General features: G+C 44.3%; 1 protein-coding gene across 1 annotated transcript; it reads left to right on the forward strand.

Moving 5' to 3' along the window:
* Nucleotides 1–35,953: 35,953 nt before the first annotated feature.
* cdh10a (cadherin 10, type 2a (T2-cadherin)) lies at nucleotides 35,954–53,883 on the forward strand. Its single transcript, XM_076981909.1, has 12 exons — nucleotides 35,954–36,125; nucleotides 40,400–40,759; nucleotides 43,958–44,252; nucleotides 47,779–47,898; nucleotides 48,222–48,389; nucleotides 48,611–48,795; nucleotides 49,314–49,567; nucleotides 49,760–49,896; nucleotides 50,015–50,136; nucleotides 51,182–51,290; nucleotides 51,970–52,221; nucleotides 52,976–53,883. The coding sequence occupies exons 2-12, from the start codon at nucleotides 40,541–40,543 to the stop codon at nucleotides 53,464–53,466; spliced, it is 2,352 nt and encodes a 783-aa protein (XP_076838024.1). The 5' UTR covers nucleotides 35,954–36,125; nucleotides 40,400–40,540; the 3' UTR covers nucleotides 53,467–53,883.
* The last annotated feature ends 5,197 nt before the right edge of the window (nucleotides 53,884–59,080 follow it).

Here is a 59,080-nt window from a genome sequence, read left to right on the forward strand (position 1 = left end):
CACCTCTCCCTCACAACCGTTCACCTCTCCCTCACAACCGTTCATCCTCACAACCGTTCATCCTCACAACCGTTCCTGTTCTTGACTCACAGTTCATGACTGACTCTCCACACAGCCTCCTTGTACACTGCACTTATAAAAAAAAATATGTGTAGAAAAACAACGACAATAATAATTCAACCAAAAAAATACTACTGCAAATAAAAATGGATGCACTTTTTATCCTAACACACACACAAACACACACACACACACACACACACACACACACCCACACACAGGCGTGCACACACACATCATCAAACATTCACACATTTTAGTAAAATTTGGTTAAAATGTAGTAAGTCAACAGCACTCTGTGCCTTATATAACTGTACACAGTGTTTGCTTGCTAGTAAAACGGTTTTCAAACATACCGGGTCTTTACTGGAGAATATGATGTGTAAGACCCATCGGGGGGCTGCAGGCTCCACCGCTAAACAATGCCACATGGTAAAAAGATCTGAGGGTCTGATATCAAAGCCCTGCCTGACTACGCCATATTCTTCCATGGGATGCTTCCATAATGGTGTGCAGTGCTTACTGTGGGGAAATGAGAGAGATTCATTACACTGGTGTGGAGGAAAACGTGCCTTTTGCTGCTGCGTCTCTATTCACAGTGGGTGGAAGTGTTTGCTGTGATGATCACAAAGCCGCACTTATTTACCACAGAAAGCACACAGACCGTCCCACAGCACACGTCTGCCCATCTGTCTGGCCGTTTTCACATGCTAATTTACATTTCATTTTCATGGGCTTTCATAACAGAACAGTTAGCCCAAAGGTAATCATTTTTAAGGATGTGCTTTAATAATGGATTCCCTATTGGCAATCAGTAACATAATTTTATCTTTTGGTTTAAAGGCATCTACCAGTTCCCATAATCTCTTATGTACAGATTTTTTCTCCCATATGTATTCATAAGCCAAACAGTTGATTTTAATTTCAGCGGCACTCACTGTCTCTCCATCACGCTCGGTGAGCGATAATTGTATGACAGAGCATGAAATGGCGGCGTGGGCTACAACAGATGCTGAAAACAAACGTAGCGGCTGTTCACCACCAAACGTTTGCGATGAAGTTGTGAAGGATTATTGGCGGACGCCATACGCCGTTACCAGGACACCGTCATCCAGCGAACCCGCACTCGTTTCGACCCCTAGACACGGCCGGAGGTGCTGTGAGGAACCTGAATGAGACTCCGAGATCGAAGGAACGATGCGTCCGCAGTGCTTGTTAGATAAGCTGCTCTACTTTAAAAAGGGGAGGACTTTTAAAAGACTTTTATGTTTAAAATCACAGGCAATGCAGATTTACGGGGCATCTGCAGTCAGACAGTTTTAATATGGGTTCATGGTTAAAAGTTCTGGAGGATCCCAGACAGCCAGGCAGTCCTTGTCTTCTTGTCCTTGGTGGTAGGGGGTTCAGGGGTGTTGGCAGCTTTTGACAGCGCATAAGCACATACCACAGAGTATAAGCACAGAGCCGTGAATTCTCACAGATTGCCTTGCTCACCCGCATTGGTCATACATACACATGATTCCAGCTACCGCTGTCTTCAAGGACAATCTGGATATTACATATTGAAAACGACGGCCCGGCGCTCTTGTGTTCCACAACACAAATGCCTAAACGCTGGCTCGATGATGTGTTTGTGGGGATTTGAGTTACACCAAGCCTTCTGCAGAAAACATGCTACACTTTTCACTTCCTGGTGAGAGGTAACTGTAGCCCCCTTCTCCCCCCAAAAATCTGGGTCGTGCGGTAAGGTAGCCGCACGCGTATCTCGCTGCGAGCTCCTCTTATGCACCAGCGAAGGTACCGGATTCCCTCTTTCAGTTAGGCAAATGAAAGAGGCAATTTCATCCTCATATATATTGCATGGCAGTGTGGCAGAACGATGCTGTGGCCCTGGGTGTTCGTTTGAACTTTGAGATCTAGATTCCGTCCTTCATGTGTAACGCTACCAAAGAAACAGGAGATTTAATGCATTTAAATAGGCAATTAACTTTGTGTATTTTTATAATCATTGATTGATTGGCTGATCGACCGATTCATTGAACAACCCACCACCTGGAACCGGTAATTAAGTGCAGTTACTCAGACTGTTGGATTTATGTGTAAGTAAGTAGCATTGTTCGCTCATTAACACGAGCATGGGCATTAGCGCAAAAATAATGTGGCAAAAGATGACCTCTGTTTACATCAGCTCAAAGACCATAAATCAGAAGGCGAACGTCCGTGCAACTGCACTGTAATGGAGTTAACAGGAGTATTAGCATTAGAAGAGGTTGTAAAGGATTATTGAAAGGGAAGACGTGTTGGGGGAATGTGGCATGCCTTTAGCAACACGGTTTAGGGCTGTGGCTCTTACAGTACACCGCTTGGATGTAAAAGTGTTATAGAATTTCCTGGTGAGAACACAATGCTTTGGATTCTGTTCAGCAGTGAAGGCGTAAACATCACGGTCACGCATACCTGTTACAGCGCTAAGTCTCTTAAAGCAGAAATTGTGTTTTGCCCGCGCTCTGATGGCTTTCTGCTCGCGCCTAATCCAGCGTGTGAGCATGTGCGCGCGCGCATTTTCATAAGCTTTCGCGCGCATCGACAAGTGACGTGACATGCTCGAGAGAGAATGTTCCAGCCAGTCTGATTCAGGGCTCGCGGTGTATCCTGAAACGCTGCCAGGCAAATGTGCCTCTCCTATGACAGTTAAATTCACAGGTAGGAGAGGCTAGCGCACGCGCCACGCGGTGAACACGCGCGCGGTGTCACATAACGGCCTGTTGCCACGGCGAGCCGGAGGCCGCGAGCAAACTGTCAGGAGAAACTGAGAAAAAAAACCCGCGGTGACAAATTCCACAAACACCTACAGAGATGATGTGAAACACTGAAATGTAGAGCAAATTCTTGCGATTATTAAAGAGAAACCGGTTAAGTCTTGAGCTTATGTGGCTCGTTTGATCACGTAAGGCCCCAAATGGTACCCAGTCTAAAGTGCTGGATGTATTTGGTGGCCACTAAATACACTTACACACCATAACCTACAATGTGCCATCATTATACATTATACTGTATAGTGAGCCTTTGTTCAGTAAGAGCATAAACCTATTCACACCCAACATAAACAAACAAACAATGATACAAAGACGAAAGATTTATTTTCCACTTAGTACACTTTAAATACTAGAAAATGCTGGACAAATAGTTAAACGAACAAATAAGCAAGCCATAAATGTATTCGTGAGTGTTCTCACGCGGGACTTGTGGAAGTCATTTCAGTGTATTGTGTGGATTCAAAGAGAAACAAATATGTCTGCTAATAATTTACATATCACAATTAAGGAAATTATGCTGCTGTTTGGCTGTGCCCTCTATTCTCTCTAAGTGCTATTTTTCTCTTCACATTTTTTTTCTTGATTTTGGCCAAACAGTTAACATTAATCATATTAAATTCGAGCATTAGACCTACTGACACTGTGAGGCGTATGTGCCAACACTGCCCAGTTAATCCTCGTGTATCATTTTATTGAACAAGCTTTGTTTAATTTGAATACACCAGTAAAAAAAATTAATGTATAATATACGAACTTTGACACCGTCATCCAAAATACACTCACCTCCCACCTTATTAGAAGAATATCGTGCTTTTAATTTGTAATTAACACAGATAAGCATATGCTACATTTTATGTTTCAGCCACCCTCCACCTGCTCATCTCCACCCCTCCACCCCTCCCCCCCTCCACCCAAGACCGCTGCTCGGTGAACTTTATTTGGATGGTGAACGTCTTCCAACACAACACGGCGGTGTCATGGTAGTGGCTGTTTCGCTGGTATGAGTATAGCAGTGTTGTCAAGGCTTTTATAATGTCCGTGTCAATGCCGAGCTGAGAGGTGCCATAAATATGTAGCCACCCACAGACAGAGGGACAGAAACTGACCATTGATAAGATGGAACAGATGGTGTATAGCCTATAACTCTACACGGTGTGTCTAATTAATAAATGCTGATAGTAAAATAAGTGATGAGTGTATAAAAGTGTTTTATGTTAAAACAGTAATAGGTAATAACATTATAAAAAGGCATAAAGGAAAAACAATGAAGACATGTTATAATATTGCACCGAAGACATTTGATCACAAAGTTTAAATCTACTATTTTGATACATGTGTTTTTTTCCCTGTCTGCTCTCCCCACATAAGTTCATAGAAGGAGTTCTGAAGCTTCATTAAAAGTTTTCCAAAGCAAATGAAAAACTCTAACCCCCCCCTCCAGGGACCCAGTGAGCCCCAGCTCTCGGAGACTGTGCACCTCATTAGAAGCTGTGACATCCCAGCACGTTTTAAACTTGCTCATTCCATGACATCACCAATGAAAAAAGGTCATCAGACAGAATCATGACTTATTTAATTTCATGTTTAAGTGATTTTCCATGTTTTGTTGACTTTTTATCTTCGTATTTCATATTGATTATAATATGAATATATAGTATTTATAGGATTATATTCTGGCTTCTTTGGGTAAATGTACCTGTAGGATTATAGTTCAGCATATTAATGGGGTTAATGTGACTGTTGTATTATTGTCCAGAATATTGGGGTTAATGTGTCTGTTGGATTATAGTTCAGCATTTTATGGTAAATGTACCTATAGGATTATAGTCCAGTATCTTGGGGTAAATGTACCTGTAGGATTATAGTCCAACATCTTGGGGTTAATGTGTCTGTTGGATTATAGTTCAACATCTTGGGGTTAATATACCTGTTGGAACTTAGAATTACAATTTTCTAAATGTCAGCATGGTAATGAACCTCATTGTCTGAACTGGGAACAGTTCGATTCAGTTGTCTCTTTCCAACCCTGCTCGACTGAGATGACACGTCTTAACCGAATCCATAAGCAGGATTTCCTCTGTTGACGGTGGACAGAAGGCTTGTTTCCCTCCGCTCGATATATGACGCCACCGTCTCGTACGGTTGGTTCTCCGCTCCACGTTCCGCTCACACAACACTGTTTACATGCAGCTTGAACAGCGTGGAGCGTCACAGGTTGGAGAGAGGTGGTGGCTTCATTTTATGCCGGTTGAGCCAATTAGCTGCAGAACCTGTTAACTGCAGAATTGGTGCTTTGTTGGGAGATGTAGTAACACTGGCTGAAACTGTTAGATATGCCCGTGTAAGCTAGTGGCATCTTGGGTGGGCGGAAACTGCTGGGTGAAAAAATACCTGTGTGGCCATGTGATACTGTAGAGTATCTTGCTATGTTTTAGAAAGGCCAACTGTACACAGCAGAACTATGTTTCTCCGCAAAAGCTGACTTTCAAATGACTTTTAAATGACTTTCAAATGACTTTCAAAAGCAGTGTTTCAAGTGTCTTTGGTGACAGCTGGTTCATCATTCACTACATCATCTCAAAACTGGATCATTTTTCATACCAGTTATTTAAAAAAAAAATTTCTGGGGGACATTAGGGTTTTGTTTGTGAGTGTGATTGAAATGCAGTTTGACGTGGGGACTGCAAACACAGAGGCAGGACGCACGTGTTTTCATGACGTTCTTAGTGAAAGTGAAAACCGGGAACACAAGAAACAAGAAACATCAAGAAATTAGTTAATAATTAGACTAATGAGACAACATAAGGAGGGGAACCCTGAACCCAGAAAGCCATGTGAGTAGGACAAACACTTGGATAGGTCAACGCAACCAAACACTTGCCCAACTGATGTTCACAGCAGTGGAGTCAGGCATGTGAAGACTGAGTACTGGGACCTGCAATAAGGTGTCATTATTTCCACACCTGCTGTTTATTCTCACAGCAATCGTAGAATCTCAATGTCTATTATAAAATAGTCAGAAAAGGCTGACTATCCCTGTTCATGGAGGATGCTGCTGAGAACTTGGAGATTTTTTTGGGGGGATGTTATTTTATTTATTTATTTATTTATTTATTTATTTATTTATCCATCACAGCATGATATTAATAAAATATTTTTTCTTAAATCACTTCTTGATTTATTATGGCATTTATAAAATCCTTTGCGCGTCCATTAGCAAATTTACCAGATCGCTGGGTTTTGTGTTGTTTTTAGTTTCACTGTTTAATTTTTACTTCTGAGTCTTACAGAGTACCACTGGCATACAGCAGCTCTCCGTCGAAATCGCAGAACTATTTCCGTAGTCAAAGTGCTTTTTCATCTTTTATGAAGTGTGTCTATCCATAGACTGTGGTTCTTGGTGCAGCAGAGGGCTTGACACAAATCTAGTCTTCATACCTTCTCCTCCCACTTGCAAATCCCAGCCACCGCAGGATAAATTGATATGGAGGACAGGCTTGCAGACAAGACGGAGAGAAGAAAGAGAGACACGGAGAAAGACACAGACGGAGAGAGAGAGAGAGAGAGAGATGAACAGGGAGAGAGACGGAGAAAGAGCGTGTGACATGCAGAGAGAGTGAGACAGATAGAGAGGAGAGAGAGAAAGAGAGAGAGACAGAGAGAGAGAGGAGAGAGAGAGACTGAGATTGTGAAGGCCTGGAGGTTCTTAGTTGAGCGAGGACGACAGCTCGTTAGGCTCCATCCTCCTTTAGCTTCTCCTTACGAGTGGAGCGCCTGACCCGGCAACTGTCCAGTACTGCTGCCAGCCGAGAGCAGAGATCCCACTCTGATGTCCGTACACAGCGGTGGGAGGCGGATAATGAATGCGGCTTTAGCGTCCACCGCTGCACTGCCGCAGCTCGGCCCGGCCCGGTCCGGCAGCGCGTAATTGCTAGGAAGAGACAGCTGAGAGTCTCCTCCTCCTCCATTGCTTTTTCTCTCGCTGATTTACTGACATAATGCCTTTGAGTAGTACCCGTTCATCCCTACAAATACCAATGCACACAAATAATTTGAATATAGATCCAATATATATACAATATATACAATATGGTTTCTGGAAACTGCACCGCCCTATAAGTATAGATGTATATGTTTATGTATATATACACTATATTGCCAAATGTATTCGCTCACCCATCCAAATGATCGGAATCAGGTGTTCTGATCACTTACATGACCACAGGTGTATAAAATTGAGCACCTAGGCATGCAGACAAACATTTGTGAAAGGATGGGTCGCTCTCAGGAGCTCAGTGAATTCCAGAGTGGAACTGTGATAGGATGCCACCTGTGCAACAAATCTAGTCGTGAAATATTCCACAGTTAACTATCAGCTGTATTATAAGAAAATGGAAGTGTTTGGGAATGACAGCAACTCAGTAGACCACGTAAACTGATGGAGCGGGTCAGCAGATGCAGAAGCACATAGTGTGAAGAGGTCGCCAACTTTCTAGAGTCGATCATTACAGACATCCAAACTCCATGTTGCCTTCAGATTAGCTCAAGAACAGTGCGCAGAGAACTTCATGGAATGGGTTTCCATGGTCGAGCAGCTGCATCCAAGCCATACATCACCAAGTGCAATGTTTCTCCATCTGGCAATCTGATGGACAAGTCTGGGTTTGGTGGTTGCCAGGAGAATGGTACTTGTCTGACTGCATTGAGCCAACTGTAAAGTTTGGTGGAGGGGGATTATGGTGTGGGGTTGTTTTTCAGAAGCTGGTCTTTGCCCCTCAGTTCCAGCGAAAGGAACGCTGAATGCTTCAGCATACCAAGATATTTTGGACAATTCCATGTTCCCAACTTTGTGGGAACAGTTTAGAGCTGACCCCTTCCTCTTCCAACATGACTGTGCACCAGTACACAAAGCAAGGTCCATAAAGACATGGATGGCAGAGTCTGGTGTGGATGAACTTGACTGGCCTGCACAGAGTCCTGACCTCAACCCGATAGAACACCTTTGAGATGAATTAGAGCGGAGACTGAGAGCCAGGCCTTCTCATCCATCCAACATCAGTATGTGATCTCACAAATGCACTTCTGGAAGAATGGTCAAAAATCCCCATAAACACACTCCTAAACCTTGTGCTCAGCCTTCCCAGAAGGGTTGAATCTGTTCTAGCTGCAAAGGGTGGGCCAATGTCATGTGAGCGAATACTTTTGGCGATATAGTGTATATATATATATATATATATATATATATATTTTTTTTTTTTCCAGGGACTCTATTGATGCTCCTGCAACAGAATGCAGAGAGTGCCGGCAGCCAACATCGTGCCAGCCCAAATAAGTGTCAGTCAGCGAGGAGTTCCTCGTGTCGCAGGGCTGCTCAGCGCTCGCTCGCCGCCGTGGAGCCTTCGTCTCCCTCCCGATGTGAGCTTACATGCGTGCTCAAATCGCTGTCCTTCGAAGAGCTGCAGGAATCGCGACGTATCTGGTGCGCCATCCGCTAGGCAGGACCCGCCGCGCCGCTATCGGTGGGAAACCTCGCCGACAGAACGCCCTTCGGTGGAACGCAGCACGCGCTCGGCCGTTATCCGCCGATCCTCGAAGCGGTCTTCTCATTTCTCTCCACTGAGTAAAAATGACTTAATTATGTCACCAAGAAACTGACATCTTGCATTGTGTATAATGTGTTTATTTCTCGTATTAAACAGGTTATGATATGTATTTGTCAGGCCCACTATTAACATTTCAGTAATTAAACATTTCAGTATGTTGCACTAAACACTTTTAAGGTGAACCGGTTTGGCTCTACCCCTCGGTTTTGAATATCTCTCACTTCCTCCTTATTGTGACTGTAATCTGTGGTAAGAGGTTAATATATGTAAATGAAAGCATGTTGCTTGGGGGAGCCGGCTAGCTCCAGTTTGGTGTTGCTTGCTGGAATATATGAAACAGAGAATCTTGGGATTCTCATATCTCTATTCTGCCAGAACATTTCTGCAGAATTCTGGCTCGTTTCCTACATGATACGAATACGCAAAATGAATCAGAATTTGTCCCTAAGATCGTGAACAGACTGGGATGTAATTCATCCACACTCCAAAGGTGCCTCATTTGGAAGACAGGCTGCCATGGGTTTGTCTCTTGCCCTGCCTGTGGGTTCTTAGGGCCCTGGGCCCCCCGGGGTCCTCAGCTGACGTGTTGGGCTACAGGAGGCCAGAATGAGGCTTGAACTCTGCGTTGGTGTGACTGTGTTAAATGGGTGTGAGCTAGAACGTCTGTTCTGTGGAGCTAGTGGGGATGTTAGCACGCTAGCCAGCATGTAGCCCAGTAGGCATGTAGAGTTGGAGTTTAGACTGTGCCACTCACACACACTTGCACGCACACACATACACACATGTCCGTGTGCGCACACACACACACACACACACACACACACACACACACACACACACACACACACACACACACACACACACACTCAATTCCAAATACTCCAAACACTCTATTATCTGCTGAGCTCTGCTGGTATTCAAGGTTAAAGCCAGGGTAGCACTCCTATCATAAATACTACAGCAGGACTACAGAATGCAGCTACATCACTGCTGTATTAACGTCTCCGGTACGTCAGATGCCTTTCGAGTTTTAAATATTTGGGTGAATAGATAAATTACATTCTGTACCTGTGTGCTGTACACAGCCTGATCCTAACATAGTTCTAAAAAAACTTATTTCAGCTCTTGATTTTTTTCTCACATAAAGTAAAAAAAAAAAAAAAAAAACAATCTAAGATCCGCCCACTTCGCCTCAGCCTAAAATATTTATATTGGAAATGTTTGAAATATTTACGTGGGCTACAAAATGAACACATTCTGTTTCATAAAATATGCAAAGAGCTACAGCAGTCCCTATGATACGCGCTTGAAGCTGATGATTAAATGATATGAAGCAAAACCGAATGCTTGACTTTTTTGCTCTGACCTTGATCCTCAGGAAGTGTCCTTCACGGACGCTCGTTCAGACTGGGGGGCTTGTTAGTACGCATTAATTAAGAGCGCGGAGCTCCATGACAGGTTTCAGTGGGGGGGGGGGGGGGGGATATAGTGGATGGATGCGAGATGAGATTTACAAAAAATATATTAAAATAAATCCCCAGTGGACACCAGACATCCAGACATAACCTTAGACAGAGCAGCTGTAAGTGCAGACCCAAATGATTTGATAGGACTGACTCAAGAGCAGACAGATAAATACTCGTTAAACACTTAAATGCGCAGCATTTTTGGGTTGTCACATGTTCTACCTTTTGAGATTTGAGCTTTTGAGTTGTTAAGTGCTCTGCCTTTTGAGGTTCGACACAGTTTTTGAGTTGTTCCATGTTCTGCCTTTCAAGGTTTGAAACAGCTTTTGAGTTGTTCCATTTTCTGCCTTTCAAGGTTTGCTTCCCCTTCAGACCTGATTAGAAATTTCAAGTAAATAGATCAATTTTTCCCGATAACGAATAATGGAGTGTTTGATAAACTTATGCAACACGTCGCTTTCAAATTCCCTTTCTTATTTTCTGATAACCTTTAATATTCTATTTTTAGTAACTTTCAGGAAAAATAATGAAGTCTACATGGCAGCTTGCTGAGAGCAGTGTAGCACGAAGACATCAACAACATTAATAATACTCTCAGGAAAATGAACCTTCCATTTGAGAACTACCACCTCACATTTCTCCTTGCCATGATCAAAGAGCAAAGATATAAAATGGCCACCAATTTGATTTCCTAGACTTTTAACTATACTTCCAGCTTCAGTATTATTACTGACTATTATAGGTAGAATTAGTTTTACGCGTATTCCTGATTTAGGGATTGACAAAACAATGTCACTGCTGACCCAAGGCAAGCTTGGTTTGAGTAAGAGAGACTGCATGCCAGCTAAACACTGGAAATTGCGGTTTTTGGTTTTTTTTTCTTGCTGTTGTTGTTATTGTTGCTGTTGGATATTACCTGTGAATACCAAGTTCATTACATCCAGCCCGTACATCCAGTACTGGGTCTGGTCAAGATAAATTTTCCTTTGACACTAGCCATGCTGAATAATTATAAATAATTATATAAAATACTGTTGTATTGAATGTGGTTTAAATCAGTTACTGTTTAATGTGGCTTCACTCACTTCATGCATATAAGCAAGTGGCCACCTCTTTTGCCAAAGCACGGCTATGAAAATATGTTGATGAAAAATGTAATTTAATTGATCAAGCTTTTAATAATCATAAGTAGATGGTAAAATGTACAATCAATGGAGTCAAAACAAAGTCAAACCTGCAGGGTTATGGTTAAAATATAATGTAGTGGAATAAAAAACAGTGAAAACTTGAATTCTGAACATTCACAGCTTTTAGTAGCTACTCTTCTCCAGAGCGACTTACATATTTATCAGTTTGATGGGCTGTGTATTCCCTGGGCACTGACCCCATGACCTTGGTGTTATTAATACCTAAAAACACCATAATAAAACACAGAAATTCAATGTCAAAATTTCTACAATCATAGCTGTATGCTTCCTGATTATAGCTACGTTTTGGCATCGACAAAACATGAGATGATGCATGGGGAGAATTGTCAGTGGACATCACCAGAAAAAGGGGCGGTTCTTTGCAGTGGGAGAATGACTGGCGTGGCCAATGGCCAATGGCCAGGTGCCAAGCCATGGCAAAGGGGTGGGCCTTGGCTAAGGTGTGGGGGAATGGGAAATAGGTCTGCATCATGCTGTTAAGAAACGGCGTGCTGGTCTCTGCTGTATTCCAGCCCAGGTACATAGAGCTTGCACAGCAACCTTTTAACTTGACTGGAAATAACACATTACCAAACAAAAATCATCATCATTTCCTGCTTTTCAAACCTGGTTTCTACCTCTGAACCATCATGTGTTCTTCGTTTGGCATTAAAGAATGCTGCACAAGCAGTAAGAAACATTTGTTAGAAAATGGATGTATCGTACACCTCCATAGCACCTACAGCGCTCGACCCCGTGACCTCCTGACCTCTGGCTCAGACAACACACTTCACACACTTGATTGTCGCCCCCCTGTTGTTGTTGTGCGAGTGTTATTGAGTCTTGATATCATCTGATCTTCGGGAGGTTTTTGCTGATGGGGTTTCCATCCTCCTGTGTTTTCTGCCTCACTCTCCATACTTTTTTATTTTTTTGGTCGGCAGCATCTTGGACGGAGTTTCACGATTGATTGCGAGTTACCTGTGCCCCGTGGACATTATCTGCATGTCGATACCGGATCGTGCTTTTTGGACTGTGGACTGAGCTGTATTCTTGGTTTGAATTTTTGGTTCCTCTGGATTCCTGTGGATATACTCGTCAGTTCTACATGAACTCTGAGTACAGGTGTTAAAATGGGCCATTACGCAACCTTTTCATGTGTGTGTAAATGTAATCATACACTATTTATGTTGCATTTAGAAAAAATATCAGTACTGATGAAAAAGCATGTTTCACAAAAGTAGTCATAAAGCGTGTAATTCAACTATTTCAACTTTTGAACATCAGTGTTAATTTAGTGAGATATAAACCATGAAACAACACCAGATATTACAAACTGAAAACTAATAAAACTGCAAAAGTAAAAGTGCAGTCTTGGATCTTTGACACTGCAATAAATGTTGCAGAAATATAGTAAAATTATGCTCAGTTGGAGAACAATACAGACTCCGCCCTCAAAAAGGCAGAGGTCATACTTCCTGTGGAGAATGAGGAAACATGTTCTTGTCTGTTCTGTCTGATCCGGTTCCCCTCTGCAGTCATTGGATCCGTCTTGTGCTGTAACAGAGCAGCTAAAGAACGAGGCAGCAACAGACCGCGGACAGACTGAGGACAGTAGCGAAAAATCACCACCAATCCCGTTTCTACGCTCCAGGACTCTTTGAGAACCCGGAAACATACATGGAATATCATTACAGGCTCCGCCCACCCTGGTCACACACTTCATCAGCTCCTCCCCTCTTGCTAATCTCCTGTTGCGCTAATTCTCCCCGCGGACTCATTCTTCATGCCATCACACCAATAAATAACTGACCGGTAACTTTTCAGCCGTTTTGTCCGTTTTTTTTAATCTCATATAATCATTGGGACACCCGTTAATATAAAGAAATGCTTATAGAAATACTTTGCCATTTGTCATTCTCAAAAATTCTACAGTTTGTCTGTTTTTTTGAGGGTTACGTCAAAGTCAAATTTATTTATATAGTACTTTTTAAACACGTCACAAAGCACAAACACATCCAACCATCACCACTTCCACTGGCAAGCCAGACCATCTCCCAGGTGCTTGTATGGAATTGTCTTTGGTAGAAGCATGCAACCAAGATATAAAATACAGATTGAGTATGTGAACATCAAATTAAACAACCATCGATTTAAACAGACATACATAGCTCACGTGCCAGTGATTAGCATGTGGCTCCGGCAGACTTATCTAAAGCAGCTAAAGGGAGGGACCTGGAGGTGACCACAGTCATGAGGGCTCACTGAGACATTGCTTTACACCCAAATCATTATCACAATTAGAGTGATCACATGACACAGCTAGAAGACAGCATCAACATCTCAGATTGCCAGAAGACACGATGACTGGGGCCCCCCGAGCTCCAAACCTTCATATGTAGAATATTAGCTGAAGGCTTGATTAAATAGGTGAGTCTTAAGTCTAGATTTAAAGATTGGAACTGTGTCAGAATCTCAGAATGGAGCTGGAAGGCTATTCCATAACTGAGGGGCTTTAAAGGAGAAAGTTCTGCCTCCGGCTGTAGTCTTACAAATTTTTGGAACTAAGAGATATCTTGCAGAAGGCGAGATGGGTTATAGTATGCAATGAGTTCACTCAGATATTGTGGAGCAAGACCATTTAACGCCTTATAGGTCAACCGAAGAAGTTTAAAATCAATTTGATATTTAACCTGAAGCCAGTGCGTTGCATCAGGAGGTGAGCCTTTTGAGGTCATGATGGAGCGTCTTCTCTTCACGACAGCCCTCGACAGCTATTCCCACGTCCTGAGTAGTATTCTTGACTTGTTCAATTACGAATGGTTAGAGCTGCCATCTTTTGCCGTTCTTTCTCGGGTTCACCGAGCTGTTTGATAATGCCAAGCTCATGGTAATTTTTATCATCACAATGTTTCAGACAGTTGCCTTTGATACAGTTTTATTCATCTATTAGTTTGATTTATTCTGGTGTTTTTTCATGCTTTGTGGGGACTTTGATTCTAATGCGGAGAGAAAACAAAAGATTCAAGATGCAAATGCAACATTTCGAATATCTCACACTTTTTGATCACTCTCTTGTGTAGTAACTACTCATTCACTCTTGGCCCAAATAAACTAATCTCCCACACGGTTTATTATTATGCTCCCTGCATAAAAAGAGACACAATTCTAATGGTTCAGCCAGTCCAAACACCAGGCCCCTAAATTGAAGACAAATTAATTTAAAGACATTCTGTACTTTATCCATATATCATTGTTTTATTGTTTTATTGAGTTGGAGAGTCAAGCCCAAATATAACCAGTATTTATATAACCAGTTCATATTTTTGTCCATATGTACCTATGCAAAATGCAGTGCCTATGCAGTATTCAATTCAGTATACCTATATAATCGTATATATAATCATATTCCTATAATCAGACATCTGTGTTTTATAGTATGGTGTAGTTTCAACTTTTAGTTGAGAATTTCCATTTACCCCCTCTGGATTTTGGATTTTTTTTAGAATCCTGCCTTTTGTATGGGGCAGATATCAGCTCTGGTGGATTTTGATGTGTGCTGTGTAATGCTTAGCACTACGAGGGGGCTGTGGTTTCATTTCTGGGTATTTGCAGCACTCTCCACTCAAAAAAGCCCAGAACCCGATGAGTGGGCAAGTCTCTGCACTTCCTCCCAGCACTGTTAGCCTGGTGGCTAGCGGTTAGCATGTCCCCTGGGCTGTCACTCATTTGTCTTGTCATGCTGCTTTTTCCTCGTCAACCAACGGATCATTATTCTCTGTCAGGATGGAAGAATAGTTCCTTCTGCCAGTTTGAGCTCAGGCAGGATTATTCCGATTCCCTTTATCAAATCACTTCGGATTCTTATTAGTACCAGCACAAGCATCGCTGGAGTGCTCAGGTCTGAAAAGCTGAATCCTAGAAGAAGTCAAAAGAAGTCATTCATCATTATGGTATCAGTCTTTCAGCAAGAAATAGAGAAGCTGAGAGAGAAAGAATGCGAGAGAGAGAGGGAGAGAGAGACAGAGGGCGGGAGAGGCTCGGTTCCTGATGAATGGTCCAATAAAGAATGCACTGCTGAATGCTGAGCACTGATGATGGAAGAAACTGAAGTTCGGGCAGAATCGGTTTTGATGTCCTTTGATTCCTAAAGCCAAAAGAGAATAGAGAAGATGAAGCACTCCTCTATATTGAGTATAAAAGGAACTGATTAAACTTAGCTATAAGATCTAGCCATAAGAATTGATCACTTGAATTAACAAAGAAAAGTTCTATCTGAAAGTCCAAGCTGGAAGTCATACAACTTTCAATAAATGTTTCAGCAAAAAGTAGATAGCCCCCCCCCCCCCCCCCAACAAAAGGCTATGATTCAATCACTTATAATAACTCAGAACTAGATTATCTTCATGTGGAATCAATAGTTTTTTTGGAAATGCTTTGTCTGTTTTTGCTTTATGTGGAAACACAAAACAGAGATGTTCTTGGTAATATCATATCATCCCATCATAATAGATCCATCTATTCTGTTCGAAATAGTTGAGAGGCTTCGTTCTTACTCTACGCAGTATCCTCTGCCCTGAGCACCGGTTTCGTACCCGTACAAAAGCACAAGGTGGAGTATCATTTCTCCTTTTTACCTTGACAGTACTTGTAGTTCAGCTCTGACAGTGCCTCCCAGACTCAGCTGAAGTGTGCCACACACACACACACACACACACACACACACACACACACACGAATGCATGCATACACACACACACAAACACTGCTCACACACATACAAATATGTGCTTGCATACACAGACACACACACACACACACACACACACACACACACACACACACACACACACACACACACACACACACACACACACACACACACACACACACACACACAGAATCACAAACGGATCTGATTCCTCCCACCACTCCTTCCCCTCTCCCTCATGTCATGTTTTGCGTTTTCCACATGCCGCTGGCCCTGATTGGATGTCATAAGGCTCTGATTAGGACAGGGAAGAGAAACCCCGTCTGACTGTGTCTGGCTGCATGGCGAGGAGGGCAGCAGGAACTCGTGCGTGACGTCTTTCTCCGGGAAACACGGCGCGGCCCGCAGTCAGAGTCGTGTTGGGATTTGCAGACAAATGGAGGCTGGTGTACAAATGAAATTGAACATTTTACTATTAATGTGGCGGCCCGTCCTGACTTACAGCGCGGCGTCGTGTAGGGGGACCGCGTGTCAGCTGGAATTACATGGACGTGTGGGGAGCCAAATGGGTCTTTATGTCCCATTGCTCTTTTTAAAGGAGTTCGAAAGTCTTTATTTTAAGGGCATATCTAGATAAACCAGACAAAACCCAGCTGCATTCTTTATGAAGGCAATTTGGGCTGAAAACTCTAAGTCACTTTATCCTCGAGCCCGTAAAGCTCTTTGCAGTTATCATTTTAGATTTCAATACAGCACACCAATATTTATTTATTTATTTTTTGTTAAACTCAATTTGAAATACTCTGTGATCTGGAAATAATCCTTAAGACTTCGAAGACATGCTCAGTATTAGATATATTTGAAAGCTTTGTAGTTTATGAAAGTGAAAGTCTGTCAGTGTTGATTCAGCGGTGAAATAACACAGCAGTGGATCCTTTGAACAGTATCATCAAAGCTCTGAAAACGAACATTTTGATACAGACATCTGGGAGATACACTAATATTTAAAAGCACACGAATATCACGATATTTGCTCTCTCAGTTCTGTACATTTTCTGCAAGGTCTCTTTCCTCCCAGCTTATCACACATACAATTTGCACCTAAATAATCTATGACTTCTATATAAAGTTACAAAATGGAATGCTATGTTTAACTCATCCTTGATTATTCAGCTATATGGCACGAGGAAGTTATAGAAAGTCGAATTTGGTCTCAGCATTGGTGTGATCTCAAAGGGCTTTTCAATTGAGTTCAGGCAGCGTCAAAAAGTCCCATAGACTGTGGTGTATCTCTCTGTGTGTGTGAAAGCTCTGGGCTGAGTGGCGTTGATAAGTGGCCACTGGATTGACAGGATTCCACCTATTCTTCCTGAAGAAGAACCCGGTCAAGGTGGCAGCAGAGAGGCCCGCGTTTCATTTGAGCTCCACTTTGAAGTGCTATATGAGGGGGATCAAAGAGCAGACCGATGTGGAGGTCCTAAGGCACAGATGTTGGGAGGAGCTCCACAGACACATGCCTATCTAGGTCAATATTACAAATAAAAAGAAGAATAAATACGCTAATTATGAGCCCCGCAAAAGCAGTCATGATTGTTCTGTCCTCTAAGGCGAAGGTTCTTTTCATCTGCACAGCCTAATGGGATAGTAGCATATGTGAGGGTGAAGTGATTTAAATTCTAAATTTGCCATGGTAGAGGCATTACCTCATGACACATACATCGTTCGGCACCGTCTAATGTCTTCCTGCACATCCTGCTGCCTTTCCTTCATTTCTGAGAAAAATATTTGCTCCCAAATAATCGCAGACATTCTAGGGAAGGGGGGGGGGGGTGTATCATTATTTACAAGTCTTGTTCTTGAGTCAGTCTAAATTTCAGCCCCTTGAATATGAAGAACTCTGGTACAAAAGTACTTCGCGAAAAAAAAACCCCCGCGCCTCCGCATCGATTGAAACCGTAATTGTCTGTTTGCGGAACGAGCCCAGGTGCAGTGACATCCTGCTGCTTCCCTGCGAGATTCAGAATCGCCCAATCAAGCCAGAACTCCAGCTGACGAGCCTGCTGAGGAAATTACCAACACTTGAGCAACAGATGGCTCTGGCCTCCGCACAGGCCGCCGTGGCCGCTCCATTTGGAAGGAGCTTGGAGGAGACCCAGCAGCAGTCCTGACTGCTTCCTCGTGTAGGTTTTACACCTCAGGCTCCCTCCGCCACTCCACACACAATTTAAGAACCAGTCCTGCGCATCTCTTTGTCTGACAGGAAGTTGCGAGGGGTCGTCTGAACCTTCGAGGTAATTTCAGCTTCAAGGTACAATTAATTGATTTTAAAACTCGCCTTTTTTCAGGCAAGTGTTTCTTTTTGTGTGTTTTTTTCTGACGAAAGCTATTTCCGTGAATTTGTCGTACTGGGGCTGCAAATCTCCCGCACCTGTTCCGCTACGAGGAAGTCATGTAGCTCGCATATGTGTGGGCGAAACAGGCTCCCTGGACAACCTGGCTGAAAACGGAGAATTGTCGTCACCGTCCCCCGGAGAGAGGAAGAGTGATGAAGAGAGACGCCGCTCGAAGGACAGAGCTGGGCGAGCACGCGTCAAATTACGGCCCTTCGTGACTTCGTACCAGCGTCGAAATCACACGCTCGGTCTTTCGTGGCAATTTCACCAGAAGTAAGAACAGTGGCATTAGCTAATATTTCAGAAAGCGTTCCTCAACACGGGCAAACGGAGTGCAATCGAAGCCCCAAAACACAAGGGCTTTTTTTCCCCCCGTCTCTTATGAGTGCACGAAACACCATTTCGGTCCTCTAATGATGACTAACAGAGTTCAATAGTCAGTAAAAGGACCTGCGGTGTTGGAATTAAAGTCAACAGTAATAGGTTGTGAGTACCTTTGGGGAAGAACACTGTACATAAGGGACTAGGGGAGCAGATAGATGCCTTTAAACCAAAAGACTAAATTATGTTACTGATTGCCAATAGGGAATCCATTATTAAAGCACATCAATATAAAATGAGAACCTTTGGGCTAACTGTTATGTTATGAGAGCACATGAAAATGTAATGTAAAAAAGCCAGACAGATGGGCAGACGTGTGCTGTGGGACGGTCTGTGTGCTTTCTGTGGTAAATAAGTGCGGCTTTGTGATCATCACAGCGAACACTTCCACCCACTGTGAATAGAGACGCAGCAGCAAAAGGCACGTTTTCCTCCACACCAGTGTAATGAATCTCTCTCATTTCCCCACAGTAAGCACTGCACACCATTATGGAAGCATCCCATGGAAGAACGTGGTGTAGTCAGGCAGGGCTTTGATATCAGACCCTCAGATCTTTTTACCATGTGGCGTTGTAGGAGAACTGGAGGGGTGGCAACCTCCTGATGGGTCTCGTGTATCACCTTTGGTTAAAAAAGACAAAGAATGACACAAATAATGACATTTTTGTATATATTATAGTTATCAATGAATTAATGTAAATGCACTCATTGACAAAAAACACGAGTGAGTCTCTGATGACATCCTGAAAGGGGGGGGGGGGGGGGGGGGGGTAATTGGAATCTGGTTTTCCGATCCAAATTTCCAAGAACCGTTGACAAAAAGATGCCACAGCTCATACGAATTTTTGGAGATTTAGACCCCCATCGGATCACAGACAGGCAGGGAAAATGACGTGGCATTCACTACAGCCTGACCAATGGACATGCCACGCATATGAGCGCAAGGGCGTGGAGTTATCACACACACCAGACAGAGCCCTCAACCGACAGCTCTGGGCCCGCAGCCAACCCTTACGCTCGCCGTGTTTGTGCTCATGAAGCCGGTGTAAGAAACCCGGAGTGTTGGTCAAGGAAGGTTACAGCAGAATGTCAAGGCATTTGTCTGTGACCTAAAACAGAGGTTGGGTCAAGAGATCAGGTCACATTTTACGAGCCGCTCGTGCAGAAACACACATAATTCCAAAGGTGACCAAAATGTCTGTGCTCAGCTCCCAAAACTGTACAAAAACACCCAAGCACACCCTCAATGCTGTTGAAGTAGAACTTGTGCTCTAAGAGTACTGTAGGTTCACATCTGCAGACAATAGGAACAGAATGTTTTTGTGACAACTAGGGTGAATATAGTGTCAAAACGTGATGAATACTCCCCATTCCTCTACCCATAATTTATAGTTTTGTAAATGCACAGCAAAGAATTTGGCATTTAAAACATAGCATCTCGCCTATTGAATGTTTCATATCTTGAATTGCTCTGTTAAACATAGCAAAGTTGTGTTCTCAGTAATTGTCAAAGAATCGACTTCGTCACGGCCGCTCTGTATGCACCCGGCACCTTCTGCTAACTGACTGGAATGTAAACAGTTCAGTGCTTTTGCAAAGAAAAATGTCAGTTTTGTCAGTATGAAAAAAAAAAATCGGTCCCACTGTCCAGCTGGCAATGTGTTGTTCAGTCTGCTGAGAAGGTCACTGGCTGCCAGCTCTCCTCTGTCAGGGCCTCGTCTGCAGCAGCCCACTGATCTGGGACACGGGACCAATCCACCCATCTCTTCTTCAAATGGTCAAGCCACAGAGATGCTTCAAGGTCATCGCGTCCACAGTATTCTTCCCCTGGAGGTACTTATGCCCCGAACTCCCCGTTTTCTTACCCCTTCTAGGGGCACCTTCTTAAGTTACAGTGCACCGTGCATTTTTTTCTCAGCCGTTTGACATTCGACATCACATTTTATTGCTCCGTTATATCACAGGATATGTTAGTTCCCGTTTTAGTTCTGTCACAATCCTGCAGCTGGTCACAGCATGGAATGGTTGTATCTGGAAACATGTTACAGTTCAGCAGAAATGACACAGCCCTTTTTGACAGGAGAAGAAAGACGTGTTTCAGAGTTCTGGATGTCTGTGTGGCTACGTTACTTTCTATCTATATAAATTCTGTGTTATACTAACTATCATTTCGCATAAGCTAATCAATATACTTTTCAATTAACTGCCTGTGATTGGACCTGTCAGAACCTTATGTGTACTTGCTACGTCATTCTGCCGGACTGAGACTCCAGTACCTCCGGGCGTGTTTCACTACTGTCTTCCCAGGTTCTGATGCCCCGACCTTCCTCATTGTCATTCGATAGATCCTCAAGATTTCAGTCCAACATTATAGCCCATGTGATGTTCCTTTCAGCTCAACGCGATCGCCAATACTATGATCCTTAAACTCCAAACTTGACCTTGACTAGATTGGTATTTGTGGTGATTCTGTAAGTGCAGCAGTGCACATACCAACGGTAATTAACGTACGCCACAATGTTCCATAGAATAGTTGACCTTCTCGTTTTTAACCTTTGGACAGTCATTCTGAGTTAAAAAAGAGAACTTACAGAAAGAAAATTTCATTCAGTTTTCAGGCTTTGCAAAATTTTGCCCTGTCTCACGGACAAGCATTGAACCCTGAAGGCTATTTGCTGGAAAGCGCAGTCTTTGATAGAAATTGACCATGACCATAACATTTCTCCTATTGAGGCTACTCCATTCATTGAGTTGATTCCTTTGATTCAAATATAATGACACTACCAATGTTGTGGAGTATAGGACGATGGCCCATGTATTTGCTAATAGCCCCATGCTGGTTTATTGGGCCTTGCACACAGCACTGCGAGCAGGGGGAGAGTTCAGCAGAGATGTGGAGTCTCCGCACGGGGAGATTTCTAAGCGTTTGTCCTCCATTCTACCTAACAGGAGATTAAAAGATGCTACATGAGGGACCTTCACATGACAGAGTTTCCAGCACTTGCACCAGTCATTTCATTGGCCTTTGTAACTCTAGGGAGATCCATATTCTTCCAGATGCTTCTACAAAGCCATAACGAAGTCATCAGGAGCAGATCTAGCCTTAGTGAGCCTGACATTACATCCAGATCCACCGGGCCGGGACGTGAGGAGGCAGCGGGGTCCACTTACATCAGAAGCAGCAGGTTATTAGTGGATTAGCAGCAGGGTTTAAAACATCAGAAAATGCTCTCACACGGTGTTGTCCCCAGTCAGTCTACCAGATTTTGCTACCAGGTCACGTGCCTGTCACCTCACCTGATCTCACAGGAGCCACTCAGCTAACAGACCCTGCACCCAAACACACACACACACACACACACACACTTTTTGCTGATGAGATCTCTTATGGTCTCATCACTCCAGATCCTGATGTAGAAGTGTGATCTAACGCCAACCTTCACTTCGTCTCACGCACCTTTCACATTACTGGCAGGCTGGAGTTCAGCACCATGGCCAGGTCTTCATCAGGGGAACTATTTGCAGAGACAGCATCTGAATAGCGGGAGCAAGTGTGTTATATGCCACAGCCTCCAGCTGGTCGATCATCCGCCCGGCTACCCCAGCACGCAGCCACTCATCAGACACACCGGCTAGCACATATTCGTACCATTTTTTGGTATACTTTTAAACGATTTCTTGCACTTATAGAGGTGTAAAATGTTCAGTGATCAGTAAAAGTGCACGTTAAAGGTGCACAATGCTTTTCTCATGGCTAAGTGAATCATCAGACACTTCCTGCCCTTGCATTGCTCTTCGGTGCATTTTTGCCCTCAATACACCCCTGAATCAGACCTTTCCAGACTGCTGCACTAAACATACGGTCTGCAGTGACCAGAGGAAGTTGAATCAAAGGGTCAGATAGGTGCAGTGTGTTAAGATGTGTCAGTGAAGAAGGATGGGTTGTTTTTTTTAAGTCACCTTTGTTCTAAAATTAGTCTGAGAGTCGGGGAAAGTATTGGGGTCTCAGGGTGGGTATTGGTTCCCATGCCATCTGTAACTCACGTGCTGTGCTCACCCCCGAGGTCTTTGAGAGTAACCGGTTTGGAGGAGTAACTGCCGTTATTAACTCTAAACGGCTTTCTTATCCATTTCTAGCGCTGCAGACTTTCTTTTCCTCTTGACACCAGCACTGATCTTGATGGAAAAATGTCGGTGTCGTATGACAGACCTTGTCAGCAGTGATCTGGCTGTTTTGCCGGTATCTTCTGACGGTGGACGGTCACCAGCGAGAGACACGTCAGGCTGCTTAAACGTGTTCACTTGGGGTTCTTTGGACAGTGATGGAGAAGACAGGGAGATCAGGGCTTATGGTTTCCAAATATCTGCGCAAACCTATCTAAGACTCCCTTTAAAATGTCAATAATAATCCAAATGACCCCTCAGGCACTGTGTAAAAATCCATTTTGATTTTATAATGTTTGTGTTGTAGATCTCCGTTATAAGTTCTGCCTGTTGTCTGCATTATGATACGTACAGTTAGCTTTTCGCTGCTTTATATGTATACAGAGAAACAGCACTTTTTTGCTTATTTAATCATACAGATAGATTTTATTTGAGCGTGTTCATGTGATTGCAGGACAATAGAAAAGCAATAAAAAAACATGGAAGAAAACCTTTCTCAAGGCGTCCGAGTGTAGGCCCCTGCTTTAACATCCTGGCACTCCTAGCTCTCCCGATCTGCAGAGTGCTTGACTCTCTGTTGATGTCGGGCCGTAGATTCAGGGGACGAAATCGGCTGCTATATAAGGAATGAGATACCACTGCCAATGCAGACGAGTTGTGTGTGTCTGTGTGTGTGTGTGTGTGTGTGTGTGTGTGTGTGTGTGTGTGTGTGTGTGTGTGTGTATACAAAAGATTATGCTAATGTTTTGTGGCAAATTGCAGTGAAAATACCTGTACCGACAGCTACACATCTGCTCATGGGGTTCACTCCTTCACCCTCAGACGAATAGCAGTGTGAGCTGTAATATCCGAGAAGGCCTGCGTCACACGCACACGTGGCTCACGTGCGATTTTAACATCTGGCCTTCTTTGCTTTGAGATTTTCTGAAACAGGCATACAAATCGTTTTTCTGCCATGCTCACCCGATCAATTTCTTTTATGCTTGGACATTTCCTCAATTTCAGCCAGCTAAACCACAAACTGTCTTACCCTCTTTAAATGCCAGGACACTAAATAATTAAACAGAACGCCCTGGGCAGCATGGTCAAAATCATGCAACCAGACTTTACTATAATTGATAATATTTAATACTCACTGTTTTGTGTTTTCCCCCTCAAGATAGCTTTAAGGAATACTAAACAGTACTTTGGAAGCAGTGCTTTGTGAAATAAAAATTTATGGGCCCTGTGCAGCATCTGTCTTTGAATATGATTTTGAATTATGGGAATAAAATCAGTCTACTGGCATGTAATGTGAACAGTGATACTATGGAGTTGTAGCGATGTTGAAGTAATGCACTTGGCTAGCATGTAGTTGCGTAACGTAACAGCTATGACAGTCAGAATCCTGAAACCACCTCGCACAGGTCATCTCTTACAGGTCCACCTCTAAACTCATTTCAAATGTCACAACAGTTAACCACTCTCTTTGAACTACCTGGAAAGGTAATTAATTTGACTAATTGATGATTAATTTAGCATTCCCTTAAATTATTGAGTACTGCCCTCAGGTGGAAGAATCAATTACTACAAATTTTGCTTGGATCCTGCTACCATGATGAGAAGTCGTGAGAGTGGGCTTTCAAGCCCGTTCCCGAGACTCACGTGAGCCCTGCTTCACAGGACTGGATGCCACGTGTGCTGTGTGAGCTTTGGGCTAAGAAGCAACATTAGCGCTGCTGCAGATTACTGCGACATCCACTTCTTTGTACAGCTTGCTAAAACGTCAGACGGGACACACTTCCTCCCTTTCATAATCGCCTCCGTGCTGCGTTCCCCATATGCGGATCAGTTTTGCTGTTGTTTGTTTTAATGTAAGTATGTGTTGGGACTTAATTGAAGAATGTAGCTTTTATTTAGACTGATTGCACAGGCCTTTCATACATCATGTGTAACCAGTTTTTATTTCATGGAGCTCAAAAAACAACGACCTGTTCAATCTCACTCTCAGACAATATCAGTCTCCAGATGTCACCACTCACGCATCACAGAACACCCTGCGTGTGCACCCCCCACCCCCCATCACACACACACACACACACACACACACACACACACACACACACACACACACACACACACACACACACACACACACACACACACACAAAGCTTCAGGCAATTTTCAGAAACCTCAGTGGTGGTGACGTCTGCTTTAAAGGTGTCATCCTGAGTGAGAACGTTTCTGACAAGCATCGTCAGTGTAACACACTTCGTGCCACAGATGACACAGTGCTTCTCATGATGTTTGTTTTGGTCTCCTGCAAAGTGTGTCAGACCCCAGTGAACAAGCAGTGAACGTTCACCACATGTGTCTGACAATTCTGCAGTCTGTCAATGTAATCTGTAATTTAATCACTAGTGAGATATTCCAAAGGTATCATGTATTTCTGTGCTAGAGCTGTATAGGACCTGGTAATCTAAGGTAAAATTTAATGCCCAGTACGACAGCACACACCAGTCTGTCAGCTGGAGTTATTTGACAAGTTTTTACTACTTTCCTTATCAAGGTGTCTTTGATCATTCTTAGATCAGTATTTTCTGGTCTTTGCCAGACAGCTTATTGTACATCAAGACTTTTATACAAACCATACAGTCTTTTGGCTTTTATATACGAAATACTGCCAAATTGTATATAGACCAAGAACTTTAGATATTGTACAATCACACAGTCCAAACATATTACAATAGTGTAGCAGCTTAAATTCTTCATGGCGTACTGTAACATAGATAGAAGGGTAATTTCCCATTGAGCACACGAGGAACTCAGTACCATGGACAGCAACCCGACTACAGCACTCAGAGGGGTTTAGTTTTTAGTGCCTGATGTACCTCTAATGGGAACTTAGCACTACTTCAAAAAATATTAGAAATGATAAACACAGGCACGAACAAATATCGCTGCTGTTTTATTCAAGGAAGGATATACCGTCCTGCTCCATCTCGGTGTCTCTACTCAGTGTGACAAGACAAGTTCATGCTAAGCAAGGAAGGTTCAAAAGTTCCCTTAAGCATATAATACCGCCCCCCTGCGTTTCATTCAGCACCTCTTTTCCAGCACATACTATAACTCACCTCTCCGCAGCTGCTCAGAAGTGCTAATTGCCAGAAGAAGACCCCTTTAGAGGAGCATGAGTGATGGAGGCAGCATGCATAATTCAGATGGAGATGGAGATGGAGAAAAGGAAAGATATGAGGGACGACCGTGGTTAACCGAGTCACGTGTGTGTGCGTGTGTGTGTGTGTGTGTGTGTGTGTGTGTGTGTGTGTTGCACTGAAAGAATGACAGAAGCAGGGAGAAATGGCATAATGAGTTTGGTGCGAGCTGTGCCTCTGGGGCAGGATTAGTAGTGCAGCAGAGTGAACTGGTGGTGCTCTGTCAGACGAGGACTGCAGAAAGACACACGTGTGTCTCCTTTCACCACCGACGTTTGATTACCCATCTCAGACCTCAGGGGCTGTAGAATAAAACTCCTCGACAGGAGGGGGGAAAAAAGGTCAGAGCAGACTCCTTGTTTTCAAGCCTCACGTTGCGCAGAGCAGCTACACAGGAACCGGCTGTGTGCTGCGGAACCTCCTTCTAATTGGCTCGGCAGTCACTTGTGTGAAGGATTCGGGAAAGGGTGCGCTAAAAGTTGCCCGCTGACACCGGCATATTTAAGAGCTAAATTTACCGAATCCCAAAATGCTTAAAAAGCTGATAGCTTTGTAAGACCACAAGGTGAGCCGTTTTTGTTCGCTGTGTATGTTGAAACCCTGGGAACAAGGTCTGGCTTATAAGAAGCAAGACCATGTGACCAGGACATTAAATCACAGGCTGCAATGTTGCAGTCGTTTCCAACTGGGTCTATATAGACCACAAAGTCAATTTACCAAATGCCTTCATTATAAATAACACATTAATGAGCTTAATATGTGTTTTATAGAAATTAAAAAAATAATCTGCAAGGCAGGTGCTTCTTGCATCATCTATCCTTTGTAAAAAATATAAAAATAAAGAAGCAATTAACTCTGGCGTGTAGTTGAAAGGTTTGGTAACAAAAAAAAAAGCATGTGAATGCATCAAAGCTGTTGAAAGCAGAGAGACCTCTTTACAGTCATTAACCTGTTGTGGTACGACGTTCTTCCATGGCCACCGACTGTCGTACGATGGACGTGGTGCTTGTGTTGCCCTCGTTGTCGGTGCAGATGTTTCCTGGAGGTGCGTGTCAGGGGTTTCACGGTGGAGCGGAGCGCCCGGAGGAAGCGCTTCAGGCCGGAGAGGGAAGACGTCTCATTACGCGCTATATGTCCTCGCCGTAGCGTCCGAGCGCTCGGAGAGGGAGCACGTGGACGTGTGATACAGGTAATTGACCAGGTTCACATCTGCTGAGTTATTTGAAACACGTAAAAAGACTAGAAAAGAGTGCAACTGGCTGTAAACAAGTCAATGAGCTGTCAAAGTAGCAACGTGCAAGTAGTTAACGCTCTACATATAATTGGCTGTAGATCCCAGAAGGTTCGCTAATATTCAGACCAAGGCTAGCTACCACCAGAACTCTTGACAGCTTGCATCTTTCACCTGGACTCCAATCAATAGAAGAGGAATAAAACCAGGTTGGGTACAAGATCCCATACCTTTGATAGGGATGTGCGCCTTGTTTACTGCTGAATGCGCTGGTTAACTTTCGACGACTCAATCGGGTCGAGTGAATTAGGTCGGTGATGCCATGCGGCATATTTACTGAAACCTTTTTACGGAGCAGTTATGTCTTTGCTCTCAGCAACTAATGGTTAAACACACCACATTGGCAGCACCAGTCACATATTTAGACCCATCTAGACTGTTAGGACACCTAACTTCAGACATTTTAAAGACATCTTACATTTATCTCAAAAACAACTCATGTTGCTCACCATACATGTGCATAACTCCTAATAAAAAATATGTTTTATTTAAAATTGTGTACATTTCTTTCAGTACCAGTTAAACAAGTAATTTCCTTTTAAAACTTCCTCAGTCAGGGTCATGGATTTGTGAGAACGGCTTTAAGACTGAAGCACAGAGCACAATTCAGATGGCTACCATGTGAAATCTATTGAGAGTTTGCAAAATGGTTATCAAGGTAGAATGCAGCCACTATGAGTTTACAATACAGGACGTCTCAGTAAGTTCAAAAGGTATCCAAGGTTTAGAGTATTTGACCGTAGGCTGAAGTTACGTATCTTTTCTTTTTTCTTTTTTTATTATTCACACAATTCGAATTCAGTCTTGTCCAATTTCATACATGAGTTCTATTGCCATGCTCTCTTTAGATTTCCAAAACGGATTCTCTGAAAGCATGTTTTTCTTCTAGCGTGTCGTGTCCTACCACAAGGGAGTCCTGTCGTCGTCTTCATCATCTTCTGAAACCATCCACCTCCTCTTTCTCTGGGTCTCCCCTGCAGAATCAGACCTTTCTTTCCGGCCCATTCAAACATTTGGAAAGCCTTTTAATGACGTGTCTGCTGGAATTTATAACTACTGAAAGCACATCAACCCCAGTAGAGTCTTCACGTCTCACTGTATCATGGAGACACAACATGTTCTGAATATGCTCCTCTGATAATTCAGTTTGAGTGGACACAGGTGGGTGTTCGTTTAGTCGTAGGGTTTAGGATTACTGTATTTTAGTCAAGGCATTTTATGTTTGTTTACACTGACATTAATACAAGGTGACTCCAAACATCTTGGCAATATTGGATTATTTGTGTAAGAGAAATTGTAAAATTGCATAGTGAAAACACTGTGTCCTTGATTCGTGATTCCAGATAGTCTGTAAATAACTAGTAAGGTCCCATAATTATTATAGTTAACAGCAAAGGTAATATACAGTTGATGTGGACTATTCGATTAGTCATTGGAGGATTAAAAGTTCTTTCTTTTGTTCTTTTAATGAAACGTGATTGGAAGGGTGTCACTTTGTGAATGAAACACAAGTGTCCTTCAATCATCTGTCATGTTTGATGGAGGTATCTCTCACGTCTTGAACTACAAACAATGCATGCTGTGTGAATCCTGCTCATTGACCAGTCAGTGTAGACTGTACAGGTATAGAAAGATCTAGAACATTAGAGAGGTAGTTGAAATTTCAGTGTAGTACACAAGGTTTCCAAAGAAGGACAATTCAGTCAAAGATCCTTTATTACTACATTGTGTGTGTGTGTGTGTGTGTGTGTGTGTCTAAATAATTCCTTTAGAAGTCTGTCAAGGAGCACAGCCTTTATCCAAAAACCAAACCCTACAATGAAATATATCAGGGCAGTAAATCGAGGGCCCTGTTATGTGTTAGAAACAGCACACGTTCCCCCTCACTGGGTAGTTAGACACACCCCTGTCCCTTGTTGGCCACACCCTCCACCTCTGACTATTTAAAGACGGAAGTCGCGCTTCCTGGTTGCGAAGTATTGCCGACACACGCCGCACACCGAGCGTTCCACTTACCGTGCTGATCTCTGACCTCTGACCTCTGCTTCCCTCCTCGACCTCATTCACCTGCCTGGCGTGACCCAGGACCGGCCCCTCACCCCACGAATTACACCTGTGCCCTCCGTCGTTGGTTGTGCATGGTACTTATCGCCTTGAGCGTTAGCCTCGGTGTTAATGAAACGGGCAGTTTTCCGCACTTGCAATCCTCCTGCATCTGGTCGTTATTATATGAATGCAGTGAGTATGAAGAATCCTGGGTATGATTATGAATTCAGTGAGTATGAAGAATCCTGGATATGATTATGAATTCAGTGAGTATGAAGAATACTGGATATGATTATGAATGCAGTGAGTATCCAGAAAGGTTTGGCTTGATGCAGAGGAGAACCTAATCACACACTTACAGCACCAAGGTTACTAAGCAACCAATGTAAGAAAACAATCTTCTGCCCATGGCATTTATACATGACATTAATGCCGTCTTGGACATATACGTGTCTTGAATTTGAAGTCGGTCGAGCAATTTCACAGAGGATGTTCTACTACTTATTCAGATCGAAAGAAATACAATGTACATAAGACCTAAAAGCTTTTAAGTCAGTTTCAGTTACAAAAGTGTTTGAATTGACAAAAACACTTCCTTAACACTCAGTACCGCTTCAGTTTGGGCTCTTGGATAACCGCTTTGGCTAAGCAAACCGACACACTGCTTACAACCCAGACTTCATAAAGCATAATATAGATTTATCATGCTATTGCCTTGTCAGCCTATATAAATATATAAAATCTTAATTTGGAGGAGGTCACAGTCCTTGACTCATTGACTTTTAATCCTGGATGGCAAATTATTCTTTCAAAATGATAGGTGGCATGTGAATTAAATAAAATGATTCTCTCTAAATTACATGAAATCTTTGAAACTAGATTTACAAAAATAAAAGGTACTCTTTTATGTCACACGTTTTCATGAAAAGTGTTTCTGTGAATGGTAACCTGCAATTTAGCTTCAGTGCAGGTTTTTTTTTTGACATTTTTTTCCACACTTTTTAAACCTTTTTTTTTCCAATTCCAATTTTTCATAAAATCTGTCAAAAATGTGCAGGATTCGTTAGGGTCTTTTTATTGTTATAATTATCATTTCAGCCATGTGATTAAGTATTGAAATGTTGACCGAGGAACATTCTTTTCAACAGAGCTTGCCTTCAGCCCTTTCAATGATGCGACCACTAACACCAGATGCTGATTGGTGGATTTGTGTCCTGCTACGGGAGACCGAGACCAGATGGGTCACCTTCGGCTCCTGTGGCCTGAAAACAATGTGAGTGCTGTCAATCTCAATGAACATGGAACCAGTGGCCACAGCTGGTGGACAGGTTCTCATCTCCATGTACCAACTGAGCCTCGCAATCTTCACCTGACACACTCTGCCAACCCTGATCGAATGATTCGAATTACGGCTATCTCCCTTAGACAAGCTCGTCCGATGCCAGTCTGGTGGGCATCTACAAAATAAGCCCCGTCAGGAACAGATCAAGTTTTGCTTGGTTGATCCGAGCCAGTCTCAAATACAGAGACCTTGGAATTGAAATGAGAACTTCTCTTTTTTAATTGCTGTGCATTATTTATTTATCTTCTCCATGGGGGGAAAACGTGTTTACTTGGCAGACAGGCGTTTTGGGGAGATACTACTGAACCTGCTTTTTACAGTAAGAATTGCATTCTCAGTGGCACCACATGCAGAGGTGTAATTAAATTCAGAAGTTCACCCTAAGCTGGGCTCAACGTGGCCTTGGCATTGTAACAAAATACTCTCGAAGAGACCGAAAGGTGGTTCTGGCCCAAGGCAAAAACAGCACTATTTTCACTACCAGGACTCAAACTACTCCTGCAGAACAGAGCGAAATATCTTTGCCGTGTTACACAACATTATCCATCCATACATTAGAAGCTCCTTAATAGATCTTCTTTGAAGAAATTAAAAAACAAAAAAAGAGAAAGAAGAGGTGGAAGAGGAGGAATTAAAAAAAGAGAGAAGTCATATTTGCGATAGAGGTGCGTCTGGCAAGTCACTTGTGCTCATCCTATTTTCCTAGAAGGCCTTCCTGCCGACAGTCCAGGACTGACAAATCGTTGCCTTCTGAAGCTTAGTCTGCTCCTGCAAGCTCCCCACCCTCCATCTTCAGAGCGCTACAACACCGTGGTTGGTGCCACCACCTCATTTGCTCCCATTAATCTGCAACTTCCATCGCTGTAGGTCTTCACCGATGCCTCGACCGCTGGCTTAGCAAATGTTTTCCCGTCTTGCGGTGGCGCCTCCGACGACCAACCCGACAGGACACCTGCGCGTTAGCTTGCATAAACAGCCAATCAGCGGAGTGAAGGTCATCTTCCCAGGACATTTGTGATCAATAATGCAGCAGCCATAAGTCATAAACCAGAAGAAGTGGCATCTGGCATTGCAGAAATCCATCAAGGAAAGCAGTCCGAGACAGAGAGTTTATCGCACTAATAAAAATAGTCAAACAGTTTTAAAGTGATTTATTTGGGAATCCTGGAGCAGTCTTGATCCAATCAGTCATAAAAGCTCAATAAAGTCTTCTTATGAAATGGTGGGAAAGTCATTTTCTATCTTTTGCAATAAAATAATAGCCGAAGTGCTTGGTAACTTAAATGAAACATCAGTGCTTATTAACACATCTGTCCAGCGCTGTAGTCTCTGCAAATGGCCCCTCGAATCCATCAGAAAGAATCTGATACGAATTCTCATGCTGAAGATCTTGGGTTTCCTCCCAGAGTCTCCCGGAACGGAGCTTCTACGCTGCCCACCCAGCCTGTGTGGAGGCCAAAGCCATCTGTTGCTAAAGTGTTGGTAATTTCTTCACCAGGCTCGTCAGCTGGAGTTCTGGCTTGATTGAGCGATTCAGAATCTCACAAGGAAGCAGCAGGATGTCACTGCACCTGGGCTCATTCCGCAAACAGACAGTTACAGTTTCAATCAATGGGGAGATGGGAGGTTCTTGGGAGGCTTTGTGGCGAGAGGGTTTTGTCTCATGCTCGTGCACGTTATGACCGAGATGCCACGTTTAAGTGTTGAATATCATGTAATCCTCTCCCCTTCAGGAATAACTTCATGAATATCAATGTGTCACACGCAGATCATTTTACAGAGCATTTGAATTCAACCATTTGCATGTACCAGCAAACATGTGGTGCAGGTGAGGAACGCACAAAACAAGACAAGAAAAGGAGTGCAGTAAAAGACCGGATGAAAATGTAAAATTCACAAACATCAATGTTCTTGTTTGGTAAAATCATATTTGAATGTAACATGAAGCTTGTAGTGTACAGGTCCATGTGATGGTATCTGACATGGTTCCAGTGCCTCTCTGGTTCTCACGCGAAAACGCGGTCCTAAGACGGAGAAAAAAATAGCCCGTCAGGATCAGGGCGGCTAAAAGATTGCTTATTCATGGAAAGTACTCGTGTAGCTTTTGTATTGGCGTGAAACGACTCAATTCAGAAAACACGGCCGACCCGACGTCCTCCACGGGCCGACTGCACGTCAGTTTAACATGCGCAAGTGGCTTTCATATCCCAGACGTTTTGAAGACATTTGAAGGAGGCGACCCCTGAAGCTCGCACTTCAGAAAGGCTGACCGTGTCCCTGTCGCAGCAGGATAGGGCCACACTGTCTCTCCGTGTACAAAGCGGGCGGCGGAGAGGCACGGCTGCCCGTTGTGTCTCTGTTCGGATTCGCATGGGGCTTTGCACGCCGGAGAGACACAGATCCCCCTCTGGCTCTCTGTTCTGTGAAGAAAGTGGCACTTGCAGCAGGATTTGGGCTAAATCAGCATGGCTAAAGGATCAAAACCACGGGCCCCGGTCTCAAAAGGCTCTGCATACAGTAGCGGTGTGAAGGCGTGTCCTGTGGTTGCCACTCGCGTCCACGCCAGCTGTAGCGTTTGGCGGAACGTCCCCTAGGACGCGCCTGGCGTGGGTTCGGTTGGCTGCAGCGCCCCTCGTTGGCAACACAAACCCGCCCCCTCCCCTGGTTGCTACGTGACGCCCTGGCCAATCAGGAGGGTCCGTCTGGCCACGTGACAGGGCTGTGGAAAGACGCGGTCTCCCCTGGACGTGTTTGAGCGCTGCCGGCTGGAAGTCTGGAAAGGGGGCGCAAGACCTGCCTTCACACTGGAGGAGGTGCACACCAGTGCCTGCTCACGCGGTGTTGGCATGGGGGTGCACAACGGGGGGGGAGACCCACCGGGGGGCCGACCAGCATAAACACAACGTACAAGGAGGAATAAATAGAAAAGTTGAGAAAGTTTTGATCTTCTTAAAAGCTTTTATCTTCTTACGCACGAGGGAAACGTGGGCGGATCCAGACCTACATTCCTGGCCACACCCCTTTCAGTTTAGTTTTTATTGTATTTGCAACTGACATTATTCAACAAATAAGCTTTAACGACTAATACCTGATTAGTAAACCTTTAGTTCGACAGGTCACGGAATGACAGGACAAAATGGTGGAAGTCGCCACTTGTTAGCTGGGTGGTTGTACACAGTAACTTGTAGCTTGTAGAACAATGCTGCATTGTTCTGAAATTATCCTGCGATTTTTCTCCTCCAAATCACTCTGGCACGACGACCCATAATTCCCTGTGCCTATGGCTCTCTAACCTCTGTTGACTGTCGCATTCTGTCATTATTACGCCTGACGGTGCTACTTTGATGAGTCTCAAGTGGTGGCTGGCCGCGGCATCAGGAATTTGAATCCATTAACATTTCATTCAGCCTTCACCTGTCTCGGCGGTGTGGTGCCATTTCCAATACGGCAGCACTCACATCAGCGGTGGAGCCCGTTATAACACCCTTGGCGACAAACACCACCGCCACAACGTAGAGCTCTTGTTCAAACACAGTACCGCAGGACCGAGCCTGCTGTTGATTTTAACTTATAGGAAGTGAATAGAAAATGATCTGCAATTACTGCACCATACTAGCTGTCAGTCTTTTTCTCCAAGAACAGGAAAACGATGCTTTTTTGACAGAAAATGGCAAAAAAACATATAAGGGATGTTATCTCTCATCACATATCCTTGACCTATGACCTGGAACTAGCAGATAAGCTTTGCGACGGGCCCGTTTAGCCTCGGGTGAGAAACTAGCCAAAGCATCGTTTGGCTCATTATTTATTTACTTGTTTATTCTTTGCATAATAGACTGACTCGTGTATGCGTGTCTGTGGAGCTCCTCCCAACATCTGTGCCTTAGGACCTCCACATCGGTCTGCTCTTTGATCCCCCTCATATAGCACTTCAAAGTGGAGCTCAAATGAAACGCGGTCCTCTCTGCTGCCACCTTGGCTCTTCCCAGACGGACCGAATCCTATTAGTCTCCCCTCCGCCACGTTCTTCTCCGGCTCCGTCTCTCTCCGAGGCCCTGCGCATCCTTTATGTAACTTTACATATAGAAGGAGGATTTTCCTGTGTGGGAGGCTAACTGTAGCCGGGTAAGAGGAAGAGCAATTAGAGAACTCGCAGCGATTAGCGAAGTTGACACAACAAACGCTTAGACCAAAAGCTGCCTTCTAACCGAGAGTCAAGAGAGATTGCTCCGGTGGACGCTGAAGCAACCATTCTGCTGTCTTGTGAGTTTAACAGGTGGCGGAAAAGACCCCCGTGCGCACATATCTCCATGCACATTATCCTCCAAGTCTTTAGTGGTAGGGCAGGGTTTCTTCAGCAGGAGTGTGAGTAGTTTTCACTGAGAGTGGCAGCCATCGCTCAGAGCTGCCCCAGCAACTAGTACTTGTACAGAAATGCCGATTATCCACAGCCAATGCAAAGTAAAGTCAAATTACGTACACATCTCCTTGGCACACGCCGACACCCGGGCTCGATTTTCAAACCTTTTGGCTCAGCTCAGATTTCAGGTCATTCCCGAGGAAGAAAGAGTGGGAGACCCACCGAACTGGGTTTGAGTGGGACGTGAGGTCCTGAAGCACACTCACTCCTACATGCATGGAGGCTTTCGCAAGGGTCTAACGCAACATGGCAGAAGCCTCGTCAGAGTTTAAGATGGAGGAAAACTCTCGGATTCTGGCCATTCAAATGCACGTCTTTCTTTTGATTTCTATCTTTCAGATTACAGCAAATACCCTGTAAATGTAGATATGTACAAATCTCTATTATGTATTTTAAAATGGAAGCAATATGACAGCCTCTCTTCCAGTTTTCGGAATTGCATCCATCTTGGCCATCTAATATGTACAGGTCCTTCATCCAAGGGCTTATATGTACATACAAATCATTATTCCTGCTGCCCAAACCCACTGTCCTGATTTCAAATCATTATTCCTGCTGCCCAAACCCACTGTCCTGATTTCAAATCATTATTCCTGCTGCCTATACCCACTGTCCTGATTTCAATGCCTCAGTCAGCTGCCAACACTGCTCTCTTTTCCACATTCCCCCCCCCCTCGCAAACCACCCCCCCCCCCCGCCCTATCATAGCCTTATGAATGGTAACCAATCAGAAGCTACCCCCCTCCGCAAACTGCATCCTTGTCTAGCAAAGGAAGAGAAAAGGGATAGAGTGAGGGAGAGAGAGGGAGAAGGAGGGAGAGGGAGAGAGAGAGAGGGAGGGAGGGAGAGAAAGTGAGGGACAGGCAGAAAGACGGAGAGCGAGCCAGAGAGAGAGAGAGAGAGAGAGAGAGATTCGTGCAGCTGGAGACTCACACACAACTGTAGCTAGTCTTGGAATCTGAGGACTGCCAAGAGGCAAAGACTGAAGCCAGTGTCGTACTTCAATGAGAATGACATACACTCAAAAGACCAAGGGAATCTTTTTCTAAGGTAAGAACCTTTCACTATGCCCTACACTTCAGCTAGCAGCTCCACGTTCCTGAGCTCATCTATACATAAAGCCAAACCTTTTTGCATATTGTGATATTTCATATCGCATTGATTGCATGTCTTTCATTCTGGCAACTGGGTTCAAATAGACCCGACAACAGACCGACCCCTCCAACTGTGAATATATAACCTGATTAGGCACATATTTTAATATGCAAATACCTGCTAATTTATTCATCTTCATACAAGTGATGTCTGTTTAGGGAGGTTCATATTCGGTGTCAATGTTGCTACCGTGATAAGACCGATAAAGCTAATTCTCTGCTTCTAAATTTTCGTCCTCTATATTTAATTATGAATGTCAAAAAGGAAACTTTCATGAACTGTTAACAGAAGTTAGGCTTGATAAGCCACATGATGAAACCGCGAGCATTAAAGCAGCCTGGCATGCATTTGACAGGTCGCGTATATTGCGAGAGGTTGTGAATATTGATATCCTTAAACTACAGGAAGAAACTGGTGAAGAAAATGTTCTTCCCAACGTCCTTATTGAATAGTCCAGAGTGCCATCCATCCCTCCATGTGTTGAGTGTAAAGTCCTCTCACTGCTCAGAGGTTTCCGTTGGTGACATTAGCCTTTGGGGGAAGGGGGGGGTGGTGGTGGGGTGGTGGTGGTGGGGGGGGCAGAATGCTTTGATGAGTCAGCCGCTGTTTCGTGAGCCTGAACCTGCCGTCTAATCGCACAACACACGAATACCGAGATAAGCTCTCCAAACTGTTAGCGGTGAACGCGCGGTTGCCGGATGCTTCCTGCTACACACGCCGGAACGTTCTTCAAGAGCGCCTGGGCATTTCCAGCTCCAGGTCAGGCTCCTCGGGCTCCGCACGACTTTGTTCGAACGTGGAATTCAAAGACTGCCAATAAATAAATGGCTGCTGCGTGCAATGCCACCCAATAAAGGGTTCCTCGGCTATTGGCACACACTCAATCTAGTCCCCTTTGAAATCTGCATTCTGTTGAAGTGGTCACTCTCCGACACCCCGCGTGTAAACGCTCCTGGTTATTTTGGGTGCTGTTTACTCGATTTGATGTTTTATTCTGCCGTTAGATGTTCTGGGTGCGTCTCTGCCAGCGAGCTGTGAAGCCTGCCTCATTCCACTGTGTCCTGACTCTGATTTATACATCTGAGCCAAAGCCATAATGGCGTGACTGTTCCGCACAAATTAAAGTGCACATTTCTTCCTAGCCAGTGTCACATGTATAATTGCCTTTCAACACGGAGATGAATCATGAGACAAAGTCACTTGTACTTTGATTCTGGATAGTATTCTCTCTCTCTCTCACTCTCTCTCTCTGTGACTCTCTCACTTGCTTTCTTATGAAGAGAAGGATCACAGTGAATGCAATTTGTCTCATAATGAGATAAAAGTCAGAGACAATCAATTTATTTCTTTGGAAACGATGTAACGATATTAACGTTTTCATTCCAAGCTACGCTGGTGGGATACATTTCAGAAGCTTTCCTGCCCACTCAGCTGCTAATTGAGAAACGAGACCGCACGTAGGAAACAACCGTCCATCGCAGAATGATTCATTATGCTCGGTTACTCTGCCCAACAGGAAAACTGTTAGGTCTCCTCTAAGAGTCCATGAACATAATACAACAGAGTAATCATGGAGATCTTCAGAAAGGTCTTCTGAGTCCACGGGTAAATTCTGAGCACCCTGATGAGGCTCTGAACCTTATTTTAGGAGAAAACATGTGATTGATTTAATGAGAAAATACCTCCTTGAAAAAAAAAAAACTTTAAAAACTCACTGGTTTCATTAAAACCACACAGCCCAATAAAATCAGGGAATATGCTATGTCTAATAAGCTAGATTGGGCGAACCTGGCCATATCAAAGCCTAGTCCTGAGGGCAGGCAATCAACATGCAGCATTTTTGATCTGTATCAAAGTTTCAAAACAAAGAAGACAGGAGCATTAATATTACAGGCGAGACAGCAGCGGCTGGGAAAACTGTCCAGCACGAGACACGGGTGGGCTGGCGCTTTGGAGAAGCTCTCGGGCTCCACCAAGTGGCCACTATGCTCATGGCATCCTTGCTGCCCAACAACCCGAAGACGCGAATGAATTTAGCTTCGTGAAAGCTGTAAAGTAGCTGAAATACCAGCCAGAATTTTTCCATTTGCAGCGGCTTATTCCCTTTCTGCTGTTGGGGAGGGCAAGGTTTTGATAGGTTATGGTACGTTGCATTTGGTATTTGAATGAAGAAATCCTAGTATGTTTGCAGTGAGTATAGCGAATCGTCAGGTGATGGGTTAGTGAGCACATCACTGGTTCATACTGACTCTTTTTCTGAAGCAAATATACAGTCTGCTCTATATTCACTGCGCATTCACGACTAATATCCACCATACTAATGACACCCATGGAAATTATAGTCCTAATTAGAACATTCAATCATAATAATAATCAAAGAGGTTTAATTGTTACAAAAGGGACTTGGGTTTCTCACATGCCTGAGGCCTAGACGAGATTAACAGGAGAGTTAACTGTATTGAGCCGTATTTTGCATTTGAAGAACATTTATACAAGCAGCCGTTTAAAGCACTTTCACTCCGTAGAAAGCCATTAGATGACTGCTAGGCCTTTCAATTAGAAAAGCAATTTCAGTCTAATTTCTGGGGCTTTATTATTTCATGCTTCAGTTTAACCGAAACAGTCACGTTCTGAACTTCCCTGCTATTGGAAATCTTTGCAAATAGATACATTTGCTTTACAAAAGGCACAGTTTGCGCTCATTGTTGGAAAACGGGCAGCTGGTAGTTGCTACAAACGGACATGAAAAGTGTTTTGAGACAGCATCAAACGGCCTGAAGGTTCAACCCACGGCACATTAGACGCTGCTGTTTTTGGTAGAAACGCACATATTGTTACTTGCTGGTCTTACAGTCTCTAAATAGTTTTGCTTTGAAGTCTTGGGCGACGTTTTCTTGGTTTTAAAACCCTTACCCCGTGGTGCCTGAGGAGATGCAGGTAAACCACGTTAAGGTGAAAGTGAGGAGAGAGATCTCCATCAGTGCGGAGCAGAGATCTCCATCTCACACAGAGATCTCGTCTAAAACCCGAGAAACAAACACACACCACGCTGCTCCTACAGGTAATGACCACATGAGAGAGGAGGTCGTGCTGTCGGTCTTCACCGTGAAGGGGATTTGAATCCTAGACACGTTGTTACACAATTCAAAGTCAACTGTATCGATTCGGTTAGTTATACGAGCGCCTTTGTACACACACTGGTGCATTTACGCACCTGAGCCTCGCCTTGCGCAGCTTAATCCGCAGATGAAAAACTAGCGAGCGGAAACAGATTTGACATTGGGGAGCGGGCTGGGGTGTGTGGCACTACGAACAAGATTAGTCTCGTGGTTTTATTGAGCTGCACCCTTGTTTTCGCGGATTAGTCATTGTTAGCGCCTCCTGTGAAGAAGATCTCACGTGAGGGGCGAGGAACAGCCCAGTAAACAAACAAACAAACAAACAAATAGATACGCTACACTCACTCCGTAGTTAAAACTCACTCTTGGATCATTTGCAGGACAGGGACATCCAAACCTATGCCTGTTGACTGGACACACTACAGGTGTCATCTGTATATAATGGGTAATGTTGCACTGTATTTTTATCTGATATCAAAGGTGTTGGATTGCAATACATTTCACCATGATTTGGTCGAGTTGTGCAATCGCATCCTGTTTTCTGACTTGGGGGCAAGCTTGGTTCAGAGTGAATGCTGACAGCTACTCACCAAATATGTCGGTATGCTATTAAAATGATGCTATTTACACGCATCTTTCATGTAATAAAGTTTACGATATTATTGGTGAGGCCCTACTGGTGAAGATGTCCAATATTATGAAGACAGACTGCACCAGGTGGCTTGTAAACCTTGCTTTGATTTACTGCGGTTTTGGTTTGTGGTCAAATTGCGATGTCATGCTATTTTGAGTTGCAAATAACTAAATGAGTGCAAAAACAGGATGATCACCACTAACACAGTGGGATGGTAACTCTCATAAAGTGGTTTTATGGACCTCTGGGCACATCACATGATCATCTCTGATGGAATACATGGCACAAAAATGAGATGTTAATATTTTATTTCATATCAAAGTGATGGCATAGCACTGAATTGAATTTCTCTGTTTGAGAGGACTTGCTATGGCTGTACCCCCAAAGAAACTTTTCTTATTTTTTTTATTTTGCAGGGAATCAGAGGAAGACCAAAGTCCACGATGGCAGAGTTGCTGATCCAACCGTTTACATCATTTACTATTCAGTACCTTCAGTATTAGATTATTCATCTGGAGTTGTGCCCGTCTCGAGGACCAATCGGAAACAGACGAGTGATGGTTCACTCTTCCTGGCTCTTTCTGCTGCTCTGCCTCCTCCCCCTGAGCTCGCCCGTCATGGTGGCGGTCCGGAGCTGGACGGGCCCGGCCCGGCCGCTCAGTCAGACTCTGCAGGGGGAGGGGAGGGTTCTGCAGCGGTCCAAACGAGACTGGATGTGGAGACAGTTCTTCCTGTCGGAGGAGTATATGGGCAACAGCAATCAGTACGTAGGCAAGGTAAGAGGCCTCCATGGCTCCGGCAATCGACTCGTCTTGTCTTGCAAACAAGCCCTCTCGGCCGTGTGTGTGTGGGGGGGAGGAGGGGTGGGTATGTGGTTTGTTGGGGGAGGAGGGGTGGGTATGTGGTTTGTTGGGGGAGGAGGGGTGGGTATGTGGTTTGTTGGGGGTGGAGGGGTGGGTATGTGGTTTGTTGGGGGAGGAGGGGTGGATGTGAAGAAATGAAAAGTTCTCTTTGGTTCTCTTTGAGGTTTATGTGGCATGACATAATATTTGAATATGAATGCATGGCAGGCACTTTGAAAATACCTGATGCCATTATCAAAGGAAAAAAATATATATATAAAGCCTCGAAAATGTGAATTACACACTCACTGATGCATGAATATTCAGAAATGAGAGAGAGAGAGAGAGAGAGAGAGAGAGAAGATGGGGGCAAGTGGCAGGGGGTGGTGTAGGGGGTGGTGTTTTTGTACCCAGCTTTGCGGCTGGTTTTACTGTTCTCATTTCTAGGACAAAGTGGCTCACTAGGGACCTGACAAGAATTGACAATTACAGGCTATTTCATTTTCTCACTCCCTCTCTCTCGCCCTCTCTCCGTCTCTCTCTCCGTCTCTCTCCCCCTCTTTCTCCCTCTCTCTTTTTCGTCCATTGACTTCCTACCCAACTGCGGCGGCGGTGTGAAGGTGGGGGCAGTCAGAGGGCGGGCGGCGCAATTCATCAAAGCTGCGATTCAGAAACATGCCAAATTTATGCTACGCTCACCGCAACAGAACAACCCAACAGCACCGGCCGCCCTTCCCGCTCAAACCAGGTCCTGATCGTGAGGCGTAGCTCACAGTGCTCCCATTAATAGTCTCTTTTTCCACTGCCACGGAGGCCACAGAGTTCGGCAGGCGTTGGAAACGCCAATCAAACGGCGACTCATCCAGCTCACCGCTCTTCTGAAAGGATCTCTGAAAGTCCTACTCCGCCAATGTGGCACTACATTTCAAAGGAATAATTTAGTCCACAACTCTCGTTTGACCTTAGCATCAGCTACATCACCACATGATATCACACCAGTACTCCCTTCTCACTAAAGCTACAAGGCCCAGTTAGTCACCCACTAATGACTGCTGGTGTTGTTTGGCGTGTGATTCATGGTGAGGGACTTTGTTGAGCGAGTCGATGGATCACACCGGACAGCTGGTTAGTAATTAGGCCAAGCTAGGCTAGCCATTGGCTGTTTCTAAGAATAACCACACGAATCTTCATTAGCACATTGTGCAACTCGGTAACCAGTCAGTGCAACTATATGTTCAAATTTGCATCCGCTGTTGCTGCCTTTCACAGAAATGGGCTAGGCAAAATATGTCCATTATATCCATAAATAGAATGATCAAATCTATAACAGCTGGGGTCTCTCTCCCTACGGTAATACCATTTCTCACGTATCACAGGAGCATTTCATTAGAGGGCAAAACCCAGTTCTTGCAGATCTTGTTAATAAGTTAATAAGCTCTTAAAACATAAAAGGCCTTTTAAAACTAGGGATGAGAGGTTTTCCTTGGGGAAGGTTCCAGTTCCCAGTGCCTCCTCGTTATGTGCTACCCGGAGATGTCACGTCCAATGTCATGTCCGTCCACGTCCATCTATGTGCTCCCTGGAACTGGCAGATGAACGTTTTGAAGAGAAGTTAATAGCTTCCGTTTTTCAGAATGGCCGTCAGAAGATAAGTGCTACCTGTGATGATATCTTGAGATGCTTGGTTGAGCATGCTCTAGCTGTGTGTGAAAGCTGGCATATCAGACAGATGCTCAGACATCCCCTCCTAAGAAACTAGGGCGGGTTGCGTCCTCTAGTGTGACTCCAGGCCTGTTTAGTTATTCACAGGAAAATGGATCATTTATCAGAAAGGGAGACATGTTATCATTTTGAACAGCTCAAAGTAGAGCCCTAACTGATCTTAATTCTGTTTGTTTTATTGCTTGCAAGTGGCCTATAAATAAACAAAACATGCTAAGTTTTTTTCTTATTACTTTACTGGGTCAAGGAGGTGTAAGCTGAGCTGCTTCCTGGGTTAGTCTTCCTGGGCCTGCAATTTTCCCTCATGATTTTGACCTTGGAACATAATTCATGCTCTTTGTGTCTGGAATGCCTCTAATTTGGGGCCCGACTGCTCAAGGACTTTCATGGTTTGTTAGCTGTATTCCAGCGCATTACGTTTTGACAGAAACATATTGGTATTCAGCCGAGGAATAAACGGACAAGCATTTTTGGTTTTCCATGTAGAAACGTAATACTATCAAATTCCATTTTTCGCATGTCAAAGCTTCCATATTTCACGTTTGTAAGAATCTTTACCTGGAGAGGAGAAAAATAATCTGGGATTTCTGCTTTATTGATCTCGATACAAATCCAGGTGTGTTTCCTTAATCAATTAATTCAACTGCTTATTGACTGAACTATTAGGGCACAGGTGGCTTTATAAATATAGAAAAGTAAGCTAGTAAAAACTGTCAAAAAATAGAGGGGGCGTTTGGGCAACAAGTGTGTCCTGGCCAGCCGTCATGAGCAGCACACATGAATGGAAACGCAGGCGAGCTTCAGCAGACAGCGTGGTGGTGTTGGTGCTGGAGGCTGAACCTGTTTCAGGTGATGCAAACAGACAGGTCCTCTTGGCAAACGTGGAGAGGTGTTACATGTACTGTTAGCTGTCCCTCCTGTGCCGGGACATTCCACGGTGGACATGGACTTCATGCGCTCTAGATAGGACGTATGAAATGTAGACTCATTGCTGGATGGGCGGAGAGCTTTTTCTAATGAATGCAATATGTATAATAGAATACTGAGAAAGACAGCAGCTGGGATTCACATTAAGGACCAGAAACCACTTATCATTGTTATTTATTTATTTTTCGATGGAATTACCTATAGCAATGCAGCTTAAAAACAGAGAGAGAAAGAGAGAGAGAGAGAGAATCAAAGAGGGCTAAAAGCATTATTAGTATTTAATTAAACACATTCTGAAAATATGTGTTGTGAAACCGCAGAGCTGCTTGTTATCTGCTATTGAGAGTTTCCTTTCTAAAAGCTTTTCCTCATAAACTATAATCCACTGAACGACACGGCCTCACCCGGCCATAGTTGAGGGTCCATCGGACTATGAGAAACAGCAGAACATCAATTTAACGTTCATTCTTTCTCCTTGTCCAGCTCCGCTCAGATAAGGACAGAGGGGACGGCTCGGCCAGGTACGTCCTCTCCGGAGAGGGTGCAGGTACCATCTTCCGCATCGACGAGAAGTCGGGCGATCTCCATGCCACGCAGAGGCTGGACCGTGAGGAGAAGGCGTCGTACACCCTGCAAGCTCAGGCCTTCAACAAGTACACGGGCCTGCCCCTGGAGCCTGCCACCGAGTTCATCGTCAAGATCCACGACATCAACGACAACGAGCCGAAATTTACCAGGGACGTCTACACGGCTAGCGTACCTGAAATGTCTGACGTCGGTGAGGGAGTTTGTGTCGCCTTTCCGCTTATTTGTTGTTTGCTTGCTTTCTTCTTCCTCCTCTTCCTCTTCATTTTTGTTTTTTTGATGTCACAATTGATTACTCTTGGGAGCAGTGTCTGAGATTCTGTCATCCCGGCTTTTAAGGTCAAGGATGGCTCGATGGCTCGGTGCCTCTGGTTTCCGAGACTTTTATCTTTTTTGACAAGCCCTTTGGAGCATGAGAAATACCACTGAGTGTAGCTTTGGAGCTAAAGTGTAACGCTTGAGTTTCACGGCCAATTTTACCCTCTACACTCCAGCCGGTGAGCATGTGGTGTTTCCTCAGCGTATCTATACCTGGGTTGTTTAATTGAGAATAAATCATATTGTCATACAGGGAAACAAAGGTAGTATTAACCCTATTTTGTTATGCAATCTTTACCCTCTACAAGCAGTTTTGTTTAGAAGCCTGTGCCTTGGGTTCACTTTTCAGGTGTCAAAATAGTGTCTGCAGCTCACAGAGAGAGTCTTAGTCCTTCATTAATAATTTGTTAATGTATGAATGGGTGTTTTGGGGTTGTAGACAATGACCTTTGTGATGCGTTTGTGCCAGCTCTGCTTTGGAAATGGCAGTCGTAAAACCCAAAACACTGGGATGGGAACTGAACATTTTACCCTTTCTGGATCCAGTCAGTTAGTTGACTAATGTTTTCTCAGATGGAATTTCGTGCCAGTTGTTTAGTGTCTTTAATCTGCTGACGGCATGACGGGGCTCCATTGTGCCAAAGAAGTGAAGCGCACCAAGGGAGAGTAGCTGTCAGCCACGACCGAACCCATGAACGCTTGGAAGGCCACAATTCAAAAGTGGGAAAAGCAAAATTAAATAAAGAAAAACACTGGTACTGGCAAGCAGAGCGTCCAGGAGATCAAAATGTTTGTTTATGTGCTTCACCCACAGGTGGTAGACATATCTGAGCAGCTTTCACGGTTTATGAGGCACAAAGGGCAGTATGGCTATTTTTAATTCCTTGCTTGGCAACAGAGTTTGAGTCACCATTTTTTTTCTTTCTTTTTTGGGGATTGGATAATGACGGCCATTCTTAATCTGAGCTGGTCGAATGCCGTTGTTAACAGGAGCGACCCGTTCAAGTCAAAATGCGAAGGTGTTGGAGATATCCGACTTGAGAAGTAAAATTATGAGATTTGAGTGAAAAGGTATAGAGAATTGGAAGTTTTTTGAGGCATTTAAGATGAACAGGTGTGATTGAGGCTGCTTTTTACGTACTGAATGTTAAGCACAGTATCTAATGTCATAATCAGACTACAGAGGCCACGTGGGTGTCGTTATGTCCGTTGGGAGGTTTGTCATGGTTTCATGAGGACCATTGTGAGGTAGTCATGAATGTTGGAAGCATCGATTGCATTGTTGATGGGCTCTGACATGTAAGTGGATCCTGGTGTCATAATGTAGGTGAATAGCAGTAAAACAAAATGTAAAATGTTTCTTAACTTACCTCAACGGTAATGGGACTATTACAAAAGTCCCACCAGTAAAAAATGCTGACAAAGCAGGACAAGCTCACCGTATATAAAGTGCTCCAGTACTTTCTACTAATAGTAAATTGCAATTCATTTGATGCTTGTGAAGTTGCTAAAAAATCTCACCACTTAATTTTATGTATGCATGTAAATTTATGGGTGAATTAAAACCCCTGTAAGTGCATCGGCCTCTTCTGAGCCCCTATGAACTGTATTAGACAGAGACGATTCCATTTGCATGTCTTATCACATTTTCTACTTTACATCTAATTTTAATTCCTTCTTTATCACCCCAGTGTCACAGAATCAGAAGCAGAGTCTTGGCAGTGACTCTGACATGTGACTCAGCCGTGTTCAGATTCCTCAGAGTAATACAGCGCAGCGTGTGTGTTTTCAAGAGCTGCACTGTCGTGTGTAATGTGACAACAACTCTGGGGGTTCTAATCCCCAAAACACAGGAGCAGTTTGCTTGGTGTCTTTATCTTTAGATTAATAATCTGACGAGCTTTGCTGATACCAGTCTGGCCAATTTTGGGAAGGACTCTCACCCAAACAGAATAGCACTACCACAGTGGAACTTGTCTGGACTGCTATCCACTACTGAATTGCAGTGCATGTATCATTAACCTACGATAGTGGGGGTAGTAGGGTAGTAACCATGGATAGTGGGGGTAGTAGGGTAGTAACCTAAGGTCGTGGGGGTAGTAGGGTAGTAATCTAGGGTAGTGGGGGTAGTAGGGTAGTAACCAAGGGTCGTGGGGGTAGGAGCAGAGTTGTATAATCCAGGTTCAGAAAGTAAAATTCCTCACCAGGATTTTGCTCAAGCTAGCTAGATTTCTAATTAGTGCAATCCAGGTAAAATTAGTGGAATCAACACAATCCAGGAAGCCTGAGCAAAATCCTGGTGAGGACTTTTACTTTCTGAACTCGATTATACAACTCTGGGTAGGAGGGTAGTAACCAAGGGTAGTGGGGGTAGTAGGGTAGTAACCAAGGGTAGTGGGGGTAGTAGGGTAGTAATCTAGGGTAGTGGGGGTAGTAGGGTAGTAACCTAGGGTAGTGAAGGTAGTAGGATAGTAACCTAGGGTAGTGGGGGTAGTAGGGTAGTAACCATGGGTAGTGGGGGTAGTAGGGTAGTAATCTAGGGTAGTGGGGATAGTAGGGTAGTAACCTAGGGTAGTGGGGGTAGTAGGGTAGTAACCTAGGGTAGTGGGGGTAGTAGGGTAGTAATCTAGGGTAGTGGGGGTAGTAGGGTAGTAACCTAGGGTAGTGGGGGTAGGAGGGTAGTAACCAAGGGTAGTGGGGGTAGTAGGGTAGTAACCAAGGGTTGTGGGGGTAGTAGGGTAGTAACCATGGGTAGTGGGGGTAGTAGGATAGTAACCTAAGCTAGTGGGGGTAGTAGGGTAGTGGGGTTAGTGGGGGTAGTAGGGTAGTAACCATGGGTAGTGGGGGTAGTAGGGTAGTAACCAAGGGTAGTGGGGGTAGTAGGGTAGTAACCTAGGGTAGTGAAGGTAGTAGGATAGTAACCTAGGGTAGTGGGGGTAGTAGGGTAGTAACCATGGGTAGTGGGGGTAGTAGGGTAGTAATCTAGGGTAGTGCGCATTCAGAGTAGAAAAGTTAAATGTACCATGGGCTGTGGCCTTTTCTCTCAGACAATAACAACAGCATTGATAGCGATAGTAATATTGTCTATTACTATAATAATAGTACTATAATAGTCATTTTTATTTTGCATTATTATTGAATTGTATATATGCCTGCAGACATATTTGCTAAATTCTTAGTTTTTATGATTGTTTTTCTTTTTGTTCTTGTTTACTCACCCCCCTCCCCCTCCCCCCTTGGTATAGCCTTCTCCCTTCTTTTAAAGGTTATGTAATTTCAAATAAGACCACATTTGGTAACATTTAAAGTTTGCCATGGGCATGTGTAACTGGTAAGTAAAGGTTTGTCAGCGTGACTAAGACGTGACCTGTGTGCTGGTGCGACGTCTCCTGTCCTCACAGGAACCTTCGTGATAGAGGTCAACGCTACCGACGCTGATGACGCCTCGTACGGGAATAGCGCCAAGCTGGTGTACAGCATCCTGCAGGGTCAGCCGTACTTCTCAGTGGAGCCCGAGACAGGTGGGTCCTCCAGACACGGAGAAGCTCGTGTTATTGTGTGTTTCCCAGATTTATGGGGCCCTGGCCAAAAAGGCAACGGATCTCAGCATGTCATAAACTCATTTACATACAAAAGTAAGAGCTTCAGTACCACACTGTGTTCCTGTAATGTCAGCGATGTCACTTATGTCAGTTATGTTATTGCCCTGTGGGAGTCATGCCAGCCCGCCTAACCCCCCCCCCCCCCCACAGCCCCTGTGGAATCGTGAGCTTTTCTGAGGACTATGAGCGTATGAGTCTACGATTACGTGCATTGATCCTTATCTGTGTTTTCTTGTGTGCAGGGATCGTGAGGATAGCCCTGTCCAACATGGACCGGGAGGTCCGGAGAGACTACCAGGTAGTGATCCAGGCAAAGGACATGGCAGGCCAGATGGGAGGTCTCTCCGGAACCACTATGGTCAACGTGACCCTTACAGACATTAATGACAGCCCCCCACGGTTTGCATTCAGTAAGTTACAGACGCATCATTTTTCATTGACTGGGATTAATTTAATAGCCGTACATAGACGTGTACGAGTAATAAACTGACGGTGAATACATATTTTGAATGATGGGTTCAATTTCAACATATTGAGTTCGGGTCATGTAATAACAACGTCGTCCAGCTCTTTACGTAGGGACGTGGTACGACATGTTGCTGGGAACCAATGAAATCTTCTCATCTTAAAGGTTCGTACCAGATGAGCGCGTCTGAGTCAGCGGAAATCGGCAAACCAGTGGGTGAGCTCAAAGCCAACGATGGAGACGAAGGTGCCAACGCTGAGATGAAGTACAGGATCGTCGACGGCGACGGGAAGGACTCGTTCGACATCGTCACAGATGATCGGCAGACGGGCATCATTCTGGTCAGGAAGGTAAAAGATAAAACTGACCAACGTTTTACGTGGCCGTTTACTCCATCATTACATGAGAACCATTAAGATGTTCTCCAGGGTGAAGACAGCAGCCCTGTGATCGGCCACAGTGCCTTTAGTTGTTGTGATGTCTAACTCAAACAGGAGTGCAAAGCTATTTACAGCATCCAGTTCATTAAAAGTAATGAGACAAAGTAATACAACTTCCAACATTTTCCCCCTGTGCTCTGGAGACTTTAGAGGTGCATTAATTAGGGCAAATGGAATTTGTTTTCGAAGACTTCAAGGCAGATTTAAATATTTTTTTAATGGAGGCCCTGAGATCACACATCACATCTATTCTACCATCTATAACAACGTTTGGTTAATAGTCTTATCCAGAGAGAATTCAGTTTTTATCTGAAGGGAGGTATGTGGGTAACCTAGGATAAAAGCCATGATGTAGACGATGCTAGCACCTCACTCTACCAGGGGAGCTACAGCCACGGCAGTTAAAAATCTTCTCTGTCGCGTTTAAGAAACTGGATTACGAGAATCGTCGGGTTTACACCATCAAAGTGGAAGCGACCAATACGCACACGGACCCCAACTTTGCGCACCTGGGACCGTTCTCCGACACGGCCATCGTGAAGATCACCGTCAAAGACGAGGACGAGGCACCGGTCTTCAGCAGGCCACAGTTCATCATCGAGGTGAACGAAGACACCCCGAAGGGAAGCGTTATCGGCACGGTTACAGCCTGGGACCCCGACATTACGGATCACCCCGTCCTGTAAGGAACTTCTTGGTTTTTGCAAAAAAGTCAAAGTTGTATATGGTAGGTATACAAGGTATATGAGGTCATAACCATCTTAACTAAACTGAGGTTCACCAGACATGCAGTATTCACTAAAGAATAAAATCCAGACGTATACACATATTTTGACACATATGAAAGTAACATCAGCCTAATGACCCTTGGTAGGTTTGCAATAGACCAGCACACGGATCCCAACAGACTCTTCTACATCGACCCCAGAAATGGATCCATCATGACTTTGAAGGCCCTGGACAGAGAAGTGTCCAACTGGCATAATATCTCTGTGCTCGCCAGTGAAATGAGTGAGTTCACAACACATGGTCACATACAGTAACATAAGTAATTACATCAGTAATGCTGCGAAACACACGTAAACCTTTAATGTTGCGGCTTCAGGTTGGTGTTTCCGCTGGTTTTCAGATAACCCTCACCAAAGGGGACGCGTTCCTGTCTTAATAAAAGTCCTGGACGTAAACGACAACGCGCCGGAGTTCGCCATGCTTTACGAGACATTTGTGTGTGAGAACGTCAAATCTGGACAGGTACTAACCATCAGATTCGTCGAACATTCATAAGAACTTTGGTGGGAGCGATTCTATTATTATAAAGTCACAGAGGCCGTGACTATAGACTATAGGACACCCGAATGGGGTTTTGTAAATATGTAAAAATATTGGGACACCCCAAGTTTTCCCTCTGTTGACACTACTATAATAGAAAGTATTAAATGATAGACTGTTAGATGACAGATTGTGAATGCATGTGGGAAAGGATTTGTGAGACAAAGACAAAGAGGTGAAGGCAATAAAATACTAAATCCAAGACAATAAAGGACAACGCTGTCACGCGGAAACAAAAACGGCCGGAGGCAGGGGTTGTGTATTGAACTTTATTCTCCACAGTAAGTGTGAGAAGCAACAAAAGGCTCAGGTTGCAAAGTAACAACAAACAGAACTAGACAACCAAAATAACGACTGGATGTCAGTCGCCGAATCACTCGCGAGGCGAAGGAGCAGGTCTCGGGAAGCGAGGCGTGAACCGCTTTCAGTGGACTACACGACCTGTGGGCTTAAGAGAGTGTGCATTGATTACTTACAGGTGTCAGTACTGGGGAGATTGGGACCTAGGCACTGGTTTTGTGATCGTGGGTGTGTGTGTATGTGTGCATGTGAGTGCGTGCGCCCTCTGGTGGACGCTCGGCCGCCTCACCGTGACAAACGTCTTCCGTATCGCGGCATGAATTTGTGAAAATATGATTGCTGAAAATGCTAGTTTTTATTGTGAGGGCAAGATGTCAAGTGTTGTGAGGTCCGTGGCTAGAGTGCTGAGTGACCAGAACCAAACAGCAACCTGACCTTTGTGTCAACCTTAATACATAGACCATACACTTGGCTGTATTAGTACATTAATACAAGGTAAATTTTGAATAAACAAACATACTTGTTTGAATAAACAATATTTACAAAGAATTCAGATTTTTTATGGATATCAGTTCTTAGGTTCTGTATCTAGTAATGTTTCCATTAGGTGGAAAGGTCCAATCATTTGTTCTTATTCAGCTTTTGTGTGTTACTGCTCTGTTTCCAGTTAATCCAAACGATCAGCGCCATCGACACAGACGAGCCACTCATTGGACACAAATTTGTATTCAGCCTCAGTGGCAGCAATCCCAACTTCTCCATCTTTGACAACGAAGGTGAATCACTTTAGATCTTCAGAGCGTCGTACGCTCTCGATCCCCCCTCGCTCACGGGGTCGGCGGCGGGCCACGGCCGAGCGCTCACGCCCTGCTCTCTTTCTCTCTCTCCGCCCTGCCCTCTCTCTCTCTCTCTCTCCGCCCTGCCCTCTCTCTCTCTCTCCACCCTGCCCTCTCTCTCCCCCGCCCTGCCCACTCTCTCTCTCTCCGCCCTGCCCTCTCTATCTCCACCCTGCCCTCTCTCTCTCCGCCCTGCCCACTCTCTCTCTCTCCACCCTGCCCTCTCTATCTCCACCCTGCCCTCTCTCTCCCCCGCCCTGCCCACTCTCTCTCTCTCCACCCTGCCCTCTCTCTCTCCACCCTGCCCTTTCTATCTCCACCCTGCCCTCTCTCTCTCCGCCCTGCCCATTCTCTCCGCCCTGCCCTCTCTCTTTCTCTCCACCCTGCCCTCTCTCTCTCCACCCTGCCCTCTCTCTCTCCGCCCTGCCCTCTCTCTCTCTCTCTCTCCCACCCTGCCCTCTCTCTCTCTCTCTCCCGCCCTGCTCTCTCTCTCTCTCTCCCGCCCTGCTCTCTCTCTCTCTCTCTCTCTCTCTCTCTCTCTCTCTCTCTCTCTCTCTCTCTCTCTCCCGCCCCGCCCTCTCTCTCTCTCTCCCGCCCTGCCCTCTCTCTCCACCCTCAGACAACACCGCCCGGATCCTGACCCGAAGGAGCGGCTTCAGCAGGCGGGAGGTGAGCGTCTACTTCTTGCCCGTGGTCATCTCGGACAACGACTACCCCATCCAGAGCAGCACCAGCACGCTGACGGTGCGGGTGTGCGGCTGCGACAGCACGGGCAACATGCGGTCCTGCAGCGTGGACGCGCTGCTGATGTCCGCGGGGCTCAGCACAGGGGCGCTGGTGGCCATCCTCCTCTGCGTCATCATCCTCCTCAGTATGTACTCGCCACAGAACCGCACGCTAACACGCTAACATAACATGCTAACATAACATGCTAACACGCTAACATAACACGCTAACATAACACGCTAACATAACACGCTAACATAACATGCTAACATAACACGCTAACATAACACGCTAACATAACATGCTAACACGCTAACATAACATGCTAACACGCTAACACAACATGCTAACATAACATGCTAACACACTAACATAACACGCTAACATAACATGCTAACATAACATGCTAACATAACACGCTAACATAACATGCTAACACGCTAACATAACATGCTAACACGCTAACATAACATGCTAACACGCTAACATAGCATGCTAACATAACGCATAACGTGCTAACATGCTAACATGGATGGTGCAGCCAGCGAACGTCTGAAAACACAAACGTTTCGGCTGATAGAGGATGTTGTGATTTTATGTTCTAGCAAGAGAGAAGTTACTATTGATAATTGATAATTGTCTGCAAAGGTGTCAATTCCAGGTTCAGAAAGTAAAAGTCCTCACCAGGATTTTGCTCAAGCCTGCTAGATTTTCTAATTAGTGCAGTCCAGGTAAAATGAGTGGAATCAACACAATCCAGGAAGCCTGAGCAAAATCCTGGTGAGGACTTTTACTTTCTGAACCTGGAATTGCCACCTCTGATTGTCTGGTTATCAGGGCACCTGCGTTGTGTGGAACAGGCCCTAAGTGTGTGGTGTTCGTGTGATTTCCTGCTGCAGTGATCGTGGTGCTGTTCTCCGCCCTGCGCCGGCAACGGCGGAAGGAGACGCTGATCGTGTCCAAGGAGGACGTGCGGGACAACGTGGTCAGCTACAACGACGAGGGGGGGGGCGAGGAGGACACGCAGGCCTTCGACATCGGAGCGCTGCGCCACCCGGAGGTGGTGGAGGGTAGCAAAACGCGACGGGACATCATCCCCGACATGCTGTTCCCGTACCGGCGGGCGTCGCCGGCGGCCGAGTGTGCCGACGTGCGGGACTTCATCGGCGGGCGGCTGCGGGACAGCGATGCGGACCCGACCGCCCCGCCCTACGACTCCCTGGCCACCTACGCCTACGAGGGCAGCGGGTCGGTGGCCGACTCCCTCAGCTCCCTGGAGTCGTCGATCGCCGAGGGCGACCACGAGTACGATTACCTCAGCACCTGGGGGCCGCCGTTCAGGAAGCTGGCTGACATGTACATCGGGAAGGACAGCGGCACGGCCACCTAGCTGCCCGCGTGAGACGCCCGCGTGAGACGCCCGCGTGAGACTCTCCAGTTCCAGAAGGATTAAAACACACCCAATTACCCCTTTGCTTGTTTTTCTACTGACTCTTTCTGATTTTCACTTTTGCTATCTGGTGGGATCTTCGTCGACAGTGTCGTGGCCATCGTGTGCTGATGAAAGGAGTGTTAGTGATCATGTTCGTTCCATTTGTTTACAAGCAGAAAAAAACAAACAAAAACAAAAACAAACGTGAATGACGCGTAATGGATGGCTGTCTGTGTGGCTAAACAGAAAACAGACCTACTGCAACAAGGACAATTTGGCTTCATTTGCTTGTGTCAAAATGTTTCTCTCACTTAAGTTGCCAAGCTGTGGATAACACTGAAATCAAATACCGAAGTGTCATAGAGATGCTGCAAGTGTTTTTTATCCATATTTTTTATGAATATATTTTAATAAAAAACACAAATGCACTATTGTCTTCCGTGTGTTCTCACAGCAGAGTGGAAGTAGTGTGAGCTTAGCTGAGCTCGTATGAAAGCAGAGAAGAAGAAGACGTTGGAGCTGTCATGGCTGCATCTGTTCACGGAACCCCTGGTCATCTTCAAGCTGGTCATGATCTCCATGGTCAGTGACATTGTAGACCTACCGTACAACAGCTGTTTACAGTAAGTCAGTACTTTACGGTGTTCATAGAAGGTACGGATAAGAGAAGTGGCATGCACAACATAGATGCCTTACGATTGAAAAGTAAAAGACATCTGTCTCCAGATCTGTGCGGTGCGGTGTACTAGGAGTGACCTTAACCTGAAGTTTGAAAATCTCTTCCGAAAGGGCAACGTGTGTGTCGCCTAGACGTTGAACACACGACAGAGGCGTCACACGTGGCACACGCTCCAGGCTCTTTGCTTGTCTCACGTCTGTGCATAAAGCCTTCCAGTTCCACTATTAGGGGTCATGTGGGTCACATATGGGCCCAGAACCTCCAGATGTAATCCACGCATGCGGCTTGGGTGGTGGGGAGGACATTTTTCAATGCATTCATATTACACGTCAGGTCTCCAGATGCTGGAGGTGAGTGTGTATTCCCTTCTGCGTGAACATATTTAATATCAATTGACCGACATAGGCAAGAGCCTTTAGAAAACAGCTCAATGAAAAGAGCTTGATGTTGATGTGCTTTTCTTTCGTATGCCGACACTCCACGGTCGAGGCTTCAGAAACGCGTCGCCGTGAGCGTCGGCCTGAGAGCTCGTATTTGTGGTCGTGCAGGAAGGAGAGAATAAAACGGCGAATGCTGTTTCCTGGCAAACGGCCACGCTGAATACATCAAAAGCTGAATGAATGAGAATTCTGTAACCTTTAATATGAAGTGGTGATAGAAGTCAAGGCAGAGAAACATTGCGACTGCTGAGTGAAGCTCGAGTCTATATTACATGAATCTTTCTTTATTTACAGACTCTACACAGACCGTTTACAGACTGTTACAGAGCAATACAATTGTGCTTTGTAAGAAAAATGTTCACCCAGATGCCTGTCCGGTTTCACACATTCGAAGAAAAATCATGAATCTTTATGAATCCAGCAGGAACGCAGACAAGAAAAGACACAGTTTACCATATAATCCAAAATTGACCTGAAATTACCATCCTAAAGTGAATTCCTCCAGGGATGTTAAGGGATCAATAATGGAACTGCATCTCATAACATCCCAAAAAGGCATATAGGTCATCATAACACACCAGTTTATGTATTCTTTTTATTTCTTTTGCCCTGTTTTAAATGAGTGTTCTGATGTTCTAGAATAAACCCAAACTTTAGATGAAGCATATAAGCAAACAGCTTACAATGTCACTCTAAAACAGTAAAGTAACTTGGCCATCCAACTGTATTCCTTTGTGAAAAACACAACAATGGCAAAAATTTTCATTGTCGATTGACCTATTCTGATTATCATGGTAATTTAAATAACTTCAGTAATTAACTAATAATTCTAAATGCACCTTTAATGTAAGTGTGCCTAAGAATTCTTAACCAAAGAGTAAAAGACAAAAGACATCAGGCACTTGAAGACCAGTGCTGAATCTGAACTGGTCAGTGTTGGGAATACTTGTATTATTTGTAATTTATTTTATATCTATTTTTATACAACCACATTTATCTTATCTATAATAATAATATACACATAATGTATACATAGACCAAACGTTCATACATGAGCTGATTTTTTTTTCCACGTGTTTATTTTGTTGTCATGTCCAGTCTTTACCACAAGGTGGTACTATTGAGCTGTCACAGGCGCTAAGACTAACAAATAACTGTAGGAGCAACTGTAATTGCAGCAATTTATAACTCACTGCCTAAAATCATTCTTTGGTGTTTTGATACTCACTAATGATGTGATCCATATAGATAACAATTATCTATAGGCTAGGAATGATTACATACATGTCTAATTATAGTGTAATTATGTTAGTTAATGCAAGTGATTTATTGTCACAGTACATTACAAATGATCATAAGAAGGCATATAAATCAATACAAAACACAGACATATAAACAGACATCTTGTGATTTTTCCATTTTCAAAGCAAAGACTGGGTGGCAGTCTAACTTTAGATAATATCATATATAAACCGTCCTGACGCATGCAAACACATCTCAGCAACTCAAGATCATCAAGCATGCTATCGCACATCACGTTATTGTCACCACGTAAAACGTTGCCTGTGGTGGCAATTAATTCATTTGCTGCTTTGAGGTGAAGACCTTTCTTTAGCTAACACGTTCTGAAGTATGAAAAACAATCAGTAATTTGCAAGAATAACATATGAGGTCAAGTTGTTTTTAGACAGCGTGTCAGGACACGTGCAGCAAAACGTGGTGACATCCACTCAATATTCCAACAGGACATAATTAATTAGTTGCTTGGTTTGTTTGTTTGTTTGTTTGTCTCTGTGTTTGTTCACTTTAAACAACAGCACCCAGCAGAGATCCCAGCGGTTTCCGAGAGTGCTCGGTCACTCTTTACCCTGTTGGTCTTCGGTGAGTTTCTGATCACACGGAGCTCTGCAGATTGGACCGTTTTGAGCCACGAATCATCTTCATCACAGCACTGGTAGCCGGATAAGTATATAAGACAGTAGTTCAGAGTTCATTTGACGCGACAGTGTCTAGATTGACAGTGTGACGCTTTAAGAAACACCCATCAGTGTTGCGGCTGGGAGTCCAACACTGATAAAGAGAGGATGGCCTATCCGCACAGAAACAGCCAGGCCACCGTATTCAAAATTGCCTTTTTTCACCTCTTCCCTGCTCCAACACTATGGCGTACAATTAACACGAATTCATTAACAATTCTAAAATAAGTCTCAACTTAATTATCGAATAAGCGTCATTGGAATAAATTTCACCTTTGAGATCTGTAAACAGAAAACATGACAAATCACCATTCCTCCTTGTCTTCTCTCTGGCTTTGTAAAGAATCACTTAGAAATGGTGGCAGCTAGTGAAAAAACTTCTAATGGCCTTCTTTATCAACACGGTTAGTTTATGAATGCAATGTCTTACCTGAGTATATGGGGTCTGGGCTGAAAAATCTATTTTTATATCTGCACACGGCTATGTGTCTTCGCCCCTAGAATGCATATACATTTAAGATGTGTGAGGAACATATAAAAACATATAAAGATTTGTTTTATGCAACAAATACAGTCCTTTTTTTTACCATTCGAAGACGAATAATATGTCAGACATGTACATTTGCCTCATAATTCATACTGATATTTCACATTCTTGTCTGAGTCACCAGATTTCAGTGCCTTTCATCTATTTGGCGTAAATGTCAGCGTCATTCTCCACCTCTGGAAGGACGGCGCCCTGAAAAATGCAAATTGCCCATAATGCTGAAGGTCAGGGCGGGGCTACAGCACACACCGTAGACGCCCCCTTTCCTGGGTACGACCTAAATCTAATCACCGGGCCGGGCGCAGGTCGGACGCATGCTCACTAACGGTGGCTCTCCCAGGGTCCACTGCTCCATCGTTTCTGACTGGAGATCTGGAGGGTTTGATATTGTGCTGCGTGTGTTCTGGAAGCCTGCAGGGAATTCACAGTGGAAACAGGCCAAGACGGTTTGATATAAATTGCTATAGAGGATTATAGTCAGTGTCTTATAGGATTTCCACAGGAGTCTCATGCATGTCAGTGTATTTATTCAAGGATGGGACTTAAAGTGAAATATTCCTCAACGTAAGGTTCCCCTTCTAAGCATCAGTACCGTATAATATTTTTATATTTCACAACCGTGTCATTTCTTTGCAGGACTGGGTGGTACGTGGATCTGTGAAGGTGAATTCAGGCAAGGCTCGTAATCAAAACATGCTGCTCAAGCACGGCTTTGCAAGGACATCGTTGGATTCATCCAAGCAGCACGGCGATTCCAAATAAAAGTAACCAAAGCTGCTTGTTTAATGAAGGGATAGGTTTGACTATGCCAGTCATATCAAAGCACACCGAGCTCACCTTAAATTCTTCATCCTTCGGGACCCTCAAACCTCTTTTTTCACCCATTGATGGTAAATGCACAAAGAGTCTCTTCTCCACTGATTTTAGTGGAGTGCTCACGCTGCTTAATAACATGTCCCGTATTTGATTGAATTTCATGTCATGTTCCTCCGCTGAAAAGTGAAAATAATCAAAGCGTTTGCTTGCTATTTCTTTGCCAGTGGACTACGCAGGGCGACTTCGTTCTTAGGATTATAGCTTTTCATATTGTGTTATCATGCTTATTGTAGTAATGGGTATAATATATATTACAATATCACAGAAACATCAAAGATCTCCATCTCCAGAAGTGTGCTGATTAGCTGATGCACCACACAAAACCTTTAAGCCCCCAGACCTCTGCTATCTTGTAGGACCCAATCTACATACATATATATATATAGGTTTAGGAGTGTGTTTATGACCCATTCCATGAAGCTCTCTGTGCACTGTTCTTGAGCTAATCTGAGGGCCACATGAAGTTTGGATGTCTGTAGTGACTCTACAGAATGTTGGCGACCTCTTCACACTATGTGCTTCAGCATCTGCTGACCTGCTCCATCAGTTTACGTGTCCTACCACTTCATGGCTCAGTTGCTGTCGTTCACAAACACTTTCACTTTCTTATAATACAGTTGACAGTTGACTGTGGAATATTTAGGAGTGAAGAAATTTCACGACTGGATTTATTGCACAGGTGACATCCTATCACAGTTCCATGCTGGAATTCACTGAGCTCCTGAGAGTGACCCATTCATTCACAAATGTTTGTAAAAACAGTCTGCATGCCTAGATGCTTAATTTCATACACCTGTGGTCATGGAAGTGAATGGAACACCTGATTCCGATCATTTGGATGGGGCAACATAGTGTATATATTATAAATGGGCATATATATATAGTCTGCCCATTTATAAAGCTTTAGTCAGCATAAGTATTTTGTAATGCAACATTACAAAAAAACCCATTAGCTAGAACCAGCAGCCGGACTAAATATATAATTCACTGTGAGTGGACGGATATTAAATGGCCAGCAGTGTGAGAGGAAGCGCAGGGTGTGTGACACCTGCAT

This window comes from Brachyhypopomus gauderio, chromosome 19 (assembly GCF_052324685.1).
Source record: "Brachyhypopomus gauderio isolate BG-103 chromosome 19, BGAUD_0.2, whole genome shotgun sequence".
Classification (NCBI taxonomy): Eukaryota; Metazoa; Chordata; class Actinopteri; order Gymnotiformes; family Hypopomidae; genus Brachyhypopomus; species Brachyhypopomus gauderio.

Excerpts from the sequence above, each read along its gene's own strand:
- cdh10a (XM_076981909.1), top strand. The coding sequence starts at position 40,541 with ATGGTTCACTCTTCCTGGCTCTTTCTGCTGCTCTGCCTCCTCCCCCTG. Across the intron at positions 49,897-50,014 it reads TGTGCTCGCCAGTGAAATGA|ATAACCCTCACCAAAGGGGA; the intron begins GTGAGTTCACAA and ends GCTGGTTTTCAG. Across the intron at positions 52,222-52,975 it reads CTGCGTCATCATCCTCCTCA|TGATCGTGGTGCTGTTCTCC; the intron begins GTATGTACTCGC and ends TTCCTGCTGCAG.